The sequence below is a fragment of the Cynocephalus volans genome, chromosome 14, assembly GCF_027409185.1.
Source record: "Cynocephalus volans isolate mCynVol1 chromosome 14, mCynVol1.pri, whole genome shotgun sequence".
Classification (NCBI taxonomy): domain Eukaryota; kingdom Metazoa; phylum Chordata; class Mammalia; order Dermoptera; family Cynocephalidae; genus Cynocephalus; species Cynocephalus volans.
This window is the reverse complement of record NC_084473.1, coordinates 67,399,807-67,470,469: the sequence shown is the minus strand read 5'-3', so window position 1 is coordinate 67,470,469 and position 70,663 is coordinate 67,399,807. Positions and strand designations below refer to the sequence as shown.

Genomic DNA, 70,663 nt, shown 5'->3' with positions numbered 1-70,663 from the left:
AAGAGGAAATCACAGGGGAATCAGAAAATGATTTGAGATGAATAAAAATAATAGAGAAAATCAATAAAACCAAATATTGGTTTTTTAAAAAGATCCACAAAACTGGCAAATTTTTTAAAAAATGGTTTAAGAGCACTTTATTATTATTCTTAAGGTTACTTTTAAGTACCTAAAAAAAAAAAAAAAATGCTGTCAAAACTTTTTATCTTCTTCTTCCAGGAAAAGCAGTCTACACAGAATGGTATATTACAGATTTACAGACATGGAGAGAAGAGTCAGATAGGACTCAATTTACTAAAATCAGGAATGAAAGAGGGGACATTATTACATACCTTACAGAAATAAAAAGAATTAGAGGGAATATTATGAACAATTGCTTGTCAGCAATTTATTATTATTATTTTTTTATTTTTTATTTTTTTTGTCTTTTTCGTGACCAGCACTCAGCCAGTGAGCGCACTGGCCATTCCTATGTGGGATCCGAACCCTCGGCGGGAGAGTCGCCGTGCTCCCAGCGCAGCACTCTACCAAGTGCGCCACGGGCTCGGCCCAGCTTGTTAGCAATTTAGATAACTTACACGACATGGACAAATTCCTATAAGAACACAAACTACCAAAGTGGACTCAGGAAGAAACAGAAAATCTGAATAGACCTATAACATCTAAAGAAATTTAATTATTAGTAGTAGCAATAATAATTAAAATAAGAACTACCCACAAAGGAAAGTCCAGGCCCAGATGTTTGATGAATTCTACCATTCAAAGAACTAATACCAATTATACCACAAACTCTTCCAAAAAAAAAAAAAAAAAACAGAAGGAATGAACAATTCTATGAGACTATTATTATTATTATTATTTTTTAAAGATGACCAGTAAGGGGATCTTAACCCTTTGCTTGGTGTTGTCAGCACCACGCTCAGCCAGTGAGCAAACTGGCCATCCCTATGTAGGATCTGAACCCGTAGCCTTGGTGTTATCAGCACCGCAATCTCCTGAGTGAGCCACGGGCCAGCCCTGAGACTATTATTACCCTGATTTTAAAATCAAAGACATCATAAGAAAAAAAAAAATTGACAGACTAATGTCTCTTGTGAATGTAGATGCAAAAATCCTTAAAAAACATTAGTGCCAGGAGGGAGGTTTCGGTAATGGGCCACAATAATCAACCACATTGTATATTGATAAAATAAAATAAAAATAAAAATAATAAAGTTTAGTATACTTGTCTAATTCTACCAAAAAAAAGAAAAAAAAAAAAACTGGTGCCAAATTAAAACATATAAAAAAGGACTGTACGCCATGACAAAGAGGGATTTATCCCAAGAATGCAAGTTAGTTTTAATATCTGAAAATCAATATAATATACCACATGAATAGAACAGAGGACAAAACCTGTCATCATCTCAATAGACACAAAAAAAGCATTGGACAAAATTCCAAATCTCTTTATGATAAAACACTTAACAAACTTGGAATATAATGAACTTCCTCAATTTGTTAAAGGGAATCTATGAAAAACACACAGCTAACCTCATACTTAGTGGTAAACAACTGAACAATTTCCCTTTAAGATCAGGACTAAGGCAAGGATTTCCACTCTTGCCAACTCTTTTCAACACTATACTGGAGGTTCTAGCCGGGGAAATTAAGCAATGAATGAAATGAAAGCCATCTAGATTTGAAAGAAAGAAATAAAACTATCTTTATAGATGATATGATCTTGTATATGGAAAATCCTAAGGAATCCATTAAAAATCTATTAGAATAATAAATGAGTCCAGCAAGAGTGCAGAATACAAGATCAATATACAAAAATCAATTGTATTTCTCTACACTAGAAATGAGCAATCTGAAAATGAAATTAAGAAAACAATTCCATTTACAATAGTATCAAAAAGAATAAAATACTTCGAAATAAATTTAACCAAAATACAAAAATTATTCTCTGAGAACTACAAAACTTAGTTGAAAGAAATTAAAGACCTAAATAAATAAATATTCTATGTTCATGGATCAGAAAACCTAATATTGTTAAGATGTCAATACTCCTCAAATTGATCTACAGATTTAATGCGATCCTTGTCATAATTCAAGCTGGCTTCTTTGCAGAAATTGACAGGCTGATCCTAAAATTCATATGGAAATTCAAGAAATCCAGTATATCCAAAACCATCTTGAGAAAGTGGGAGGACTCTCACTTCCTGATCAGAACTTGCTGCAAAACGATAGTAACTAAGAAAGTGTGGTACTGGCATAAAGATAGACATACAAATCGATGGGATAGATTTGGAGTACAGAAACAAACCCTCACATTAATGGTCAATTTCTTTTTGCTAAGACAATTTAATGGGGGAAAGAATAGTTTTTGCAACAAATGGGTCCACTGAATATCTGCTGTGAAAGAATGAAGTCGGACTCCTACCTCACATAAATACAAAAATTAACTCAAAATGGATGATAGACCTAAATATAACAACTAAAGCTATAAAACTCTGAGAAGAAAATACAAGCATAAATCGTTATGACCTTGGATTAGGCAATGGATTCTTAGATATGACCCTAAAATAAACAAAAGAAAAAATAAAGTAGACATTACAAAACTAAAAGCTTTTGTGTTTCACAGGACAACATCCAGAAAGTGAAGACAACATACAGAAGGGGAGAAAATATTTGCAAATCAGTGGTAAAGGGCTTGTGTCTAGAATATATAAACAACTCTTACAACTCAATAATATAAACAACTCAATTTAAAAATGGGAAGGGATCTGAATAAATATTTCTTCAAAGAAAAATATATGAATGGCCGATAAGCACAAGAAAATGTCAACATCACAGTTGTTAGGAAAATGAAAATCAAAACCGTAATGAGATGCCACTAATATGGCTGTAACCAAAAAGACAGATAATATGGTTCTCAAGGATGTGGAGAAATTGGAACCCTCATGCACTGCTGGGGGGAATGTAAAATGGTGTAGCCACTTTGGAAGGCAGTTTGGCAGTTTCTCAGAAGGTTAAACTGAGTTACATCTGACCCAGCAGTTCTACTCGTAGGTACATACCCAAGAGAAATGAAAACATATGTCCATGTAAAAACTTTTACAATAATGTTCATAGCAGCATTATTCATAATAGCCAAAAAGTGAAAACAACCCACATGTCCATAAACTAATGGATAAACAAAAGTGGTACAGCCACTCTGTGGAAAGTTATTTGGCAGTAAAAAGAGATGAAGTACTGATACATGCTACAAAATGAACCTTGAAAATATTTTGCCAAGTATAAAAGCCAGTCACAAAAGAACATATATTGTACAATTCCATTTATATGAAATGTCCAGAATAGGCAAATTCATAGAGACGTAAAATAAATTAGTGGTTGCCTAGGGCTGGGAAAGGGATAGATGGGGCGTGGGAAGGGTTGAGGGGTGATGGCTGGGGGTGCAGGATTTTGGGGGGGTAATAAAAATGTTCTAAAATTTATTATGGTCAGGGTTGCACAATTCTGTAAATGTACTAAAAATGGTTGAATTGTACAATTGTAAATAGGTAAATTGTATGGTATGTGAATTATATCTCAAAAAAGCTGTTATTAAAAAACAGAACAAAAGAAACCCTTTATGTGGATACCCAAAGCTTTTGCAGCTTTCTTCCAAGATGGCTGCGAATTATCTCGAGGATGGGAATTTTATTCTCAGGGCCTCCTTTGGTGCCATCTTTGGGGCGGGGGGGGGGGGGGAAGGTGGGGGAGGGCGGCTGGCTGGTGCAGGGATCCAAACCCTTGACCTCGGTGTTACAGCACAGGGCTCTAACCAACTGAGCTAACCCGCCAGCCCAGTGCCATCTTGATCCAAGAATTCAGGCTTGGTTGAATTGACCTAGAAATGAAACTCATTTCTTTGCTGAAGCTCCATCCTCCCAATCCACTTCTCTTCCCACTCCTAGGAAGCATTCATGACTTCACTGCAGATGGGGTAGGGGAGACAGAGGAGGGGATGGCCTTACAGAAGAGCACGCAGCTTTCATCCTAGGAACATTAGGTATCCTGGTTTGGGGGATGTTGTTCACCCATTCCTGAACTGGGGCCTTTCCTCAGCCTTCTGCACCCCCCGTTCCTCAGGCTATCTCCTTAGTAACTCTCCACCCTTCCCGTCTGGAGCAAACCAAACTTCTGCCCAGCAGTTCTCAGGGTCAGAGTCAGACACAGCGTTTGTGGCCTTGGTTGTCCTTTCCATGGCCCCCAAGCTCACGTTCCACCCAAGAAACTTATCAAGATATCTCTTGACAAAGGTAGATATCTCCCTGAGAGCAATTCTGTCATCAGCCCTTAAGACACTAATGAAGCTTTTTTGTTTGTTTGAAGAGAATGGTTTAATGAATTCCATGTACCCATCACCCCAGCTTCAACAATTATCATTTTGTCGCCAGCACTGTTTCACCTACGATAAATTCATCTCAGTTACTTCTTATTCGGGGGATAAACATACGGGTGCTCTCATCCGAGCAGGGCATAGAACGCGGGCGTAACCCCCTTCGTTCCTCCAGGGAGCGGGGTGGGGCGTGGGAGGCCCCTGTCGCGGGCAGGGCGCCGAGGGCGGGCCGGGGTCCCGGGGGCTAGAGCGCGGTGTCGGGCGCGGGGTCCTGCGGCGCCCCCTCGCGGGAGTAGAACTCGTCGGTCACGCTCTGCGGGATGCGCTTCAGCAGCTCCTTGGGGAAGATGCGCAACAGCTTCCAGCCCAGGTCCAGCGACTCGAACACCGAGCGGTTCTCGTAGGGGCCTGGGGACAGAGCCTGCGGTTGGGAACGGGGCGGGCGGGAGCAGGGGGAAGAGGTTACTCCCTTGACGCCGCCACGCGCCTCACCCTGGTTGATGAAGTTCTTCTCGAACTTCTGCAGGAATTCCAGGTAGAGCAGGTCCTCGGAGCTGAGCGCCTCCTCCCCCACCACTGCCTTCATGGCTTGCACGTCCTTCCCGATGGCGTAGCAGGCGTACTGGGGAAGGCGACAGAGGCGACCGGGCTCACCGCGGGAGCCCGATGGCCCCCACCCCGGCTGTGCTGGGGAACTCCTTTTGGGGGAGTAATTTTGCCAGGAGAAAAGCTCGTTGTCCAGATGGGGCTAAAGCCTATAGCTTCTGAAATTAGATGAATCACCAGGCCCTTCCTCCTTACCAGCTGGTTGGACACATCTCCATGGTCCTTCCTCGTCATACCCTCCCCAATGGCAGACTTCATCAGCCGCGACAGAGAAGGGAGCACGTTGATAGGGGGGTAGATCTGGGGGGCAGAAGAAGGGAGTGGCAGAAAGGAAAGTGGCTCAGCTTTCCTTTCCTTCCCACCCTGCTCGTCTCCCCTCCCCCATGCTTCTCATTCATCCTACAGAGAGGTCATTGGGTCATACCTCACCCCCCTTTATCTCCCATAAATTCTAGGGCTTGGGTATGCAGGTGTCTACATGTGTGGCCCTAGACAGGACAGTGCATGGGGGAGATGACGTGACATTAGTTGTGATGGCGCACTACTTCAAAACTTTTGATTACTTAGACAAAAAGCAGGTTGAAGCTTAATAGCTGCAAAGAAAGGCCCTGCTGAGCAAAGAGGAAGAAGTCATAGTCTTTAACCTACAATGGGACAGACACACTTTCTAACCCTTTGGCACATTATTCACAATCTACTTGTGTCAGTTACCCATTGTTTTCTGCTCTCCAAAGCAAATAACTGGAAAGGGAAGAGAATGGTATTTATTTAGCATCTACTATCTCCAGATGATTTCTGTGTGCCAGCTTATTTTTTCCTTTTTTCTTACCATAAACTATCTTAAGCTATCTCTATCTATATTCCAGCTTGTTTTTATGCTCCAATGCATCTGTGTGATAAATTTTATTATTCCCCTTTATAGCCAAGGAAAGCTAAGATCAGAGAGATGAAATTATTTTCTCAAGATGTCACAACCAGGTAAGCTGGATTCTACTCAGGCCTGTCTTCTGTCTGTGAGTCACACGGTCTTCCCGTGGTTGTCTCCTGTTTGGGGTTAGCCTTGCCTGGGCCCTCCTAATTCATGCACACGGGGTGGTGTCAGTGTCTTTGTCGGCAGAGCAGGATGTGGATAGGGAGGGAACCATACCTGTCTGTTATGAAGCTGTCTGTCCACGTAGATCTGTCCTTCTGTGATGAAGCCCGTCAGGTCTGGGATGGGGTGGGTAATATCTACAAGAAAATGCACTGACCTCAGTGTGGATGGGGCCCAGGTCTCCGCCTACTCAGGGCCACGTGGGTTTCAGGGGTTGAGGGTGGGGGTGGGGTGAAGGAAAGGACAGTGTCCACCCTGATGGAGGAGCAGAGCAACCACACATCTGTGCAAAGTGTCTGCGGGGAAGGGAGGGCAGGAGAGCCCTGGAGAGTAGTGGGCAGTGAGGAGGCTACCATCATTGGGCATGGTGAGGATGGGAATCTGTGTGATGGATCCGCCCCGGCCTTCCACGCGGCCCGCCCTCTCGTAGATGGTGGCCAAGTCTGTGTACATGTATCCAGGGAAGCCTCGGCGCCCGGGCACTTCCTCTCTGGCAGCTGACACCTACAATATCCATGGGCATTGGGGTAAGAAAGGGGACAAGAGGCTGGACAAAGGAGGGGGGTGGGAGGTTCAGTGACTGTGAGAAATGAAGGGGGCCAGGAGTGGAATGGCTAGGCTGCGACTGCATCCTGGAGCTCATGTGAGTGGGGCAGGCCTGGGTGGCGAGCTCCCCTCTCCTTGTGGGGTGAGCCCTTGGGGTGTCATGCCTAGGGAGGGACAGGGATGAACCTGACCCCCCCTGGCCAGCTAGCTCACCTCCCGCAAGGCCTCTGCGTAGGAGCTCATGTCAGTCAGTATGACCAGCACGTGCTTCTCACACTGGTAGGCAAGGAATTCAGCAGTGGTCAGTGCCAGGCGCGGGGTGATGATCCGCTCGATCCTGGAGGCACAGCAGTGTTTAGAGGGCCTGGAGGCCCAAACCTGTGCTCCACATGGCCCAGGGCTGAGTGCAAGGTGAACTGGAAAGTTGATATTGTGCATAGCAGCAGAGTAATATGAGCCCCTGCCCCCAGCCTCCAGCCCCCAGCTCAGGGCCATGGCTCAGGGAGTGGGCACTCTCCAGCCGAGTCTGACACCCCCCTCACCTGCCATCCAAGGTAGGAAAAGGGACAGAGGCTGAGGCCAGGAAGGGAGCTGGGTGGGAGAGGGCCAGGCAGGGCCAGGAGTGTCTGATGAGGATGAGAGCAGCTTTGTTCCCCGTGGGTGGGACGGGGACACAGGCATCTGTTCTAGCTCCCTGTTACCCCAAACACCCCCTGCTTGGGTCAGCTGGAGCACTCTCTGGGTCCTCAGGATTGTTTTGTTACTTGCTGTCTCCCTCACTGCTCGTCAGTACCTTCACGTGCACAGTCCATACACTTGCCTGCCCTACCCACTTTGAACACTCCCAAATGCCTTTCCTCTGGCTCCAGGCACTCTGGCCTCTGGACCTGTGGGTCTTATCCTTGGTGATGTCATCACGGCCACCAGAATTCTGTGACTTAGTTTTTGGAGTACCCTCGATACCCAGAATGGTTTATTAAAAGTTTTTTCATCCACCTGTCAACCAGATTTAAATTCCCATTTTCTAAATGTTTAAAATAGCAGTTTTTCTAAATGAATAGTTTAGGGAAATTATCTCTCTTATGGTGACTTGGAAGCAACACAAGGTTGAGGGGCCCTAACAGAGCAGCGGCTGACGCAGGTTGTGGGAAGAGCAGAGGGGCTGTGGGCAGCAGGCGAGGTTGCAGTCTGGCTCCGTCTGTCTCTCTGTGGGCTACCCCTAGCCCTTTGCAGCCCTTAGTTTCCCCATATGCACAACAAGGGGTTGTGTTCCCAGCTCTTGCCCATGGCACTGGTTCTGGCATGCCCCTGAGCCCTGGTACTCTGGGTCTTGGAAGGGAACAGGGCCTGCCCCCCTTGGGCAGTCTGGGCATCAGAGGAGGGCTCACGTGGGGTCATTGGCCAAGTTCAGGAAGAGGCAGACATTCCCCATGGTTCCGTTCTGCTCGAAGTCAGACTTGAAGAACCTGGCTGTCTCCATGTTCACCTGGATACACAGCAGGGAGGGCTGGAGGCTGGGCCCTGTGGCCTGAGGGCAGGGCTGCCCCACCAGATCTCCTTAGGAAAGGCTGTGGGCTGACTGCTAAGTCATGGGATGTGAAGGCACCATGGTCACAGGGGTGACCCTGAGGCTTGAGAGGGCAGGGGCTGGGTGGGGCCTCATCAGACTTTAGGCTGAGCTCTGCTTAGTGCCATCCCGCCCCTCTGTTGGCCATATGCTGCCCTGCCCAACTCCCTGTCCTCCCCTTGGGCCCTCTGAGGGCCCCCTGGAATCCTCTTCCTGAAGCTTGTCTTGTCTCCCCAAGTTCACTGGCTTCTCCTTCCTCCAGGCCACCCTGGGCCTATCTTATAGCTGCTGTGGCCTTTGAGACACCTTAAGGGACACACTGCCCTGGTCATTGATCCCATCCTCACCCCCTCAGTCATGTTCTTGCCTCTCCCACCAGACAGGCACAGACTCTGACAGCTTCTCAAGGAGAAGGCTTGTGCTTCTCCCATCAGATCAGTCTGTTCCAAGGCCAAGGGAGACAGGACTGCCCACCCACAGCTTCCAGAACTTGCCAATCTACCCAGCCTCCCTTACCCCCATGGCCGCAAAGACGATGGCAAAGTTGTCATCATGATAATCCAGCACAGCCTTCGACTTCTTCACCAGCCCAGCCTGGCGGCAGATCTGGGCAGCAATCTGTGGTGGAGCGGGTTGGGAGAGAGGAAGTCAGAACGGAGCCCAGTGCTTGCACGCCGAGCACCACTGAGGATGATGGACCGAGCAATTGCCAGTCCACCCCCCCCCCAAGGCCTTTGATGGGGGGCGTCCAAGGCCAGAGAGGTGGAGGGGCTGCTCCAGGTCCTACAGTCTTTCTTGATAGTGGGGGGAGGCGCCCTGTTCTGTGGCTACTAAGGGGCTGAGGGTGCCTGTCATGGGAGCAGGGCAGAGGAACAGTCCCAAAGAGCAGCAGCCTCAGTATGGGTTTGGGCAACTTGGCTTAGGGCAGTCAGGCCTTCCAGAATTCCCCGCACCTCCCCACAGCCTGCTGGGGGTTATTTGGGCACAGAGTTGCTCTGGGCCTGCAGTGTGTGGGGCTACCAGACACCATGTCCAGAACCAGGATGTGGTGTTTGTGTGTGGGGGGACTGGGGACACTTATGCCCTCTGATCACTCAGACCACTTTGATGGTGAGCTGGGGCACAGCCGAGAGTGGTCAGGGAGGAGGTCTGGAAACCTTGTCACAGCAGCTGCCCCAAGGGGAACCAGGCTGTTCACTCCTGGTGGTGGGGTGGACCAGTGGGTAGAGGCTGCCAGTGAGTGCCCACCCAGCTGGGCAGGGGATTGGACATGGGGGAAGTCTTGTGCAGCTGAGTCCCTGAGCTGCCAGGAGACAACTGCAAGACTTGACACTCAGCACAGGAGCCCTCCTTGCTGGCTGGCAGCCCCGGCCTCTGCTCTGTCCCTTCGCTTGGTCATGCCTGCAGGTCCCACGAGCTTCACCTCATTGTGGGGGAGCCCAGCGGCTGAGAAGATGGGGATCTTCTGACCACGGGCAATGCTGTTCATGACATCGATGGGAGATATGCCAGTCTGAATCATCTCCTCAGGGTAGATGCGGTCATGGGGGTTGATGGGCTGGCCTGGGAGGGGATGACCAGAAGTCGTGCTCAGGGCTTCAAGCCCTTCCCTGCCCTCCCATCCCTGCCCCAGACTCCAGAGCAGCAGTGTTCAGCAGAGCCTTCTGTGATGGTGGAGATGTGCTCTGACTGTGCTGCCGCACGTGGCCCTAGCCACAGGTGGCTACTGAGCACCTGAAACGTGGTTTTGAAATAAAATTGTCTTTCATTTGAATTAGTTTAAATTTAAATAGCCACAGGCACACTGCTACCTTGTCAGCACTGCCCTAGTGCTTTGGAAGTGGCAGGCAGGCAGGAAATCAGACTGAGGCCCCCTTGGGCTGAGGCCAAACCCTCCTCACCACCTATGGGTACTTGGGTGGGGTTTGGAGGACCTGAGGGTGACTCGGGGATCTCCTGTCTGAGCAGATGTGTGTTCTATGCCCTGCCACTGACTTTCTGTGTGGCCTTGGACAAATCATAGGCATCTGTGGGCCTCCATGGGTTAGGGTCAGAGGACTCAGGAAGGCCTCCCACTTGAATGAGTGAGAGCCTGGGAGGGGCTATGTCTGCCTCTGCAAACCACCAAGCCCAGCTCTCAGGATTGGGGACAGGGAATTGAAGGCAGGAGAGTGATGGCCCTGGGGCACCCGTGGAACACTGTACAATGATGATGGCATTTTACAGGGACTGGATGTGTATTGCTGATGGCAGTGTTTGGGTTTGGTGGCAGATCTGGTGACAGAGAGGCCTTTGCTACTCTGACATCACACCTGATCTGCCTGTTAGTCTGACCGGCCCTGGAGGCGAGCCCTGGGCAGTTGTCCCTGGCTTGTGTCTGGGCAGAACTTCCAAGGACAGAGTGGCAGAGATGATGATGGGATGCGGGGGTTGGAGGCTGGGTCCTAAAAGCCACCCAGAGCCTCCAGTCACTCACCATTGATATCCAGAAAGTCCTCTGCCATCACCACTGGCCCCTTGTCAATGGGCTTGCCAGAGCCATTGAAAACCCGACCTGAGTGTGGGCGAGGAGTGTTGGAGGATGCTCAGGGCCAGCCCTGTGTTTCCTACTGCAGTCACCCTCCACACCACCACCAGCTCCCACCAACCACATCCCCATTGCCCCCTGTCCCCTTCAGCTCTCAGTTATTCCAGACAGCTGGCTACAGTGATGGTCCCCTTGGGAATTTTCTTTCCTCTCCTGGAAACCTTCACAGGCAAGGCCTTGGCCCAGGACAGTGACTGTAGGTGGGGGGAACTCAGGGCTGGAAAGAGGGGAGGGCCAGGCCAGGTATGGCAGGTCTTGGGAGAGAATTAGGGGGCATGCAGGGCTTAGAAGTTCCTTTCAGCCTGACCCCACATAGGTGGCTACCTACTGTGCCTCTAGTTTATTGAACCTGCCTTCTTCATTATTGAACACCTGCTGTATGTCAGGTCCTGAGCTGGGGTTGAGGATCAAAGAGAGAAGACACACCCCTGACCTCAAAGAGCTTATAGGAGACAGATGTGTGAACAGGCAGTGGCAATGCAGCATGCTAAAGGCTTGGTCAGAGACGCTGGTGGGACGGCAGAGGAGTGACCCCCACTCCTGCCCACCCCTGCCCCTCACCCAGCATGTCCTCTGACACTGGAGTCCGTAGGATGTCCCCTGTGAATTCGCAGGTGGTCTTCTGGGCATCAATCCCAGAGGTCCCTTCAAACACCTTTGGGGATAAGAGGTAGTTACTCTAATAAGGGGCTTGCTGGACAGAATGGGGCTTCCCACTTGAGGCATTCTTTGTGCCCAGCTCCGGGCAAGGCGCTCTCAGGGAAGTGTTTGGGTTCTTTCACACCACCTACCTGAACAATTGCCTTGGTCCCAGCCACCTCAAGCACTTGTCCGCTCCTCTGAGTCCCGTCGGGGAGGGTGAAGTTGACAATCTCAGCATATTGGGCAAACTGGCAAGAGGGGAGAGCAACCCAGAGCAACAGTGAGATCAGAGGCAAAGTCCCTGTCTCCTCCCCCTTCCCTCCTTGATCCAGTTGCAAGCTGCTACCTGCCCTCTTGTGCCCAGACACGTGTGGAAATGAACTTGAGGGGCTGAGAAGTGGAAATTTGAATTCTGTTTGGGAGGCAGTATACCTGGATGGTTAGGAGCACCCACTTGAGAGTTAGAATTGCAGCTCTGATGCTTAGCAGCTGTGTGACCTTAATGCCTTAAGTAACTCATTAAGTACTTAAGTCATTAATGAGCCTTAGTTTTCTCATCTTTAATATGGGGATAATAATAATAACAATAATAATAATACCTACTTTACAGTGCTGCTGTGGGCAGGAGATGAGATAATATATGTAAAGCCATTAGCATGGTGCCTGGCATCTTGTAAAAGCTCAGTAAAATGGGGTAGCTATTGTGGCTGCCTAGGTCTCTTAGAAGGCACCGCTGTTTCTGCCCCTGCAGACTAGTGGTAAACACACTGCCAAAGTGCTTCTCTCTGCTGAGGCAACAGAAGAAAGACTCTGCTCCCAGACATCCCTATGTACCAGTGGCAGCCTTTTACTTGCCATGAGGCTGGGATTGAATCATCCATAGTCTTCCCAGGACTCAGAAATATAAAAAATCAGGCTAACATCCACACTATATAAAAAAACTCTTAACCACTCAACAATCAAAAAGATTTGATCAAAGCATTTGAAAAAACATTTCTCCAAAGAAGATACACAAATAGCCAATAAGCACATGATGAGATGTTCAGCATCACTAATCACTAGGGAAATGAAAATCAAAACCACAATGAGATACCACCTTACATCCATTAGGATGCCTGTAATCAAAAAGACAGATAATAAGTGTTGTTGAGGCTGTGGAGAAGTTGGAGACCTCCTGCACTGCGGGGAGAAATGTAAGATGGTGCAGCAGTTTTGGAAAGCAGTCTGGCAGTTCCTCAAAGGGTTAAACAGAGAGTTACTATCTGACCCCCAGCAATTTCACTCCTAGGTATGTACCTGAGAAATGAAAACATATGTCCACATAAAAACCTGCACATGAATGTTCATAGAAGCATTATTCATAATAGTGAAAAAGTGGAAACAACCTAAATGTCCATCAGCTGATGGAGGGATAAATAAAACGTGGGATAGTCATACAATAGGTTATTACTCAGCCTTAAAAAGAAGGAATGGAGTACTAATACATGCCATAACATGGATGAACCTTGAAAACATGCTAAGTGAAAAAAGCCAGGCACTACATACCACATATTATATGATTCCATTGATTAAAAATGTCCAGAATAGGTAAATCCACAGAGACAGAAAGTAGATTAGTGGTTGCCAGGGGATGGGGGGAGGGAAGATTGGGGTGATGACTAATGGGTGTGGAGTTTCTTTTTGACATACGAAAATGTTCTGGAATTAGGTAGTGGTGATGGTTGCACAACTCTGTGAATACACTAAATACTGCTGAATTCACTTTATCTTACTTGTTTACAACTGGCTGCTACAGGGATCAAAGTCTGGACTTTGGTGTTATCAGCACCACACTCTAACCAACTGAACTAACTGGCCAGCCTGAATTCACTTTAAAAGAGTGAAGTTTATGGTATGTGAGTAATAACTCAATTTAAAAGAAAAAACCATCAGACTGTCCCTGGACCACAGGCAGAGTGGGCAGGTAGAGCTTTGCCCCAGAGAATTCGTGAACTCCTCTCTCAGTTCATGCTCCAGGAACCACAGAATCCCACATCCAGAGGAGGCTGCAAAGCTTGGCCAGGGAAGTTGGACTGGAAGAGCACACCCTCCCCACTGACAGTGGCCTCAGCTCTCATCAGCACCAAGACAGCAAAATCCTTCAAGTACCTGCACCTTCTTCCCAGAGAAGGTCCTGGAGTGAACACACAACATCCCCCAGAATCCCCCACCTCACTCTCCAGATGGTTGATTTACTTTAGGGGGTAAACCATAATCCTAATCCAGCAAAAATCAATGGTGAAAAAACAACTTTCATCCCCCAATCCCTAATATTCTTGAAAATTAAAATACTCCTCTAAATTACCCTTGAACATTAGAGGCAATCAAAACTAAAACGACAGATTATCTAGAAGAGAATAAAAAGGACATCGCTTCATGCCGTGACCTATAGAATACATAAATTTGTTCCATGTTCTCTGAGTTACAAATTAAGTTAGAAATTGATAACAAAAACATAGTTAGAAAAACCTTATACATTTGGAAATAAAAGCATTCTAAGTATAGAAGAACTTATAATCAGAATTAGAAAACATTTGGCACTAAACAATAATGAAAAGTATGATACATTTAAAGCTTTAAATGTTTGTATTAGAAAAGAAAAAAGGTTGAAGAAGCTTAAAAGTATGCAACATGAGAAATTAGAAAAAAGAATAGCATTAAAGTCCCGAAGAGAGAAGAAATAGTAAAAGATCGGAAATTGTTAAAACAGAAAGCAAATATATAACAGAAAAGGTAAACAAAGCTAGATTGGTTCTGAAAAGCTTAATAAAACTGAATCTCTGGCAACACTGTTCAAGAGAAAAGAAAGGCATAGATAAATAATTGCTGTAATAAAAAAGTCACAACTAGATATACTGATAATATTAAAAACATAATAAAAGGAACCATAAACAACTTTATGCAACATATTTGAGAACTTAAATGAAATTAGTAAAGTCCTAAAAGAACATAACATAAACCAAAACCAATTAAAAATAAAATAGAAAGCCAAAATAATTCTATGATATTTAAGGTATTGAGTAAATAGTTTGAAGTCTTCCCACGAAGAAAACACCAGTTCCAGATAGTTTTACCAGTGAGTTCTAACAATCAAGAAACAAATAATTTGAAACTTAAACTCTTCAAAAGCCTGGAAGAAAAAGTGTTATATTTAATTCATCTTATAAGGCAAGCATAACCTTGATAACAAAATAAAATAGTTATGGGAAAATTCTAGACAATCTCACCCATGAGCGTGGATGCAAAATCCTGAACAAAATATTAGCAAATGAAACCCATCAGTTTATAAAAAAGATCAACTTACAAACCAAAATAATAAAAGAAAAAAATTTAAAAACAAAAAATGAAGATAAATGAACACACAAATAGAAAATAAAGACCAAGCTGCAAGTATTCCAGGAATGCAAGGTTAGTCTAACGTTAGAAAATCTATTAATGCAATTCACCTTATTAATGGGTTAAAGGATAAAAAACTATGATCGTTTCAAAAATTTTTGGAAAAGCTTAAAAAACTATCTACAATTAAAAACAAAAACCAAAACTACTCTTTGAACACAGAGAATAAAAGGGAAATTTCTTAATTCCAAAAAGGGTATCCTCAAAAAAACCTACAGAAAATATCATATTCAATGATATGATATATATCATTCCCTTTAAAATTAGGAACAAAACAAGAATGCCTGCTGTCATCATTCTACTCAGCATTATACTGGAGGAACTAGCCAAAGTAATAAGAACAGAAAAATAAAATGAATAAAGATTAGAGAGAAACAAAACTTTCAAACAGAAAGCTTCCCAATCCCCAAATCCAATAAAGATAATACCCAAAAGAAAACTACAGACCAATTTCTCTTATTAGTATAGATGCAGAAATTCCAAATAAACTAATAGTAGGTCTAAGTAAGCACTATATTAAATAAATAAACAAGTATGACCAAGTAGGGTTTATTCCAAGAATGCAAGGCTAAAGCAATCAACACTAGGAAATTTGTGAATATTTGACAACATAACTCATAATAATAGGGAGTTTGTTAATACAAATTAAAAGAAGAGGGCAGGCCTGTTAGCTCAGTTGGTTAGAGCATAGTGTTGGTAACACCAAGGTCAAGGGTTCAGATCCCAGTACCAGCCAGCCACCAAAATAAACAAAAAGATTAAGAGAAGAATCCTATAGGATTATGAAAATAGGAGCCAAAAGGCTTTTGATTAAATTCAATTCTATGAATTCTAATACAATTCTATGTAAAACAGGAATGGAAGGCAACTACTTGAACACTAAACTATTTACCAAAACCAGAATCAACATCCTTGTAAATGGTGAAATGCTAAAGCCATTTCCATTTCCACTAAAAATCAACAACATACAGAGATACCTGATCACCATTGTTGCTTAATATTGTCCTGGAAGTTTAGTTTATACAGTAACACACAAAAAAAATACCAATAAATATAAACATAAATGGAGAACATTCCATTTTTTTTTAAAAGGTGGTGGTGGGTGGGGACTATATTCTTCAAAAATGCCAAAGAAAGGTTGTGGAAATGTTCCAGATTACAGGAGGCTAAATAGACATGATGATTAAATGAAATACCTGACTCTAAGCTGGATCCTATACTGGAAGGGGAAAAATGTCCTAAAAGATCTTGCTAGGTCAGCTGGTAAATTGGAATATGGATGGTAGATTAGATAAAAGGATTGTATCAGGAAAAATTTCTAAAGCTGGTGATTCTACTGTGATTATGTAAAAGAATATCTTTGTTCTGTGAAAATACACATTGGAGTCTTTGGGTATAACTTACTTTCATAGAAAAAAATTGTGTACACACACATTCACACACATGGAGCAAATGACAAATGGGATATTAACAGTTGGATATATGGATGTTCCTTTTACTATTTTTTGCAACTTTTTATAAAACTGAAATTGTTTCAAAATAAAAAGTAAAAGTATGCCAGTGGAAAAGGAGAAATAATTCCCTTTATTTGTAGATAATATTTACATCTAGAAAAACCCAAGAGGTTCTGGTTTAAAAAACAAACAAAACAAAAAACCTATGAGGATGAATAAGGTAATTTGGCTGTATACAAGACACATATATAAAAATCAACCTTTTTTCTATTGTAGCAACAACTAGGAGGCAATGGAGAAAAACATCCCATCCACAATAGGGCCAAAACCCATAAAATAGCTGGACAAAAATATAACAAGAAAGGTACAAGAAAAGAATAAAATGTTATTGAAGAACATAAACCCTGAACAAATGGAGAACAATATTGTCTTCCAAGACAGAATCATTTACTATCATAAAAGTATGAATCCTTTTAAAAGTGTATAGATCAATCTATCCCCAGTGGATTATTGTTTCTTTGGAATTTAATAAAATAACTTTAAAGTTCATATGAATGTTTGAGAATAGCCAAAAAGAGTTATGGAACAGATGGGGATAGGTGACTTGTCTTATCAGATATTAAACTTTGTATAAAGCTATTGAAGTCAAGCAGTAAACTGATGTAAGGCAGACAAATGGATTAGTGGGACAGACTAGAGTGTCCAGAAACAGATTCTAGATTTTACAGGACTGTTGTAAAATATTAATTCACAGAGAAAAATAGAATTTGTTGAACACATGGTGCTAACATAATTGGGTATCTATTTAGAAGATAACCACATCTGAATACAAATACATTCCAGGCATATCAAATATTTAAATATAAAGCAAAAACAGTTAAAAAAAATACTGGGAGAGCTTTTCTATCCTTTCTTTCTGAATAATCCAGATAAAAGACAAATAAGACAAGAAATTCAGAAGCCATAAACAAAAAAATAGAAATATTTTATTATACAAACATTTGATATTTCTGTATGGCAAAGACACCAATTACAAAATAAAGAGGCAAAAGATGGCCTGGGAACGATAAATAAAGAGCTCTCACAACTCAATACGTGCAACTCAATATGTAGGAGATTTTGTGATAAACATATATGTCATAAACAAATACACAGATATTCAATTTCTGTAGTCATCAGAGAAATGCAAAAAACCTAACAGTACAGCACTAGCTTTCGTCTACTGGATAGGTGAAATGACAGGAGAGAACATAGTCAGGGCTGGCAAGGATGCTGGGAAGTGGGTCTTCTCATACTCAGGTGGAGAGAATATGAACTACTGGGTAAGCAATCTTGCCCTCAATTGCCAATATCTATTTAAAAATAAAAATGCTCTTTGAACCAGCAATTCCATTTCCAGGAATCTATCCTATGGCAACAAAAGCATCAGTATAAAAGGGATATATATTGCTGTACTATTTTTAATAGCAACACCTGGAAACATGCTGAATGCCTATCAGTAATGGGACTATTGATTAAATCACAGTACCTCCACATTATGGCCTGCTATGTCACTATTCAAAAGAATGAGTAAAATGTGTATTTACTGACATGAGGGGAATGAATCCTTGATATCAAGAGACAAACACCACCGTAAACCTCTAATGTTCGTATCTGCCCGTGCTTGACATACACAGCAGGGTCTTTACATCTGTTATCTCAGGGACTGGGAATAAAGCGGCTAGGGGCAGATAGCTAACTTTACGTGTCTTTTCTTTGTTTCACTAATTACAAGGAGCATGTGTTATTTTTCTAATCAAAATGTAATAAAATTTGGGGACCTGTTTACATAGTGCAGGTGGTTATCACCATCATTGCTATCGTTGTATGCCCTTCTGACCACAGACTGGTGATCTTAAGGACCTGGGGGGAGGGACGGATGGCACAATTCCTCAACAAGCTGTGACCCGGGTAGAGGAGACTCCCACTCCCCCGGTGCACCCCTGCTGGGGTTGAACTTGAGACTAGAGGTTTTGCAGCTCTGACAATCACCGAAGGAAGCTCTGGCTCGAGGCCCTCCTTGTCCTGTGAAGAGGATGCCAGGAAGGTGACCTTGTTCTTTCCTAAACCAACCCTTGTGAACTGGGGGCCCTCAACGGGAGGCCAGCCCCAAAAGGAATGCTCTGAGGTGGGAGGAAGGTGCTAATGCCCAGCTGTCGTGGGTCCTCGACCACAAGAGGGAGCCCAAGGGCAAGGACACAGAGAGCTGGGCGGTGGGGTGGGGGTGGGGGTGGGACTGCAGTGCTGGCTCCCTTTCCTCCCCCACGCTGCGGGGTCTGTCTCTCTATCTGCAACGGCCACTAGCTTCACTGTCACGCCACTGGAGGTGATAGTGCACTGTTAACTTCAGGAGGAAAATTGCTGGACAGAGCACAAGCCAGAGTAGGCCCAAAAGAAGTCAGGCAATGGGCCCCCAAAAAAGCAGGCAGTGAGCTGGCTGGTTAGTTCAGTTGGTTAAAGCATGGTGCAGATAACACAAATGTCTGGGGTTCGATCCGTGTACTGGCATGCCGTCAAAGCAAGCAAGCAAAAAACTGGAGGAAAAAAGGAAAAAACACAGGCAGTGGGATGATAAACAGTGGCCATTTTTATGCGGGTGAGGGAGGGTGGTGTGTCGTGTGTCCCCAAAAGATTACTGTCAGACATGAGAAGAATTGTCAGGCATATCACTTCCAGGCATGGAGGGTGCAAAGTCTGGAATCCTCTAGGAAGAGAAAACCAGGCTCAGTGTGTGTGTGTGTGTGTGTGTGTGTGTTCCAGTGTACAACAGTATACTCCGGGGAGCCCTGTTTCACAGCCACATACTGAGCAAGAGTGATCTTATCAACTCTCACTGTTGGTTACTAAGGAGATTGCAGGAAGCAGGGATGGTTCAGTGCAGCCCATCCGCTGCGCTGGAGATTCAACTAAGTTCTCAGCCAGCAAGGGGCCAGACACAGGGAGCTGCGGGGTCCGCGTGGAGGCCTGGGGAGTTCCTGTGCAGGGGAGTGCTGGCCTCCAAGGCTTCTCCTGCCGACAATGGCCAGGGTGGTTTGGGAACTCCTCTTGGGAACTGACGTCAGAGCTGATGCACGCTCTTTTGAAAGCAACCACAGACATTTAAAATCAAGTCTGGTGGGTGAGTGCTTACTCCAAGTCTCAAATTAGGACCAGTTCGAATCATAGAATACTACAGTTGGAAGATCCTCTAGAGCAGTAGTTCTCAAAGTTTGGTCCCTAGACCAGCAGCATCAGCATCACCTGGAACTTGTTAGAAATGCAAATTCTTGGGCCCCAACCTAGATCTACTGAATCAGAACTTTGGGGTGGGGTCCAGCAATCTGCGCATGAATAAGCCCTACAGGGGATTCTGATGTTATGTTCAATTTGAGAACATGGCTCTAGTGAAATCTCTCTAGAACACCCAGGCAGGTGGATGTCAGTACCCAGATCCCTCTTTAGTGCTTGCTGTGACTTATGTGTGAGTTTGAGACTGTGTGAGCACGTGAGCATGTGTTATATGTGAGGGCATGTGAATGTGCAAGTCATGTGAGCATTTGATAGTGTGTAAGTGCACTTTTGTGAGCTTAGGGCTGGGGATGCAGGTGTTTCACCATCTAGTAGAGTCAGTTTCACACTTTACAAATCAGAGATTTGGCCTTTTCTGGGTCATAGACCCTGGAAAATCAAATGAAACTGTGGAAACTCCCCCCAGAACAATGCACAGGAACATGCATATAGACCTTCAGAAGTTTGCATACAATGTCAAGGCCTTTATTCCCTGGACTGAGAACCTCTACACAAAATTTCTCCCCAACATGTTTTTCCATTTGGGAAGGTCGAAGTAGGAAGAGTAATTGCCTGTGTGATGCAGTGCTGGCAGAAGGTGGCGCTGTAGAGACAGAATTGTGGCATTTTGTCCAAGTGACTCTGGAAAGGGGAAAGGCATGTGGGGCAGTGGAGAGGTAGGAACAGAGGTGCCTTCTCCTTCTCCTGAACTTATGAGACCATCAACTACCCATTCCTCTTCTTCTTCTGAAACCTCAGATTCTCTGGGTGCCTCCACCACCCAGTTATTTTGCTCTGCCAGAGTTACAGATGCCCCAATAATCACAGAACCATAGCTCTGGGGCTCTAGTTCTGGTTTCCTACTCCAGCCCTATTTTACCACTGAGGAAATGAACACCTGCATAAGTACTGACTGTCCATACCACACCCGGTCCCTTGTAGACTGACAGGTGTGGTAGAAGTCATGGTGGGGTGGGGAGGGGGTGTCAGGAAATGGCACCAGCTGTTTAATCAGGCTTATTAGCATTCCTGCATTCCAGAAAAAGCTATTGCTGGCATTTCTCAAGGGGAAATTAATAACACGTTTATCTGATTTGATCCTCACAAACACCCTATTATCATCTAACAGATGAGGAGACTGGGATTTACAATCCTAGATAGATGGTGCTCAAGCTTCAGGGAGCATCAGATCACTTGGAGGGCTTGTGAGAACAGACTTCTGGGCCCCACCCCAGAGTTTGATTCTGTCAGTCTGAGGTGGAGCCCAAGAATTTGAGTTTCTAACAAGTTCCCAGGTGGTGCTGATGCTGCTGGCCTAGGATTGACAGGTAGCTAGTGGTAAAGAGTGGGACGGAGCTGGGATTAAAGCTCAGGAAGTCAGAGTCAGACTACCTGACCCCAGTGTACCACATTTAACTACTCAGCCATACTTCCAGGGTGCCCCCCGTGAGTGGGTCAAGCAGTAATGTACATATGAACTTGGAATCTATCTGATTTCTTTAATAGAGTTGGCTCAGGTTTTGACAGGTCCATGTCTGGTCATTCTATGCATATCTGTTCTAGTCACATCTATTCATTCATTTATTCATCTCATTCATTTACTTACCCTTGCTTTGAACAAACATATACTGAGCACCTACAGTAGCCTGAGTGTTCAGTAAAGTGCTATGTTGGGCTCCTGGAGCTGAGGATTAATGAAACATAGCCCATGCCCAATAGAAGGACACGGTATCTGTGTGTAGGGGGGGGTATCTGTGTGTGTAGGCAGGAGGGGACAGGGAGGAGAACTATGGTCAAATCCCTGAAGGGATGCTGCCAACAAGACTACAGAAGTGGAGAGGAGGGAAAGGTTCAATTCCCTGTGGGGTTGGGAGAGGCTTCCAGAAGGTGACCGCTCAGCCTTGGGATGAGTCAGAGGGAGGGAACAGGGAGAAAGGTAGCCTGGGAGGCCAAAAGACATCAAATGGCAGCTTCATGCAGAGACTGTGGGTTTCTAAATGGGGGAGGCAGAGTGACAAGGGTGGAAAGGTATAAGGGACCCTTACAGGAAAGGCCTGGAAGGCGAAGGCATTGGGGAGCCCAGGTGAATTTGAAGTGGAGAGTGGACAGGTCAGGTCTGAATGGCTGCAGCATGGAGAGAGGATGGGAGGCTGCCAGGCTGGGGGCCCAGAGGCCGTTGCCATAACAAGGTAGCAGTGGGGTGGGAGAGAGCCACAGAACATGGGCACTGGCAGATGTGGGGTACAGGGCCAGAGGGGTCAAGGGGGGCACCCAGGTTTCCAGTGTGCTTGGCTGGGGGTGGGATGGGAGGCTGGGGAATTGGAACTGGTTGGTGGAGGGAAGACAGCAGCATGATCTCGGGCCTTTACAGGGCTCTTTATGACTCTAGAAACCGCAACCCCAGGACTCAAAACACTGCCGGTGTCTGCCATGTTCCTGCAGTCTCCACATCCCATTTACCTTCTATGGGGCCCACTTCCCATCCCACCTATGTTGCTTGTTCTGAGACTGGGACACTCCCAAGGCCTTTGGAAACCATCAAGCTCCCCAGAAATGTTCGCTGGCATTGACCTGCCTCTGCCTCCTCTTCCCCTTTAAAAGAAGACCCCGTGAGAGTTGCAGGTGGGGAGAGGCCAGCCTTTGAGGAAGGGAGGCACAACAGGTCTGGATCTGCCAGCTTATCAGTGGTGGAAGCAGGTTTCCCAAGCCCAGAGCCGGGACTCCATGGGGTGTTTACATCCCCCACTGAACAGGAAGAGGAAACTTTGGAGGGCTGGGGAGACAGCTAGGGAGGGAGAATGCGGGAGTGGGCGACCAGGGTTAGAAAGAGCAGAGCAGGCCCATGAGGGGCCTTCTAGGGGAAGGGCAATGTAGAAATCCTGTGAGGGGAAGCAGAGCCCTGGGATTTGGCCTTGATGCTAGGGAAGAGTCTTACCTTGACCTGGTCCAGCACCACCAGGGGTCCATTGACACTGCACACAGTCCTATATGCTGGGGGAGGGGCAGAGGGTAGGTGAGGGTCTCACCTCTCAGACACCCCTTCACACACACACACACACACACACACACACACACACACACACACACACACACACACTCACACTCTGCCTCCAAGACAGACAGACATACACACTCTGCCTCCATGAATCACACACACACACACACACACACACACACACTCTCTGCCTCTAGGACACACACACACACACACACAAAAACACATAGAGGCATCCTCTGCCTTCCTTCCCTCTATGCACCCCCTACCTCCTCCCCAGCCTGGGCCATCAGGGTCATTAGCTGTGACAGGGCCAGCCACCATTGCTGTAAGGGTCATGCCCCTGCCCGCAGGGCCCCCGCTGCCTCGGACACCTGCAGGAGGCTGGGGGAGGGCCAGGCCAGAGCAGAGGCCTCCTCAGAGTCCTCCCCAGCCCCGCAGAGGCCTTTCTCATCCCGAGGCTGCTTCCCCTCTGGCCTCACCCCTGCCTCCCCACTCCCTCCTCTCTGACTCACAACATTTTCCAAAAGCATCTAGACCCCCATTGTTGCTGAGAAGTGCTCTCCTCTGCTCCTCCCCAAGACCACTTTTCCTTCCATTCACCCCACACTGATTGATCTGTGTGTGTGTGTAGGGCCATGCAGGCATCACTAGGAAAAACCAAACAGGGCCTCTGCTCTCACCACAAGGCCCTGGCAAGTCCTTGCTAGGAGGCTCCTGGACTCCCCTGGCTCCCTGGGTGCTGAGGGAGGGAAGGGAGTGAAAAGGATGGAGGAACAAGTGGAATGTCAGCAGACTTGGTGGCTAGAAAGACCTACTTACACTGAGACCCACTTAAGACTCAGTTTATCGGGTGGGATTAGGTTAGATATCAAGAAATGCTTTCTAACTCCAGTGTCAGGGGCTCCGATAGAAGAAGCTTAGTTTTGGTTCTGCTAAGGGCTAGCTGAGGGACCCTGGGACAGTCCCTTGCTCATAGGCCTGGAGTGCCATAGCCCTTTTCTGGGGTGAGATGAAGTCACTTGGCAAAGCAAGATGGGAGGGGGTGTCTGTGAGGTTGCTGGGTCACCACAGGCTGGCAGGACCTCAGAGGGGAGAGTGAGCCAACCTCTCTTTTCACAGGTGAGGAAAATGGGGACCAGAAGGGTGGAAAGCCTTGCCCAGGATCACCCAGGACATCTGTGGCAATGCCAGGCCTGGGACCTTAGCCTGGGCTTCCCACCAGACCTCACAGGCTCTCAGCTCACTACCTCTCATGCTTCTGGGCCAACCTGTCCCCAAGACACCCTGGCCAAAGAGAAACCCAAATCCCCTAGTCCATGCCTCCTCGGTCTGGGCATCATCTGTGCTCAAACCCCTTATTTTTGTTTGATCTAAGTTCTTTTCATCAGAACTTGAACCAGGAAGACCGACTGGGCTAGGTGATTCTTGCACGGATCTTTGCAAGGACCTTCCAAGGGCGTGGAAAACTCGGGGGCTCAAGGAGAGCATGAGAAGATAAGTTCTACTACGTGGGCTTTGGCGCAGCGCAGGGGATTCTCTCCCCTCCCTGCCCTCGGCCCACCCACAGACCCGCTTCACCTGAGCTGTGCTCCCCTTCCGTCCTACTCCTGGGAAGGAGGTGTCCCACCTTCCATCTGAGGCCAGTCTGGTCCTGCCCCGACACCAGAAACCAGGCCCTAGAGATGACTCCTCCATGAGATGAAGAACCAGAGCCGCCTCCTCTCTCTGTAGCCTTCCTATCGAGCAAGCTCTGGTACCTCCTATCTTAAAAACATCCCTCACTCCGAATCTGTCTCCAGCTCCTGAGCACATTTGGCCAGAACCTGGGTGCACTCTCCTCTTGAAGCCCTGGGGGAGCCTGACCCACCTCTCGGGCTGCTCCTCAGCCTCCTCTGAAGACTCCCACAGCTTCTCCCTGGAAGATCTTCCATGCACCAGGTCCTCAGGCCCAGGCTGCTCTTTACTCCCCACTCCCCTTTCCGCAGAGGATCTGCTTCCTTCTTCCCTCCTCCCTTCCTTTCTTCAAGTACATCTACTGGACGCTTTCTAGGTACTAGGCTAGGCACATAACACAAGAGAGCCAACGATCTAAAATGGGATAAAGAGAAAACAATGCAACGACACACCACGGTGGGTGCCATGGGGGGGAAGAACAGGACGGGTGAAGAAGGAGCAGCCCCGTGCTCACACAGGCAGCACTTGCAGAAGGGCCATTTGAACTGAGACTTCAGGGTCAAGTGGAGCTCCCAGCCAGCCCCCAGAGAGCCGGGGGAAGGGCACATCTGGCAGAGGTGAGCAGCCCAGAGGTGAGAAAACTCTCTGCTCACTTCCGGGTACAGGGACACATCAGCTTCACGACAGCAGGGGTGTCGTCTGCAGTGTTCACTGTTGTATCCCACCTCTTAGTATGGTGCTGGGCATATGGCAGACATGCAATAAATGTTTGTTGGATGAATTATGGAAAGTGTTAACTGGTTCCATCAGCTCATTCCCGTATTTTCCATGTCAGAACTGATGTGCCACCCCTACCTTCCCAGTCCCCAAAGCGAATGAAGGTCCTGTTGCCCAGCCTGGGGGGGTCGCACCTCTACCTCCTGCCATCTCCCTGTGAAGATGGAGGGTGGAAGACAGGAGAAAGAGGATGCATAAGACTAAGGCGGATGGTAGGCATAGAAAGGCCCCCCAGTGAGAGAGGGAAGGGGGCAGAGGCTGAGGCATCGCCCTCTCCCCCATGAAAAAAAGTCTCCAAACAGCCACACACACCCCTTCCTGCCCACGTGGTGTTTTGATCAAATTATCCAGATTGCTAGAACTGAATGGAGCCGAGTGGAGCAGGTGAGCCCAGCAGAGGGAGGACGGAGAGGCAGGGAGGAGGAAATGGACTGTGCCAGGAGGGATGGGGGCGGGGAGAGGCTGGCATCTTGCTGGCTCCACCGAGAAAATACCAGACCTGCCAAAATGGCCAAGATGGGGGAAGAAAGCAGCGAACTCAGGGTGAAAAGACACAGACAGGGTGGGTGGGCTGGGTAGGAAGGTGGGGTATGGGAGGTGAAGGGGCCTGAAGGCCTGAAAGCCCCAGGGAGTCATTTCCAAATCCACCGCCTCCACCTCCGGAGACAAGTCTTTCAACTTCCTTCCTTCGTTCACAGCAGCCTCTGTCACGTGAAATCCCCATTAGCCCTGACATCCAGCAACTAGGGGTTGGGGGGGGAGACAGCAGAGTGGTGACAAGGACAGAGGATTAGAGGATCCACTTCCCCCCAGCCCCAGGAGGAGGGGCTGGTCTAGAAGGAGCCCAGGGGCTGCTGCAAAGTGCTGGCCGGCCACAGGCCCTCTGTGCACCCAGCTTCTCAGTTCTACTCTGGGAATCAGGGTGGGAGGTAGATGCCTCCCCCTAGCCCAGCCTGCACGGTGACCAGCGTGAGGTCTCTAAGTAACATGCCCCCCCCCCCATCTCAGTGGTGCACCAGCTTATCTGTAAACTGCCTTCCTGGGCTTCTAGCAGCCTTAGTGCCTGGCCCTAGGTCGGCTTTATAAAGAGTTGCTGGATGAAAACATTGCTCCACTGCCTTCATTGCAGACAGTCCACTTACATGGCTGTTTCTGCTCAGCATTGGACTATTCACATTCTTCAAGGCCCTGCCCTTGACTGACTACTGTAGCCCACCCAGTCCTTTCCCCACTGATGTCCCACAACATTGCAGACTGGCACCCTAGAGGAATCTTGTCTCTCCCCTCAGACTAGGGCTCTGCATCTTTCCTGTCAGACTAGGCCAGTTCTTTTCTTAGAAGCTGTCTGGTTTGGACATAGCCGAAGTGGTGGCTGAACAACAAAGGCATCCTTGACTGCAGGACAGGCCTTTTGTTTGTGCCCCAACTCTGCCTGTGCCCACTGCATGGATTGGCACACGAGGCCCAGACTGTCCGCTGATTTCTCCTAGGATACACCACAACTGAGCACAGTATCCTGTGGCACTCACAGATGATGGCCACTAGCCAGCCCTGGGATGTATCCCTTAACCCAGGAGATGGAAGGGGGTGCAGTGCAGCAGGCAGAGAGCTGCGTCAGAAGACCTGAGGGGCACTTCCTCAAGGGGCCTTCCAGAGACTTTGCAGACAGTCCCTCCAGCTGCTCTGCCCACCCCCTCTCTATTGTCCTAGCTGACACTTTGGGTTGCACTCTGGACTGCAGGCCAGCAGAGCGCCTCCCCGCCCCTCCTCCCCGCCGCCTTCCCTGTCAAAGGCTCAGCGGGGCTCCCGCGGGCCCACTAATTAGCGCCGGCCCAGCCACACCTGCAGCATCCTGGGAGAGGGCAGAGGCAGGCGCCCATGCGTGAGGCCAGGGTGGGGGCAAGCCCGGGGCAGCAGGTCCCGCACCTCCTCCCTGATCCAGCTGCAGGGATTAGGGGAGGGAGAGCAGGGCTGGAAGCCGACGGTTCTTAGAGTCAGCCCAAGACCCTGCAGGGTGGGATTCTCTCTAACTCCTCCCTTTCAGTTGAGGAAACTGAGGCAGCAAAGCCAGTGGTTTGGCACTCAAGTCCCTGGGTGATGTGATCCGGCTCCATCCCTCTCACCAGGCTGCCAGCTTGTCCTTCCTTTGCTCACCCCCCAACACTGCTGCCCCTCAGGACCAGATAAAGCTCCATGCTGCTGCTTCTCCATCCAGGAGGGAGCCAAGGCCCTTGGGGAATGACTCTAGCTCTGTGGGAGGCAAAGGGGACACTTCTTTTCCAGGGTGGATATTGCAGGGTTCATTCCCCATCCTGATTCTACCCCACTATCTTTCTGGATAGTTCTCTCCCTCAGCCACTGCAGTGAAATCACCCTTAGTCCCTCAGGCCTGTTTAGTTCCCCTTCTTGAGAAGGGGAGCTTTCTCAAATTGTCTTGGACTCACTTCCACCATGACCAGCCCTGGAGCCCCGCCTCCCCCGTCCCCCATCCCCCCAGTTCTCCCTCTAAGCTCTGTCTCTCCAGAGTCCTCCAACCTGGGAGTGCTCCAAATCCCAGGGCAGCAGGCCAGCCTGGGGGAGGAGAGTGGAAAGGGACACAGCAGTCCTGCCTCTAATGTACTGACAGTAGCAGCTCTGTGGAGTCCCCGAACCCTCCCAGGTCCTGTGCCTGTCCGCGTCCCCCAAGGGGAGAACCCCTCAGTCACCCGAGGAGGAAGGAGGGGAGTGGGAGACACTGCAGGAGCAGGAGCACCCTGGGGTGGAGGATTCTCACGCAGCAAAAGTGAAGGCACTGGTGGGAGCCAAGCATGGAGGGGCTCTCCCTGCACTGACCTTTGCTCTGGGTCAGCTGTTGGATGTGAACACATTCACCTGGGCAGCGGCCACCTGGAGGCACCATCACCATAGGTGTGCAAACATGCAGGCACTGTTACCCCTGGGGTCCAGCCTAGATCAGAATCTCCAGGGTGTTCTCCCACATGCCCAGGGCATGTTGACTGTAAACACGGGACTGGCTGGTTGAACATGGGCTGGAGGCTGCTCCAGGCCTGGGCGGTCCTGTCTGGAGAAGGTGGCTTGTGGGGTAAAGTCCCTGGGAAGGCACATTCCAGGGAGAAGGAAAGCAGAGCATGTAGGTCCAACTGCCACACCCCATGCAGCACCCAGCAGCTCTCCTGTGCCTATGGCGGGGAGTAGGGAGCCTGCAGGTGTGGACCACACCATGGGGCCAGGCAACAGTCAGATACCCCAGCTCAGGGCTCCAGACCTGGGCTCTGGACCAAGAGGGGCCCGGTCACTGCATATTCCTGGGCCTTGGTGACCCCCGCTTTGGCCTAGGAAGAATCTGGACCTCCCATCCTCTCCCTGTCTTCACGGGACAAGCCTGCAGGACCTCCTTGAGAAACCTGACCCCACCCTGTCTCACCAAGTCTCCTCAGCTGGAATGTGCTCCACCCTCAGCACCACCTCAGGCCTCAGGAGGTGTCCCCACGCCCCAGAGCTCCGCTTCCCTGCCCCTGGGCCTGCCCTCTCGGCTCACTCCTCCTCCTCTTATTGGACTGGATAGCTACAGAGAGAGGGAGGGGGGAGGAGGAGGAGGCACAGCTGTGTCAGGCCCGCTTCCCCTCACCCTACACAGCCTGTTAGGAGCCTCTGGCTCTGCTTAGCTGGGGCAGGTCAGGCTGGTTTACTCCAGTGAGCTGGTTTACCCAGTGAGCAGGGCTGTCTGAGAACTCGCCAGGCTGGGGAGAGTGACCTTGGACAAGGAGATGGGGGGGTTCCCTTTGGTCCTCCAGACCTTGCCTCTGTTCTCTGCCCCAGGCATCTGGACTCGGCCCACTCCCTGAAGAACACATTCAGGGCTGCCCCCTTCTGAAACCTGCAAGAGTACACTCCAGCACCCACCTGGACATGCCGTCACCTCAACTGTCCACACACACTGCCACACTCAGCCATGCTCTCCCTGTGAGCACAAACACACACACACAAAGCAACACAAGCACACACACAGGCACAATCACCTTGGCCCTGAGTTTCCAGCAGGCACACACAGTCACCCATTTCCCCACTGCAGGATGGGACGACACCCCCCAGCACACGCCCTCACCTGCTATGCACACAGATACCCTCCCCCAGAGTGCATGCATGTTGTGCACCCACCAGCATGACACACGCAGGCCACCCATGTCCTCATGCTGAGAAGGCTCACATGCTCCACATTGCTGCACACATCACCCCAAGGACACGTCATCATGCACTTCCTCATGCTGAGTGTTCTGGTGCACATTCCTTTCTCTCTCTCCCTCTCTCTCACACACACACACACTCGCACACTCTCAGGGGCAGCTGGAAGCTCTCTTTGGACTTGGGGTCTTAGTGCAGGATCAGGGTGATGACAGCTGCTCCCCAGGTCCTCCATCCTTCACCTGTAGTGGGGACCCTTGTTCAGGTGGCCCCAATGCACTACTCCCACTGAAGCAGAGCCCGCTGGATCTCCCCAGGTCTCGGGTCCTTCTCTTTTTCTGAGGCAAGAAGCAGGGCCTGGGGACCCGGCAGCCCACCCCAGCTCCCCAACCCCGACCTCATCCGCTGGGCAGTCATACTCACTGACACGGGGGCGGGTGATGTAGTTTCGGGTGACCGCCTGCATGTGTTCTTGGGCTGCACCCAGGTCATAGCCACTGCTGGGGAGCCCCCCAGGCCTGCTGTCTACCTTCATGGCCATGGTGTGGTGGCGGGCTGGGAGCTGAGTGCCTGAGCCTGCTGGTAGCAGCTCTAAGACTCCAGGCCTGGCTGGAGCTGGCGAGAGCTGCCCAGCCTGCCCCCGCGGCCACCCCTCCCCTCTCCTCCCACTGCCTTCTTCTCTCCTCCCCCGGGTTGACTGTAAACAGGGAAACCCAGTGCCCTGGCTCTGAAGCTTCCCCCCACCCCCCTCCACCCACCCCAGGCTGTGCAGAACCTGAAAGCTGGAGGATGGCAAGAGAGAAGGGCAGAGGGAAGGCTGGCTTTCTCTAACCTCTGGGCTTGGCTGTTCCTCTGCCCCCGACCTGCAGTGAGTTCAGTTCCTCCCCCTGGAACTTCAGGCACTCTCTACTGTCCCACACCCCTCCCACATCTCTTCCTGGTCTTCTCCCCATGCCCAATTTCTGCCAGGCTTCTCACTCCTCACTGTCCTCCCAACCTGCCCGCACCCTGCACCTCTTGCCCTGACTATAGCTGGTTACTTCTTCTCCCACACAAGTCCATCATCTTTTTGAATATCTATAAAGCATCATTTCCCAGACAGATTCAGTGCCACCTCCTACAGGAAGTCTTCCCTAGATTCCCTAGCACCCTGGTTTCACCAAACTTCTGATCTCTTTCCTATGTCATGCCCTTTAGGAGAGGCCCTTCTTATCACTGCCACTGAGCTGTGAGCCCCCAAAAGCAGGGCCTGTGTCTCTTCCATCAGACCCAGGTCTCCTTAAGCCTTTTTTTTTTTTTTTTTTTTTTTTTGTCACCGGCACTCAGCCAGTGAGTGCACCGGCCATTCCTATATAGGATATAGGATCCGAACCCGCGGCGGGAGCGTTGCCGCGCTCCCAGCGCCACACTCTCCCGAGTGCGCCACGGGCTCGGCCCAAAGCCTTTCTATCTTATACTATTGAGAGCTTCCTGAGATCCAGGGCTGGTCTCTCTCCATCTGATCATGGGACTTTGTCTCACCTTCTTATATTCACCTCCAGGGTCCCATACAGTAGGTCTGCCCTGACATTTTCAACTCAGGACAGAAAGTACAAATGGAGGTCCATGCATTGCATACCTAAAGATTTGGAGTTATAATCAATCTGTTGTCTCCAGCCTGGCCTGTGCTCCACCCAGGACCTCAGCACTGCTTCTCAGGAATCCTCTTTGTGCCAGGTAGCTAAAGGACTTGTGCTTTCCCCTGGCCAGTGGAGTGTGGCATGGGTCTGCTGAGCAAGGCAGGGTGGTGCCCAGACCCACTCAATCCAAGGTCTGCCCCGGTCACCCCCATGCCTCATTCCAGACTCAGGATTTCCCACACGTCTAAGCATCTCCCCAAACTCTACCACACAAGCAGAGAGAAGGGTGAAAGCACAGTTGTTGAGGGACCCCTGTCTCCCAGTACCCAACTCTGGGTGACTCAGGGCAGCCTATTTGAAATCAAAGCAGCAGCTGCTGTGTTTCTCAGAGCAGACTGGAGCCAACTGTGCTTGTCTTTTCTGCCCACATAATTAATATCTCCTCCAGCATCCTCTGGCCCCAAGACCCACTTCAGGTCTCTGGTCCCTCACTCACATTTCCCATTCTTTCAGAGAACTCTCCTGTTGGAGGCAGGGGTGGGTGTGACTATAAAGGAGTATCGCAAGGGACCTCTTTGTGGTGACGGAATAGTTCTGCATCTTGATGCAGTGGTGGTTCCACAAATCCACGTGGGTGACTGAAAGACATGGAGCTATACACACACATGGTACCAATGTCAATTTCCTGGTTTGGTGCTGTGCTATAGCTGTGGAAGGTGCGACCATGGGGGGAAACTGGGTGAAGGGACTTCTCTGTCCTATCTCTGCAACTGACTGTAAATCTACAATTCTTGCAAAACAAAAAGATAAATACAAGTCTGTTGAGCAAAAAAAAAAAAAAAATTTTTAAGTGCTGCATGTGTCTGTGTTGGGCAGGCCCTCTCTAAGTGTGGGTCTTGCCTGGGTGTACCTTTGATTCCCTCTCTCGGGATCCTGGTCTCACCTTTCAATTGTTCACCTCTTGTTTGAAAGAGGAGCTTGCAAAGGACAATGCTTAACCAAAGAAAGCACTGATGTTCCTACTGCGGGCCTTGGGATGACTAGGCGGGAGTGGGCTCAGGCACCTGTCAACCCACACATGGGTACCTCAACTCCCCATAACCCCAAGTTCTGTCCCCTACCCATTTGAGGTCCCCTGACTCATCCATTTTCCTTCCCAGTGAGCAGAGGGATAGAGGGCAAGTGGTGGCACTGTGGGGACTGTTTCCCTTCTTGTCATTGTTTTCCTTTTATTTTAGTGAGAGACACACACGCACGCACTGCACTCACACACACAAGCTGCAGGACCAAGGCCATTTGGCGAGAGTCTCTGAGCTGGACAGCAGGCATGGAGGGGCGTAGGGCAGCCACTCCTCCTCTCCAGGGCCTGCTCAGTGCAGTCCGCAGTCTGCTGGGGCACAGGAGGCTGGGGGTGGTGCTGTGCTTGGGGACTCAGTGTCGCACGGGGGTGGGAGTCTTAAGTGTTAGCTTTCTTGCCACTGCCAGGGCTGCCTACTTTCCGTTCTAGCCAGCTGTAGGGTTCAAAGGCAGAGGAGCCTAGTTCGTAGCTGGCAGGCAGGTCCAGGAGTGGTGCAGTGGAAAAGCAGACAGCTGGCAGATGGGGTGGCAGCGGGGGGGATGCTGAGACCAAGGGCAGTGGGTTGAGGCGTGGGGAGGAGTTCCTGGGGTCACTCAAGGAGGTGCCCCTGTGGCCAGCAGGCAGGCCCGGCAGGCCGGGGGTCAGTGCCAGGAGGCTGGGGGCCCTGGGCACAGACAGCAGCCGGCCCTGCTCCAGCAGCCGCAGAATGTTGGAGGTGGCGAAGGCCTCAGAGGCCGAGGAGGACGCCCGCTTCTCCAGGTCTCTGCTCTGGTCTTTCTTCTGCTTGGTGCGGCGGTTCTGGAACCAGACCTTCACCTTGGGGCAGAGGGCGGTGGAAGAGTGTCAGGAAGGGAAGGGGGACAGGCAAAGCAAAGTGGGGGCCAGTGGGAGGAGAAAAGGGGTGGAAGGGCATGGGGCCGGGGCAGAGGCGGTGGACAGGGGCGTGGGAGTGGGGGCACAAGGGTGAGTGAGAGGAAAAGAAGAACACATTGTCATTAGGTCTTCCCACAACCAGCCTGCTCTGGATGAACTAATTAGGGACCCCAGCCCCCAAATTATGGACATGCCCCCACTGCAAAAACTAACCCTGCCCTGAGATGGAGGAACAGAATTGCAGACAGAGGGTGGAGTTTGGGGGTACGATTGTAGCTACCCTTTTGGTCTATACACCCTCCACTCTTAAACAAGTTCGTGGCCTTGGCCACCACTTATGTGCTGGTAATTCCCAGTTCTAGCTCCAGCCCAGGCCTCTGAACTGAGGATCAAGCATGTATGCAACTGCCTGTTAGACGTCTCCCCACAGATGTCTCAAAAACATCCCAAACTCCTCACATACAGACCCAGCTCAGCTCCAAACATAGGTCTCTCCCCACATTCCTTCTTCCATGATGGCCACCTCAAGCAGAAACCTGGGGACCCCCAGAACACCCCTCTCCAGTCCCCAGTGCATACCCTCCTCTCTTCCCTCATCCTCTCTGACCTGGGCTGTGGCAGCCATCTTTACATCATGCCTCTCAACCCTGGTCACCCACGAGTGCCACCTGGGGAGACTTAACCCCCTAACTCACTCCCAGCCTCAAACCAATCAACTCAGAATGGGGGTGGCTGGGAGCCAGGCTCTAGTACTTTTTAAAGCTCACCAGGTGATTCCAGGATGAGAAAAACCACTACTCTAAGGGTGTCTCTGCCCCAGGTCCAAACCCTAACATCTGCAGGACTAGGGGCAAGAGGAGAAATGGAAGCCTCTGGCTTCTAGCCTGGCCAGGCTCTGACTCGCATGTGTGTGGGCTCTCCAGCCTGTTCACAGTCTGCAAACAGCCCCCACTGGCTGCTTCTTGGCCTTGGATTCTGATTAATGTCTGTGGTTTGCCCCTGGGAGTACTAAGTCAGGAGAGGCCCAGGCAGGTACTCGAAGTGGGCTCAGGGCCATTTAGCAGGGAATTTTGAAATCCTGGACACCTAGGGAGTGATCTGGAAGGTGGACACAGGCTCCTGGCTTTGCAGAGTCCTCACCCCATAGGGAGGGGCATGGCCAGAGGAGGACCAAAGTGGGGCCCTTGAAACACGGGGCCTAGTGCTTGTGCCAGTTGCCCAGTCTGAGGACAGCCTCATTTCTGCCTCCCGTCTTGGCCCCCATACTGCCTCTGGAGTGAGCTCTTTCTAACCCAATCTGGCCATTCCCCTGTTTAATTTTCAGCAGCCCCCTCCCACCCCATCACCTATAAAGGCCAAACTTCGCAATGTGATCACAAGTGTGACAGGGCGTCGCAGGATGTTGAAGGAGACTTCTGATGGCCAAAGCTGAGAACAAAGTGGTGCCAAGTACCCCACATTCCAAACCAACAACAGTGCAGGGACCTTTTTCAGGGAGGCAGAACTACCCTGCCAGCAGCACCCAGTGCTCCAAACCCCTTCCTAGTCTACATATGAAAAGGGAGGGTAGGAGGGAGCTCAGTGGTCAGTCCTGTGGGGACTGCAAATCTGATGGTGACGGGGTTTCCTGCTCTCTGAGAGAAAGGGGTGCTCCGCCACAGGAAAGAAGTCAGGGGGTCCTGAGAGAATCACTGTAGGTGCTGGAAGTGCCTGCAGGAAGGAGAGATTGGCATATGCTCTCCAGCTGGAAGACCTGTCACGCATCTGCAGGCCCAAGTTACTGGTGCCACCATCAGAGCACCCAGACTGGCATCCCCAGGGACAGAGAGGCTGACCCTGCTTCGTGCCTGGAGCTAGGGCAGTGGGTGCAGGAGGAAGAGCAGGCACCATGAAGGGCAGGGCCTTGAAAGAAAAGGATGGGAGGCCTCGCCGGTTCCCTCCAGCTTTCAGGGGATGAGGGAGGTCCAGTGACCCCTCTGGCTCCCTGCAAGAGGTGAGAGGAGGAGGAGGAGGCCAGCACTAGGGCACACTGAGCTGCCAGGGGTGATGCCGAACATCACTACCTCTAGGGGCAACCACCCCCAGCAATGACCACAAGTGACCAGAAGTGATGGGATCTGCTCGAGGTCAAGTGCCTCATTCACTCACTCACTCACTCATTCACTCAACAAACACGTGTTGAGTGCCTACTCTGCTGCGCAGGCGCTGTTCTAGGCTCGGGGGCATCAGCAGCAAACAAAGCAGAGCAAATCCTCCCCCCGTGGGGTGCACAGTGTGGCAGGGGAGACAGACGGTGAACAACACATAAGTCATTTGAGTGTTTCTCAAACGATTCGAGGTGAGGGACCACTTTTTAAAGATTCCAATTTGTCACGGATCGCTACTTTTGTAAAATACAATTAAATGAATTACTAGAAAGATTGCTGTATATATTTCTAAACGCTTACTCTCCTTTTCCTGTCACATACAGGTAACAGTTTGTGGGCCAGCAGCAGCCAAGGACCACGCTTCGGGGGCACTGCTTTAGAGAAAGGTGGCAGGATGAAGGAGAGAGGCCAGAGGGTCACTATTTTATTTATGGGGTGGCAAATACAGCCTCTCTGACGAGGCAACATTTAAGATATCAGTAAGGGATGGTCAAGGGAGATGTGACCAGGTCTGACTGAGGGCAGTGATTGGAAAGAAGCAAACCCTTTCATATCTGTCACCTGTGGAATCTACAATGAAACGGACCCTCCACATCCTTGGGGACTGTGGCCCTGCACGCTGCTACCTTCCTTTCCCTTGCCAGGAAGCCTCCTGACCCCCTTGCCAGGCGGCCACCTGCCCTCTTAGGATCTAAGGCCAGGCACTGCCCCCAGAAGCCCCCAAGCCTCAGTTTCTCATGCTTAAAATGAGGACAATAGTACCTGGGCCATTGCAGGGATTAAATTTTAAAAATCTATGTAGAGGGACTGGTGTTGTGCCTGGCCCACGCTGAGTGTGAGTCCTTACTCATTGCTCACTTTCTTTGTTCTTAGCTCTGAACTAGAGGGAGAGGAAAGACACAGAGTCGTGGTTCCTGCCCTCGGGAAGCCAACAGTCTAGTGGGGAGTGGCATAACCCACTCCCAGCAAACAGAGGGCAAGCAGGTACAAAGAGGGGCAGTAACTAGGGGTGTGACCGTGAGGAATGACCAAGCATTTACAAGGTCCTCTCCAAAAATGTCCTGTCTTCCGCAGCTCTGGGGGAAGCCAGGACAGGTGGGTGAGGGCTGGTGCTGGGTTTGGCCGTCTCCTCGGGAGGTGGGCCCTGGAAGGAGAGGAGAGGAGGATGCACAGGGCGGACAGAGCAGGGCTGGGACCTGGCAGGCTGGTTTGTTGGGCACATATGGGCTGGTTCAAGGATTTTTAACCCTGGCTGCACATTGGAAGTACCTAGGATGTTTTCTAAATCTTGATGCCCAGGCCTCACCCCACACCCATTAAATCAGAATCTAGGGGCTGGGACCAAGGCATGGGTATTTTTTTTAAAGCTCAGAGAGATTCCAAATCACTGCATGCTTTGAGGGTGGGAGTGATAAGCCAGCCCACCTCTCTACCCCCCACCATCCATCCCACGGTCCCCTGGGGGTTGGGTCATAAGGCTCAGCAGACGCAGGACACACTGAGAAGAGACAGGCTCAGAACCCTCTGGACTTGTCCTTCCTCCTCTGGGAAGCCTCTGGTTCCACCCGAGGATACCCCTCTTCTCAGGGTTAAATGCAGAGCTAGTGGTCTTCTTACTGTTCTAGGAAACCACTCCCGGCTGACCCCGCAGGTGGTCGTGTAGCTCCTGTCTTCTCAGTGCCCTGCGTGGCCTCCCTGAAGGCTGCTGTCTCGGTTCTCCTGGAACTCAGCAAATGCTCGGTGGCTCCACCGCCTCCTACCCCTTGTTGGGCCACACTGGGACCTATGGCTGCACACTAGGGGAGAAGCACGGCTTCTACTTGGCTGCTGGGTCTAGGGAGGCATTTTCTGGGAGATCATCCATCACCTTCTTTGGGCTCATGGTCAGTATTAAATTCCAAGACTCGGTTGTTGATTTGGAAATGACATTAATCTTTTAAAGACCACATCCTGTGACCATGGGCACATACTGAATCTGAGATGACTGGTACCCGTGTGCCCAGGATGGCCCTGGTTTTTGTAATCCACACTAGGAAGGTACCATTTATTCTGCTGTTCTAGGAGAAGCCATCTGGGGCAGAGGTGGTGGCCGTGAGGCCAAGGACCATTGCTGGAGGGCTGGAGCAGCTCTTATTGAAGTTCAGTGATAATCCTGTCAGTACTGGCAGTTTGTCTTTAGCCTGGGTGCTGGGCCCCTGGGCGTGCGACAGTGCTGCTGGCCAGCTGAGCAAGGGAATCCTGAGCTGGCCGGTTACCTTTCCTTCCTCCATGGTCACATCTTCTTTTCTTATGTCCTGCCCTGGCCCTAGTACTCTGGTCATTCATTTATAAAACACACAAATATCAAGCCTTTGATACACGCCAGGCATTGCCAGGTGCTGAAAAAAACCAAAAATAAATAAAACTCCACCTTGACCCCCTAGGCCCTCAAACACTCGTAGCAGGGGGCATGGATGGGTCAGTAGTGATATGACACGTAAAGCAGAGAGACCCTGAGGTCAGACAGTCCTGGATTCAGTTCTGTTTCTTCCCCTAACCAGCTAGGTGACATTGGGTAAATTATTTAGCTTCTCAGTGCTGCGGTTTCCCCATCAAGAAAATGGGGATCATAAAAACGCCTCCTCATGTTTGTTGTGGTGACTCGGTGGGCTTATAATCATGGCCTTAGCAAAGTGCCTGGCAGATATTGAAGTCTTTTAAGCAGGATGGTGATAGCATCAGCAGTCAGATGTGGTCATTTTACCAGAATCCAGTGATTCTCTGACATCACTGTGCACTAGCAGCACCTGCAAGGATAATTATGTAGGTTGTGGGGTCTTCCCTAGAAATTTGATTTGGAATCTCTGGGCATCTGTACTTTAACAAGAAACCCAGGGAAGTTCTGCATACAGGTGGTCTGCAGACTATATCTTGAAAAACTGCTTTTCAAACACAAGACTTTCTATTTTAAACAAAGCATGATGACAAAGTATATCAGGAGGTTTCCAAAAACAAGGTGATCTGGACTAAGTCACTGTCCTTGTTCTCTGACATTGGGAAGAGCTTTCATCACATGCCACTCCTGGGGGAAGGGGGTGGGTAGAGGTTTCTTCTGATGGTTCCAAGAGCGATCCCTCTGAGACCCTCTTGCTCTCCAGGGAGTCTGGGCAAGGCCAGGGGCAGAGGTGAGCTGCATTCTGTCCTGCTCACGGTTCCCACATCTGGTGGACCCTTCATCCTGCAGAGCTGTCGGTGGTGGGGAATGGAGAGAAGGGCTTCTCCATTCTGCCTGCCTGGTCCTGCAGGTGAGCTTCTGATCTAAATGTGCAGACAATGTAACATAATCGGGCACATAAAGATTAAGGAAGAGACTAGGAATGAGAATGGGCCCTGAGGCAGTCCAGGTCTTCTCTGTTTGAATTAGGAGCCTTCCTGGGCCCTCCTGTCTCCAGGGGAGAGGGTGGAGATGCTGGTTGGCAGCAGGAAGAGAAGAGAAGAGAACCAGCAGAGAAAAGCAGACCCCTGGAGAGCAGCTGGGCTGGGGATCCAGTGGGACACCAGAGGGAAGGTCTGTGAGTAGCTGTTGCTAAAGCCCCAGGTCCAAAAGAACCTTTGGCTTCCACTCTCTACCAACCCTGGTTCCTGTTCTTGAATTTTTCACAAGATCGCGCCTCCTTTTTAAAAATTTTTTTAATCTCTTAAAAGTCCATCCATTATCTGAATGCATGTGAAGGCACTCTCTTATCCTTTCCCCCAAAAGAGCCCTGCTTGAGACTCTCAGATAACCCAAATCAGAGAAAAACCAGCCCCACCCAAAATATCTGACATGCCTTCCTCACATTTGCACTTGAATCTCAAAGTCAACTGATCCAAAACATATCTCTTGATGACACCCCCACTATCCTGCTCCTCCCCGACTTTCTCAACTCACTAAATGGTATCACCATTCACCAAGTTGTTCAAGCCCAAACCCTTCCTTTCCCTCACCTGACAGACTCTGTCTCCAAATCAGAGTACACCTCAGATCGTTCCGTCTCTCCTCCACCACCACTCTGTTCAAGAAACCAGATCAGCAGCTCCTAAATGGTTCACTTTTGTCCCCTGTGATTCATTCTCCAGATGGCAGCCAGAGTGACTTCTGTGAAATGCCCATCACCTCACATCACTCTCCCCTCAACGCCTTACTATGGTCTTTAAGCACTACATGATCTGCCCCTACCTAATTACCCTGTTAGCCACACTGGACTTCTGACATTTCTAAAACATTTTATGCCAGTTCCCACCCCCATGTCTTCACAATTACCCTCCGTCTTGACTTCTTCCTCTGGCTCCTCTTCTGGCTGCCTCTTCCCTGTCATTCAGGTGTAAGCTCAATGTCACCTCAAAGAGGCCTTCTCTGACCACCCCAATAAAAGATTTCCTCCTCGTCTCCTTTACACTACCCTGATTTATCTCCTTCATAGCACTTACCACTCTTTGAAATACTGTATGTCTTTCTCTTCATAGATGTAAGCTGCAGAGGGCAGGTGCCTGGTCTGTTTTGTTCTCTGCTCTATCCCCAGTACATAGACCAGTACTTGGCACATAGTAGAAATCAATAATATTTCTGATCAAAAGTATGGGAGAATATCATACTGAGAACTCCACAGAATTCTAGCTACATAACCTTGGGCTAGTTAATTAACCTCTCTGAGTCTCAGTTTTCTTAAATGGGAATAATATTACCCATAAATCCATCTCCTTCTAAAGAGTAAATGAGCCGATGAATGTGCCTACTTTAAATCATGTGCAAGTTATTTAATGTTTCTGTGCCTCAGTTTCCTTCTCTGTGAAATGGAAATAATAAAGATCTATTATAATAAAAGATACACCAAGGTCAAGGGTTTAGATCTCCTTACTGGCTAGCTACCAATAAATGAATGAATGAATGAATAAATAAATAAATAAATAAATAAAATAAAAAAATAAATAAATTAATTAAAGAATATGTTTGGTCTTTGTGGGTTCCGGGCACAAAGTTCCTAGAACCCTTAGAATTTTCTGAGTGAAGGGAGTGTCTTTTGATATTCATAATGAGCCCCTTGATCACATCTGAATTTATGCTAAGGAAGTGACTCGGGGTGGACCTCTAGATAGTCTCAGGGTGGGGGCTGGTTCCAGAAAGACCAAACATGTGATTAGAGAATGGAAACTTTCAGCGCCCCCCACCCCCACTTCCAGGGAGGGGAGGGGATCTGGAGATTGGGTTATAAAAACTCCTGAACAACGGGACCTGGAGAACTGCCTGGTTGGTGAGCACCTGCAGGTACCAGGAAGCTCCACACACCTCCCCCTCCCCCTGCTCTATGCATCTCTTCCATTTGGCTGTTCCTGACTTGTATCCTTTATCAACCAGCAAATGGAAGTCAAGTGTTTTTCTGAGTTCCATGAGTCATTCTAGTGAATTAGCAAACCTGAGGAGGGGGATGTGGGAACCCTTAAATTTAGGGCCATTCAGTCAGAGGCACAGGTGTCTCCTGAGACTTGTGACTGGCATCTGCACTGGCATTCTCTTGTGGGACTGAGCCCTTAAACTGTGGCATCTGTGCTAACTCTGGGAACTGGTGTGAGAATCAAATTGTTGGACATCCAGTTGGTACTGGAGAACTGGCTGCTGGTGGTGTTGGAACACATCACACATTTGGTGTCAAAAGAAAAACCTTCCACCTACCCCACAAGGCTATGGTAAGGACTAAACTGGTCAGAATATGTCCAGCACTTAGAACAGGGCCTGGCACACAGGAGCTCTCACTAAACATTAGCTCTGCATTACTTATGCCATCTGCACAACCCCAGTAAGCTGAGAATTGATGAGGGCTCACTGTGTGCCCAGCAGTGTGCTGGGCTCCCCAATAAGGCCTGCAGAGGAGACGGACCTTTAAACCGTTCTTGTCCTTGGAAGTGCACACCAGTGCCCACCACAACATGCAAACACACACTTCACAGGTCAAGCCACAGGGAAAGTCTCTTGGCAGGAGGTAAGAAGGCTTAGGGAAGGCTTCCTGGAAGAGGAGGGGTTGGGCTTGACCTCCAGGGGTAGCTAAATGTGGGGTGTGCTGGGGGGGTGCAGGGCAAGGGAGGGGCACTAGTTTGGGCATCTGAGGCACCCAGAGAGCACAATTTCAGGGGAGAGCTTTGGGCAAAACGAGCTGAGGCGGAGGGTGATTGAACAGAGAGAAGGCCAGGTACTGGCTCCATGCCTAGTCTTCAGGGTTTGAAGGTGTCTCCCTGACTCCCCAAGAGCTTTGGCCTGGCCCAGACACTACAGCCTCCTCTGAGCACACGCCTGGCTTCCAAGCCCCCGAGTGGGACCAGTTGGAAGGAGGGCCTGAGAGGGTTGTTGGGGAGCTCTACAGCTACAGCTGGAGGTACACAAGTCTGGGAGAGATGGCCCATCCCTGCAGGACAGCAGCCCCATCCTCCCTGCCTTCCCCTCCTCATCTTGCCCCTTCTCACCTCTCCCCCTGCTCCACTCAGAGCTCTTGGTTTACCCCAGGAGGAGCCTTCTCATCCCTCAAGGGGACCAGGACGTCCAGGCACATCTGACTGCCTCCTCCCAAGGGGTGGACTGGACAGAATTCTTTTGGTGTGACTTGAGGAGCTGGAGGGATTCTGCTGAGGGAAGCAACGTGAGCCTGACTTAGCTGCAGGGGGGATGCCAGGGAAGCAGGGCCCTACACGGGAAAGCCCTCCTGGAGCCTCCCACAGCTCCCAGGAAGGGAAACCAGAGCAGCTCCAACCTGTCTGCTTCCTCACTTCTCTCCTTCCTCTCCTGTTCCCTTGACACATCCTGTTCTGGCCATTGTTTACAATACATCTATTGATCCTCTCCCTCTTACATGAGATTAAACTATTAGAGCTGTAGCTGAAGGAAGGCTCTCTGAGTTACCCTCGGACAAGCTCAGGGAAGGTTGCCCAGTTTACAAGCAGCATAAAGATGCCAGGCTACTTGTCCAAATCCCAGCTCTGGAACTTATTAGTTATATAACCTTGGACATAACCTCCCCTCATCTGTAACATGGGATAATGCTGGTAGCTACATCGTATGGTTTTTGGGAGGAGTAAGTTAATTAACATATACAAAGCACTTGGTGTCTGGCACATGTAAGTACTAAGTATTATTATTATTATTGTTTTGTAGCTCTGGTACTAGCTCTAAGTGTCTCTGTTCACACAGGGTAGGTGCTCAGTTTACAAAGGTTTTCCTTTGGGTTAAGCATACTATTGTTAAAATGTCAGCCCTTGCTAGGTGAAGGGGGTGTTCAGATCCCTCCTCTCTGACAAGAGAGACAGAGGCACACTGAGATGGAGGGAAGGTGATGGGGGTGGGAAAGAGCCCAGAATAGGGAAGTGAGAGGTCCCTAGCTCAATTCTTTTTTTTTTTTTGGCAGCTGGCTGGTCAGGGGGTCTGAACCCTTGACCTTGGTGTTACGAGGCTGTGCTCTAACCAACTCAGCTAACCAGCCAGCCCACTAGTCCAATTCTGTTATGTCTTCTCTCTCCCCAAATCTTCATTGCTAACAAGCCAGCCCCTTGCCAGCCCTTCTTGCAGCTCCTCTTATATGCCAACATCCTCCTAAGCCTACCCCCTACCCTGGCATCTTGAGTGCCCCCTTGCCCCAGTTTCTCTGGCCTTTTCCCATATTCCACAAAGCACCTGATGCATCCGGAAGGCCCCCATTAGCATTTACTGACTCTCTCTTGTCAGTACTGTATTTATTTACTCTGGTTTACCTGTAGCTTTCAGTCTTTCCCTCATGTATATCTGAACTCCTTCAAAGTTGGATCTCCCTGTAGTAGCCCATAGGCCTCATACCCCAAGGAATTCCCAGGCTGCCAGGATGGGGGTGGAGTGGCCTGGCCCTGACCTCTCACCTGGGTCTCGGAGAGGTTCAGCTGGCGGGCCAGCTCAGTGCGCTCACGGCCCACCACGTACTGGCAGCGCTGGAACTCCATCTCCAGGCGGTAGAGCTGCTCGGCTGTGAAGGATGTGCGGGTCCGCTTGGGCCGGTCCAGGTCCAGGCCCTTGGGCAGGACAATTTCCCGGATGGTTCCCTTGGCATCTGCAGGGGCCACGAAGGGAGACAAATTAGTTTACTAGCTGAGTAGTTAGGTCACCAACAAGCATCTTAATTAGAGGCAGTGTGATCTAACAGGAAGCTCCTCTGGCCTGGGTCTGGCTGTGTGACCTCTGACAAGTTGCTCACCCTCTCTGGGCCCAGCTTTCTCCACCACCTAATGTGGGATGTTTTGGTATATCTACACAATGGAATACTACTCAGCTATAAAAACGAATGAAATACTGCCATTTGCAACAACATGGATGGACCTTGAGAGAATTATATTAAGTGAAACAAGTCAGGCACAGAAAGAGAAATACCACATGTTCTCACTTATTGGTGGGAGCTAAAAATTAATATATAAATTCACACACACACACACACACACACACACACACACACACACACAAAAAAAAAAAAAAAAAAAACGGGCGGGGGGGAAGAAGATATAACAAGCACAATTACTTGAAGTTGATACGACAAGCAAACAGAAAGGACATTGTTGGGGGGGAGGGGGGAGGGAAGAAGGAGGGAGGTTTTGGTGATGGGGAGCAATAATCAGCCACAATGTATATTGACAAAATAAAATTTTTAAAAAAAATGTGGGATGTTGTATTTAATAGGTATGTGAATGGGCCTCAGTACAAATGTCAGGTCTACCATCATGGTCTAGGCAGAAAGGACTCACTGTAACCCAGGCCAGAATTCTGTTTCCTCAACAGAGTAAGGAACAAATAGAAAGAAATGTGCCACGTCCTCAAGTACAGAGGAAAAGATGAATCAGAATTGGGTGTGATCAATTAATTAAGTCTTACTGGAGATCTCCAAAAGCCAGGTGCTAAGTCGTGTGCACATGCACATGTGTGTGCACACACGCTTGGGTGAGCACTCTGCCCCACAGACCCTATTGGGGTCCATGAGTGGCCACTGATATGGGTTAGAGGACATACTGGGGAGCCGGGGTCCCCAAGAAGAGCTCAAGGACAATTGCCACCACATCAGGCTGCTGGGGTGCCTTCCACAGAGGGGACTTCTGTTACTTCCCATGTCCTGAACAGCAGGGCCACCCCTGGGCTCTGGACCAATATTTTGGAGCCCACTTAAGAGAGGTTGAAAACCCTGCAGCCCGTGTTCACATATTCCCACTTAGTAACAACACAAAGTGTTCATCAAAAGTAAACTATGTGGAGGTGGGGGTGGTTGTATATATACATCAGCTTTAACTATAGGGGCAGGATAATTCATATGTGAACCATTCACACGATGGCTTGAAATTTAGTTATTGGAAATTTTACGTTAAAAATTAGATTGCAAAGATATGTAGCATCATATCCTGTAGGATTTACCAAACCACTCCCAACAAATGATGCGGATAATAAGGAAGGTAAACTAACAGGAATTTTGCACAACACAGGAAGGACAGTGTCAATGGAAAGCTTACCCACTCCCCTTGGCCCTGGTGAGGCACAGGTAACAGCAGCCCTCCGCAGTTGCAGGAATTCCAACCGCCTCCAGGGGGCGTGCACAGTTGGCGTTTGCAATGTGGCCAGAAGCGGCCGTGGTGGTGTCTGCTCACATTTTAGTCATAATAATAACGGAGCTTCTGCAATACTTGCTCTGGGCCAGGCGCTATTTTGAGCACTTTAACCCTCCCAGTGTCTCAATGAAGTTGGAACTATTATTATCCCCATTTTACAGATGAGGAAATGGAGGAACTAATTTTAAATAACTTTCAAGGTTACACTGATGGTGTTCGATTAACTCTAGAAACATCCTCATTTTACTTTATGAGTACCCTCTTTTGGTAATTCTCAATAATTCAGCTGATAGGCTATGATGAAAAAGACTTTGGTTATGGGTTAAGAAAAAATGGAATCTTTTGGATGGGTTCATCATTCCCCTGGAGAACATATGAAAGGAGCTGTGTTTGGGATGTGCTGTCTGCTGGCAGGCTCCTTGTGATCCACAGGGTCTGTGGGTCCTAGGTTTAGAAACCCTGCTGTACAGACAGGGCTAACCTGAACCTCCTCCTTCCAAACCCCCCACCTTATGAGGCTGACTTTCCTGGCTCCTGCCAATGCCAGTTAATGTTCCCCGCTCCAGGGTATGCTCTGGCTCCTCATGGGCTCCCGGCTCATGAGTCCTGCACCTTCACTTTCACATTCAACCTCAGGGAGAAGGTGAGTCAGAGTGGGGGATGCAGTCACTGCTCAGAGGTGGCCCTCTTTCCCCCACCCCAAGCCAGGTCAGATCCTGCTGGGGCTCTGGGCAGAGCACATCAAGTGGATGTGGCCCCTGTTCTTGAAGAGTTATAGGAGCCACAGACCTCCTGGGACAACTCAGCCTCCTCAGCTCCAATTCCTTCTGCATTCCAAAAAACATAGGGTAATACTTGTGACCCCACTGTAACTGGGTTGATCCTCTCTGCTCAGGTTCCACCATTTTAAGTTGTAATACCCGACTCAGGACTTCCTCACAACATTCCAAGTAACTCCATCTCCAAAGACCCTGATTTTATTAAACATGTCTTGGGGGGCATGGATAGGAGAAAGGTGCTGTCACACCCGGTGCTGGAAGCTTCATAGCTTCCACTGAGTCAGCCTCCCAGAGCCCACCCTGAGGCTCCTGAGTCCGAGGCCCTAACCATGAGGTCAAACTGTTCATGGGCCACCTTTTCCTCTTTGTATAAGAGCTAACAGGAGCACTGCCACCAAGGGAGCAACCAAAGTCAGCTGTCTCCCTTGCGGTCAGGGGAGGCAGGAGCCATACAAGAAAGGCAGCCTTGGACTTGCCACCAGATAACAAAACATGCCATACAAATAAGCACGTGAAGAGATGTTTGTCATCACTAGCCATTAGTGAAAGGCAAATTAAAGGCACAATGAAAGATGCCTATTAGAATAGCTAAAGTAAGGGCCAACCCCGTGGCTCACTCGGGAGAGTGTGGCGCTGGGAGCGCAGCGGTGCTCCCGCCCTGGGTTCGGATCTTATATAGGGATGGCCGGTGCACTCACTGGCTGAGCGTGGTGCAGGTGACACCAAGCCAAGGGTTGCGTTCCCCTTGCCAGTCACAAAAAAAAAAAAAAAAAAAAAAAAAAAAAGAATAGCTAAAGTAAAAAATACTGAAAGTGCCAAAAGCTGGTGAGTATGCAGAGAAGTTGGATCTCTCATGCATTGCTGGTGGGAATGGAAAATGGCACAGGTGCTCCAGGAACTAGCCAGTCAGTTAAATATATATTTACCATACAATCCAGTGACTAAACTCCTGAGCATTCATTGTAGAGGAATGAAATCTTATGTTCACACAAAAACCTGTACACAAATGTTCATAGCAGCTTTATTTATCATAGCCCCTAAATGGAAACAAACCAGATGTCCTTCAGCAAGTGAATGGTTAAATAGACTGTGGTACAACCACACTATGGGGTACCACTCAGCAGGAAAAAGAAATAACTATTGACACAACAATTTATTTGGGGAATTATACTGAGTGAAAAAAGCCAGTCTCTTAAAAGTTGTGTGCTGTACGATTTCATTTACATAACCTCAAAATGACAAAATTATGGAGGTGGGAGACAGATCAGTGGCTACCAGTGTTTGGGGATGGAGGAAATTTCTTTGTGGTGACAACAGTTCTGTATCTTGATTGTGGTGGTGGTTCTATGGATCTACAAATGTGACAGAATGTCATAGAACTTTATACAAAGGCAAAAAAAAAAATGAGTGCAAGGAAAAACGAGTGAAATCTGAGGAAGGTCTAGAGTCTAGTTAATTATATTGTGCCAGTGTCAATTTCCTGGTTTTGATAATGTGCTATAGATGTGTAAGATGTCCCCAAAGGAGAAACTGGGTGATGGATACATGGGACTTCTGTGCACTATTTAAAAAAAAATTTTTTAGGGCCAGTCATGTACTATTTTTATAACTTCTTGTGAGTCTATATTATTTCAAAATTTTGTCAATTTTGATGTTACATAAATGAAATTGTATAGCACATAACTTTCAGAAACTGGCATTTTTCCACACAGTATAATTCCCAAGTAAATTATTGTTTTTATCAATAGTTATTTCTTCTTATTGCTGAGTAGTATCCTGTAGTTTGGTTATACCACAGTTTGCTTAACCATTTAAAAAAAAAAAAAGGTTTACAAAAAAAACCAGAACATGCCATAAAGCTAGAGTGACGTGTTGTCACAGAAATGGACAAATCCACCAGTGGAAAGATTCATTAGCATTCCCCAAAGGGCCTCTGCATTCCACTTGTGGTTTGTAAGATACATTAAAATGGTACATAAACAAATATTTGTCATTTCAAAAGTTATGCACTTATTTTAATGCTTACTAGAAAAATTTTAAACCTATGATTTTACATGCTTAGGATGAGGCTAAAGTGGGTATTTAATCTTAAAATACTTTGTACTAAAATAGTAAGTAAATAAATAGAATATGAATGTAACAAAAATGAAGACAATGAGATGAAGAGTACACTGTTAGACACATGTATATACAGAGATAGGGTTTATGATAAAGGAGCATGCTAGATGGGGAAATGTTGGTTTAGTCAGTCATTAGTGGATTTAAGTAGATCGGTGACCATAAATGATGTTTGGAAAAAAATTAAGTTAAATTCCTGCCTCACACCGTAATTAATAATAAGTTTCAAACAGATTACAGAGCAAGTCATAGACTATTAAATGATAAAGGTGTTATAAGAAATATAGGAGGATATTTTACAATCACAGGCTTGGGAGGCACTCTGCAGGCAACATACAGAACTGGAAGCTGTAAAGGAAACATGAAGGATGTATTTGACTATATTAAAGCTAAAAACTCTTGTGACAAAAGTGCCCAAACCAAGGTAAAATACAAAAAACAGAGTTGAAGAAAATACTTTTAAACAAGGCAAAGAAAAAATATCCAGAATGTAAAAATGTAATTATAAATAAAAAAAAAATTTAAAAGGAAAATAGCCTAATAAAAAAACGGTCAAGTAATTTTCTGGGTCACTCACCAAAAAAGACACCCAAATGGCTAATAAACATATGAAAAGGTGAGCATAGCTTCGTGGTAATCAGGATAATGCAAGTTTAAGCAACAATGGGAAGCTTTTTCTCCCATAAGATTGTAAAGACATTATTAGGTGGTTAATAAAGCAACTATGTGTAGGGAAATCCACACTCCCATACACTGTTGGTGAAACACAGGCTCATGTGTTCCAAGGGATATATAACAATGACGTTTGTTGCAGCATTGCTCAAAATATTGAAAATTTGAAAACATCCTCAATGTTGCCCACAAGGGACATGACTGAACAAATTAGGGTACGTTCATATGATAAACAGCATGTAGCAATTAAAAAGAATGAGGCAATATCAATATGAACTGACATTAAGTGCAAGAGAGTGGGTTATAATATGTATACTATTATCCCATTTATGTAAATAAAAACAACTGTATATGTTCAGCCATCCAACATATATTTAATAAGCACCTACAATGTGCCAAATAGTATGCTAGGGTCTGGGGACACAGAAATGAGCAAAATAAACAAGATCCTGATCCCATAGACTTTGTATTGAGGAGGGAGACTGATAATAAATTTTAAATAATTCTTAATCAAAAATAAAGAATATATAAGGTAATGATGAGTGCTGGGAAGACAATAAAACAAGATAAGGAGACATTACTGTCCCTCCCTCAAATAACCAAAACCCAATAACCACAGTGTTTCTGTGTTTACCACATTCCCCTCTCACTACTGTGATGGTTCTGGAAGCAGGAATGAAGACGAAGCTTCTTCAGACTGGATTTCTGAGTACTGGGATGAGCCCCTGCCCATTTGTGATGGACGTAATCACATGAGCGAGAATTGCACTTGTGTTCTGTGAAATCTCTGAGATTTGGGGTTCTCTCTGCAAGCAAAATCTAGCTTACTTTTACTGATACAGCCCCCACCCCTGAATTGCTCCTTTTCTGGTGGAGTTTGGGGGATGCACCAGCCAGGAGGGACAGCTTTCATTCCAGGGCCTCCTTGTGCATAGGTGCTATTAGGGTGAAAATGCTTGAGTCTAAAATGAACCATTCCTGAGTTTTGCTGCCCTTTGGATCTCCTTAAAGAGAGTTGAGTTCTGGGGATACAGGGAAGGGTGAATTCTGCCCAAGGAGCATTTGCTTGGGAGAGGTGGTGACCTCTGGCCTGATAATAGTTAGCTTATGCTTCTGACTTCCAGGACCAAATATTTCTCTTTCCTGTTACCACTCTCAATAGACCCCCAAAGCCCTAGCTCACTTCATTTCCTACCTAGCACCCAGGCAGTCCCTTTTCACAACAAGCTGTTAGTGTGTTGACTTTTAAGTGTGCAAGGTCCTTCCTGCCTTATTCTACAAATGTAATGTGATTACTACAAAAATTCCTTATAAAAAATTTACCCTCACGTTTACTGGGAAAATTGAAAATGGAAAAATAATTACAAAAAAAATGTTAAAGAATGAGAGAATACTTGCATTTATCACACAGCAAAATATATTACAAATCTATAGCAACTGAAATGGTATGATGCTGGCATGAGAGTTATGAAGCAAATCCATGCATATATGTGGATTTGGTATGTTATGAAGCTGGAATTTTGAATTAGTTGGAGGAAAGACAGGATGATTAAAGACATGGCTTTTGGACAATTAGCTCACTGTTTGGAGTAATCTATCTCACTGGATGCAAACATAAACACAAGATACATTAAAACTTTAAATGTAAAAACAAAAGCTCAAGAAATTGAAGAAAAAACATAGAAGAATTTTTTTAAAAAGAAAATAAACAGAAGGCATTAAAGCCCAACCTTGCAGCTGGTGGGAAGCAGTCAGGGACCTTGGAGACCCCCCCGGACTCTGCACTTGCGCAGCTGTGGCTACAGCAGGTGGAGGGGGCTGCAGTTTATGGTGCCGGCTGCCTCCTCTCCAGAGGGACTTTACTACTCTCTCAGAATGAGAGTTCCTGCCTTGAACGAGAAATTCTGGTAACCATGAAGGGATGTGAAGGAGACTGCTGAGAACTCCCGAGAGCCCTTGAGGAATGCAGAAAAGGTGCTGCTAACCCCCTCCTTTTGGGAACCACTGTCTTCCTCATGGAGCCACAAGAATTGTGACTCTTTTATAGTTTAAAAGAGTAGTGTCATTGAGGAGGTTCATGGAAAGAATGAAAAGAACTGACAAGTACGGTTTTCTAATATCTTTGAGTTCATGCCATTGAACTGAATTTCCAAAAGTCTAATAAACTAATGGGTTTGTGAAATTGCTAACCAAGATCAAACAGAGCAAGAATGAATTACATGAGACTGAATTGGGGAACAATTATGAGTTTTATGGTTTCTTCCTGAAGACCCATAAGATGAAGCCGGACAACTCAATGTAAATTTCAAGGGACAAGTTTCATGCCTGATGTATGGGCCACACTGAAAGTTTGCCAAAAATGCCTGATGCCATAATCAGAGACATTCAAACTGCAAACCAGGATGAAAAGCTGCTGACTTTATGCTGTGGTCAGATTTTTTCCAAGATCATCAGAACAACACTTGCTATTAAAAGAAGACTCTTACCCCTCTTAATTATTTCCTTACTTATGCCTTCCTCTTTCACTTGGCTGGATGATGATATAGTAAAAATTTCAAAATCAGTAGCTTCTGTGGGTAATTTACAAATTGACCCTCCCTGCTTTAACCTAATCATGGGTTGCTAGATTACCTACTAACTGAACAGGAAGGAGTCTGTGCAGTCGCTAACACTTCTTACTGCACGTGGATAAATACACTGGGCATGGACTTCATTATGAAAGATTAATGAATAGGCTACTTGTTAACGAGCACACTGTGTGGTTGAAGTGAGTAGATGCCTCATCTGCCTATTCAATTTTAGTTGGTTCAGCTCATGGGGACCCTGACTAAGGAGCATACTCCAAACTCTTGGTATTATCCTCCTGATAGTTATAAAACTATCCTCCCTGATGCACTGTGTTCTCTCAAAAGTTTTAAATGTTTTTGTGCAGCCATCCATTGAACGTCAAATGGTCTCTTGTCAAATGGTCAAATGGGCTGGAACAACAAAAAACTCAATGAAATGCATGATAATGAAAACACCTTAACCTATGGATGGCATAAATGGCATGCTGAGATCAGGAACCCAGAATGATGGTAACTGAGAGTGGCACTAATGTCCTTAGTTTTGGTCAGGCTCTGGAATTGTTAAATAAAAATTAGAGGAGGCCATTTTTTTGGACTAAGTTCCTGCAGTAGGCCCCAAAAGACCACACTAAAAATCAAAACCGAGACTAGCTGGTTAGCTCAGTTGGTTAGAGCATGATGCTACAACACTAAGGTCAAGGGTTCAGATGCCCATATCAGCCAGCCACAAAAAAATAAAAATAAAAATAAAAATGGCGTCACCCTTGCTAAGTTCCCCACCACTGAGGCTGTGGTCTGACCTCCCCAGAAGTCAGGAGAAAGAGATAACAGCCAATTTCCTAAACCGGCCACTTTCAATCTGCAATAGGTATGATAATGAACTTCCCTCTGCTTCCACACAAAGAAGAGCCTGAAGTGACTTGTTAATTAATCAGTTATTTTCCTATTGTTCTGTCTGCCTGTCTCCACCTTACAAGGAAAGTAACTTTGAAATGACCAATCTGCTTTTTGTTCTTCGTTTTTGCTTTCTTCAGCCTTTTTCTGTTGTTATTTGTAAGAGACTTCAGAGCACTTCTTTGTCTCTGTGTTTCCCAGGTCGATCCTAAAATTTGGCTTCCAATAAACTTTACAAAATTAAAAAAAGAGACAGAAAGAAAATAAATGACAGATTTTGAGTACCTAGAAATAAAAGCTTCTACAGGGTGAAAGACAGTTAAAACACAGATGACAGACTGGAAGAAAATATTCATAACACAAGCATAACAGAGCCCAAATGTCTAATATGCACACGGCTTCTTAGACCAATGAATAAAGTCACGCAGTCTAGTGGGAAACTGAACAAGTTATTTGGAGAAGAAATACAGTGGCTAACAAATATGAAAAAAATACTCAAGCTTAGAGGGAATCAGAGAAGTGAAAGCTAGAACAGCAATGAGATAACTTTTTTGAGGTCTCATGTTTAATCAGATTGGGGAAGTTGAGCTGGCAAAGGTAAACTAAATTAGGTTCTCCCAAGCTCTGTTAATAAGAACATAAATTGATACAGTATAAGTTACTTTGGAGGGCAATTTCATAATGCCCTCCTAAATTTAAAATGCACAGTTCCTTTGTTCCAGAAATTTTATAGAACTTTCTATCCCGGAGAAATACTGTCATACTTGATAAAGACAGATCCACTGTTTGTAGCATAGTTTGTAGGAGGGGGAAAAAGGAAAAAGCTGAATGTTTATCAATAGGAAAATTGTTAATGAAATCACAGTATAGTTCTGTCTTCAGCTACTATGCAGACATTCATAAGAATGAGGTACACTCCATGTACTGACCTGGATGGATTTTCATTACATACTGCTAATGAAAACAGCAAATGTGTATAAACCCATTTTTATGAAAAAAGAAAAATTAAAAGTAAACTCTGTAAGTGGGTATAGCCACATAGGAATAAGTCTGGCAGGATAAATATCTCACTATTCTCTTGCCTCTGGGGAGCAGAAGATGGTCAGGGAGGGAAGACGTCTCTCATTTTCTCTCATCTTATTTTGTGCATTTCTTTATTTTTTAGTTTGCTGCAAAGACTGTGTAACAATTTTTTTTTGTAACAGAAATTTTAAGACAGCTGTGTGTGTATAATATTTTCAGCTCCAGATGGAGAAGACTTTTCTAATCACTAACTAAAATCTGGAATTCCAAAAGGAAACAACTATTAGACGTGACTATAGTTTAAACTTCAGTTAAGAAAAAAACCCACAAATCTCATAAGCAAAGTTAAAAAAAAAATAAAAAGACCTGGGTGATGTTTGTAACACTTGTTACAGAAAAAGAACTCATTTACTTAGTATATAAAGAGTGTTTACAACTGTAAGGAAACAACAAACAATCCAATATTCACCCAAAGGCAAAAAGACACAGGGGTGTTCATTGAACATTTTTTTTTCATACTAGTGAAAAATTAGAAAAACACTAATTTCCAATTACACAGTGTTGGTTGTGAAAATTGTAATAAATCCATACAATGATACTAAAGGTCCATCAAACATGATGTGGAGGAAGAATATTTAGTGAAACTTGAGAAGATATTTATAAAATATTATGTGAAATTTTAAAACACCCAACAGATTGCAGAACGACTTGTAAAGTGTGATGTTACTCTTGCGTACACATATTTGTGTGTTTATACCTTGGAAGATGTTTAGAGCGAGGGCCCCAACATGTTAAAATGTGGTGGTTTCCACTGCTGAATCGAGGTGGTAGGTGTATGGCATTAATCGTGCTACTGTTTCAACTTTCCTGTATTTTTGAGAAATCTTACAATAAAAAGTTGAAAGAAAATGTGGTTAAAAAAACAAAAAACAAAAAACAAAAACAAAAACAAACAATCCAATAGAAAAATGGCTAAATACACAAATAAGGAATTCACAGAAGAAATTAAAACAAAGAATAAATATATGAAACACGCTTAACTTCACCAGCAATTAAAAATGCTAATAACAATTTTTTTTTTCATTTGAAAAGACTTCACCCTAAAAATTGAGTATATTCTGGGTTGGAAGTATGTGAAAAAATGGCACATTTATACATGCTTGCTGGGAATATAAATTATTGCAACCTTTTGGCATAAAATTTGGAAATATCTGTTATAAATTTAAGTGTATATATTTGGATTTAAAATGTTTACTTCAAGGAATTTATCCTGTAATTATACTCATATTGTGTATATGTGAAATGATCTTTATTATTTTAAACATTTGTTTTATAAAACAAATTTCAAACATATACAAAATTAGGATAAGTATAATGAACACTGATATACCTTTCCCCCAACTACAACTATTATAAACTCAGAAACAATCCTATTTCATTTATGCTGTCATAATTTGTAGCAAATCCTAAACACAATATCATTTCACCCAAAAATATTTCAATATGTATCTCTTTGAAAAATGTAACTACAATACTATTATCACAACCAAAAAAATTAACAATGATTCTTTAATATAATAAAATATCCCACCTGTTTTCACATTTTCCCAATTGTCTCATATTTTAAAAACCATCTGTTTAAATTAGAATACAAAGATGTTCACTACAGCATTGTTTGTAATAGTGAAAAAGTAGAACCAACCTAAATATCCATCAATAGGGGACTGGTTAAATAAATTATATGATAGCTACATATTGAAACACTATGCAGCTGTTAAAAAGAATGAGGCAGTTCTTGATAGAAAGATTTCCACAAGTATTTGCTAAATTTAAAAAAAAGCAGTTTGCAAAAAACAATTACATTTTTGTAATATATAACTTACATATTTATGTTTTTCAATGACTAGGGAGAGATTGGGAGGTAAATCCTGGGAGTTAAAGTGTGTTATGTGGGGGAAATGAGGAACTTTCTGTTTTAACATGATATAGCATAACAGCATAAATGCTTTTACTGTTAAAAAGACATTTTTGTAATTCAGAAAACAAAAAACATCATAAAAAATTAAAAGACAAATTTAAAACAAACAAAAAAAATGCAACACATATTGAAAGCAATAGGATATTATCCATTAGAAGAAACACAGCGTTTCTAAAAATCAATAAGGAAAGAGATATTTAAAAATTAGAACTGGCTAAAGGAAATGAATTAATACATAGCAGAAAAATACAAGTGGCCAATACACATAAAAAGATGTTCAACCTCACTATCAAAAGAGTAAAAACTAAAATGTCAATAAGGTACTACTCATCACCTATAAGACTGACAAAAGTGAAAAGATATATGATGCCCAATATGAGGAAAAGGCAATGGTGGTGGTGTAAATTACTAAACTTTTTCCACAGAATAATTTGACCATATCTATCACGATGTAAAGTGTGAACTGTTCTGGCAAGATTTGGAGGAACAAGCACTTTCAGGCATTGCTGGTAGGAATGTAAATTGCTAACATCTTACGCAGGGGGATTTGGCATTATCTTCCAAATTACAAACGCAGACACCCTTTGAGCCAATAACTTACTTTTAGGAACTTCTCTGACAAATATACCCATACATGTGAAAATGACCAAAGAACAGCTTTATTTTACTGTAGCATTATATGTAATAGCAACAGACAAGAAAAAAGCTAAATGTCCACCAATAGGGCCCCAGTTACATAATATACATTATGTCCATCCAGTCCATATAATTGGAATACTAGGCATCAGTAAAAGACAAGAAGCTTTTTATACTTATGCAACTCAGTGCAGCTATATTCTTTTTTCTTCCAGTATATCTTAGGATGTAAAAGAATAGTGCTGCATTGACTTCCATAAGCACAAAAATGATCTGGAAGAACATATTAGAAAGCAGTAAAAATGGCTGCAGTTGAGCCAGCTGGGACCTGGTAGATCAGGGACAGGGATGGCAGAGGTTTTTCACTGTGTACTTTAAAACAAGTTTTGAATGTTCTTTGATAAATTAATTATCTATTGCGCAATTAAATGCAAATGTTAAAGGTGTGCGTATAAACCTTTTTTTTTTTTTTTAATTTATAAAGAATGGAGGTTTATTTGGCTTACAATTCTGGGACAGAAAACCTTTTGAAGCAGCAGTTACCTGGCTAGGAATTTATCCCACGGAAACAAGGGCGCAAAGAGCCTCGCCTTGGGAGTTCATTTCACTGTGTTTATATTAAGGAAAAACAACCTGAACGTCCTTCTAGAGTTTAGGGGAATTAGGCTTGTCCCAACCAGAGGAATACTTACAGTACAGTCAAGAGACAGCATGAATTGGTTGAGCTGAAAAGATGATCACTGCAGATTAAATTTCTAAAAAGATAAGTTGAAAAACAGCCTATGTAGTATGATTCTGCTTTTATGTATGTTTGTATACGAGTGTGAGCGCGGAAAAATAGCCTGGCGTGGCTAATTCTGGAAGTTTTCTACCGCTTCCAGTTTTGTTTTTGTTTTTTTATCCAGCACATATTACTTTCTGAATTTAAGTCCTCTATCTACTTGTTTACATCGCAACTTGTGGCCCTGCCGAGACTGGGCCTCTCGTGGTGTCCTGTGTCCCTCTCCGGCTCCCCACAGCTCCGTGGGTGGACGCGGTGGGCGCCCGAGGGAGCCTCCCAGGGGTCAAGGCTTCCAGCAAAATGCTAAAGAAACCGTGGCTTCAATTGCCCTGTTATTTCAAGCTCCAGCCGTGGGCTGCAGGCGTGTGAGTTGGGAGGGGCAGGGCGCTGATTCATCCAGGTGTTTCTGTGAACCCTCCGGCTGGCTTTGCGGGTGGAACCTCACATCCAGCCGAAAGCCGGAGACTCACTACCGACCTTGCTTGCTGCCCTGCGCTTCCCACGACCTGCTGCTCCAGCCCGGGCCTGGCCTATCAGCGGCCTTCCTGGCCTTAACGATCCAGCTGCCAGTGGAAAATACATATATACAGACAGAGGGATTTTTCAGGTTTTGTATTTTAGTGCTAGTTACGGATTGCACAAAATTCCAAAATTATGGTGTTGTCAACTTCATGTTTTAACAACTATTCTGCATTCAGCCATCATTACCATATCATATAAGAAGGACTTTGTAACGTCAAAAAGTAAGGAGGTAATCTCAGAAGAAAAGTTCTTTAGGGGAAAGGCGTTGGCCGCCTGATACCTACGGAAATACGCGATGTTGACGATTTTATCTCCTTTCATTTACTCAACAAATATGTACTGAGTGCCTACTGTGTGCTAGGAACAAATCTGGGCAGATCGCGTGGACTCAGCGGGCATAGTGACCACCTCCTACGTGGTCCCCGCGCGGCATCGAGGGAACCCAGCTCAGGGCACCCGCCTCGCTAGACCCCAGCGCCGAAGTCGCTCTCGCGTCCCGGCTCTGCTGCGGAAGCGGGTCTGGAACCACGACCGTCCCCGCAAGCGAGTCGGTCTAGGCTGGGAAGCTGCGTGCGGGCCGCCCCGGCCAGAATCAGTCTGGCACACAGTAGGTGCGCATAAATGTTTGTGGAATGAGCCAAAGAGCAAGAGAAGTCAAGGCCGTGGGAGGGATGGTTCGAGGGGGACCCCCGGACCTTTGGAGACCCCCGCTAGGACCTTACAGCGCACCTCCCAGCCCCCTCGAGCAGTCCCGACTTTCCCGGGTCTGCCCGCTCCTCGACTTGGTAGACCAAATCCCAGCCTGGCGCTGCCACCCCTTTCTGCAGTGCCCGATGCCACTTGGGTATACGGTGCGCCCGCCGGCGGCGGGAGAGCACGACAGGCTGAGACCCCTCGACCGCCCTCCCCGGTGGAAGGGAGGGGCGAACCAGGTGCCTAGACGACCCTGGGTCCCGGGGCTTCGCGGGCAGGCTCACTCGGTCTTGGTGTCCCCGATCGGAGCATCTCAAACTGCGGCAGGGTACCCGGCGGACACACGGCCAGGCAACCGGCGGCTGGCTCTCCGAGGAGAGTCGGGTCACTCGCTATTTTATATTAAGCAAACTGGAAATAAAAGGCAAAATTCACACGCTCCCCGCACGCCCCTAGTTAAAATAGAAATCAAAGAAGTTCAGCGAACAAGGAGGGAGCTTGGGGCCGGGGAGTCACTGAGGAAATGGCCGCAGACGCCCCTCAGTCCACAGGTGGTGCGCGACGGGCGCAGGCTGGAGTCGGGCGTAGACTGGCGGGGCGTGCGCGCCGCCGCCCTCTCCTCCCTTCCGCAGCCCCGGGTTCCCACTCACTGTCCCGGCTTCCGAAGGACTTGGCCCCCTTGCTCTGAGCAGTCACCCCGGGGCTGCCTGGGGGGCCCTCCCTGCGGATGTGCGTGTGGGGGGTGCAGTGGCGGTTCCACGGGCGCCCGGGTCCACGCAGGGGCAGAAACGGCGTGAGAAGGGAAGGAGCCGTCTACCCGCCCCCTGCCACTCCCGCGCAGGCTCCCTGGAAACAAAAACAGGGCACGAGGACACACCAATAAGAGGACACATCTGGTTGCTGGTCGCTTCTGCGTGCGGGGGCGGGGGAGCGGGCGTGTGTGTCGGGGGGGACATATGAAGGGAATAATACAGACCCAAACGAGAGGGCCCGCCATAGACTCGCGATGAGAATGGGGGTCTCCTGCCGAAAACAAACAAAGCAGAAGGAAAAACAGAAAAACATAATATAAAACAAAGCAACCCCCCTAAAAGAAAAAAAAAAAAAAAAAAAAGGAAAGAAACACAATACGTGTCACAAGCCCTAAAACTAAAAAATAAAAATAAAAACCATACAAAAATCTCATAGTGCGGTCCCTGCACAAGCCCTTTAAACCTCTCCATCCCTGCCTGGGGGGCTGGTCTGGGTTGTCAGGCCCAGTAGTAGACTCGCACTTTGGGGCTAAGGGCCTGCGACCGGCGGAGGCCCCAGGGCCGGGACTGCAGTCCGGAGCTCACTCCAACAGCACTGCCCCACCAGCCCCGTCGCCAAATCGCCTACCCGGCAGGGCCAGGCCTGCGGCCGGGCCGAGTCCCCGCAGGCCCAGTGGCTGCTGGAAATCCAAGAAGAAAGCGAGCGGACGCTGGGCGGCCCTGAGCCCAGACCTGGCTGCTGGAGAGGGGCGTCTGTCCCCACGGTCCGCTTCCAGCCGGAGTCCCCGAAACGCGGCCCCTTGTGTGGCGTCTCCAGAAGCGTCTGCGGGAGCTAGGGCTCCGCCGGGTGCGAGCCATTGTGCTGTGTGTACGTGTTCGGGTGCGTGCGTTTCTGGAGCGCGGGTCCCCGCTGCCTGCGGATTCTCTGAGGGGCCGGACCCCACTAAGGTCACTCCTCCCCCCCCACACCCCCACGGCACAGGCCCGGGATTCGGGCGTCCCCCCGCGGCTCCCGGCCGCCGGGCGCATCCATCAAAGCTCGCGGGTGAAACCGTGTTTGCTGCTGGTGATGGGAGGGCAGCTAGTCGCTCCTCCAAGGGATTCTGCCATTATCCCGCCCTCCCGCTCCCGGACGCAGGGGTGCGGAGGGTGCGTCTCGAATGTGGTTGGGAGACCGGTAGGGCCGGCGCCCAGCCCCGAGGGCCGCTTTGGATGAGCAGGGACCGGCGCCACGCATTGTTCATGAAAGTTGCTGGGTCGGGTGACGCTGGCGGAGGGACCTTCCCGGCTCTATCAAGATCAGTTGTTGAATGCGCGTCAAGATTAATCTGGGAAGCACGTAGGCGCGTCTGGGTGTGCAGGTACGAGCGTGGATTGTGGAGTAGCAGTGAGTTCGGGGTCAGACTTGTCGCGCCTCTTCTGCCCGCCGGGATCCCGGCTCCACCGAAAGGGCCAGTGCACGGCCAGGCCACTGCCCTGTCCTGTTAGAACCACAGCTTAGAGGCGGCCTGTTCCTTCCGGTCGCCTCCTGCCCGCGGTTGGTGTACCCTTTCCAAATATAAGACAAAAGGATTCCCCCATCCCCACCCCTAACTGGCCATAGGGCAGTGCACGCGGAGGTGTGGGGCAGCCTTCGCCGCTCCGGGTGGAAGCCTGTGTTCGTGCTGGGATGTGCGGGGTGCTTGCTGTGCTCCCACACCTGTCATCACGGTGGCTGTGTTTGTGCCAGTGTGTGGCTTGAAGTAGCCTCCATTTTGAGGCAGGACATGCAGACTGTTTGGCCTCTCTGGCATCGTACCCTGTATTTGCAGAGGTAGCCGGAGGCTTGAGTCATTGGCTGAGTGAGGCGCCCGCCAAGGGGAGTGGGGCGGGGCGCACTGCGTGGTCTGCAAGATGGTGCTGATTCTCCTTGACCCAGGGGTTACTCACTTCCCAACACAGCCCAGCCTTTGGGCCCAGGGCCGGAAGGAGAGCGGGGGTGGGACTGGGAGGAGAGAGTTGAATAGGTCCTTGGAAAACTGAGGTCTACTGCCCCACCCACCAGAAATGGTTTGTGGGTCACCTCAGAGCTACTCCCTGCCTTCCTTCAACACATTTTATGGAGATGCTGCTGGGTGTTTGCAGTTTCACAGACATCGCCTCTGGTCCTTAGCAAGCCCTACAAGGTAAGGGCTGTGGGTTCCTTTCTACAGATGAGGAAACAGGTACAGAAAGACAAAGAAACTGGTTCAGGTTCAAAGAGCTGTAAGGCCAGTATTTTAAACCAACTCTGCTTAATTCTGGTACCAAAGGACTCCCTCGACAGCTCTGCTCCTCCAGGGAGGGCCCTCAGGTAGAGGCGTGCAGAGGGAAAAGGAGGAAGAAAGGACCCAGAGGGAGTGGGGCCCTTTCTTGGAGGCCTCACCGCAACAGCAACCCAGGGCTCCAGTGGCAAATGCCCCCCTTTCCTCTTTTAGTGGCTTCCTTCCAATGTATTTTGAGAGGATGTGTCCTCAGAGGTCAAGGGTAAAATGGACTTAAGGCCTATGGAAGGGACATTCAAGCTGATGCCAAGCAACTGTGGACTTCTCCTTGAGTGCCAGATCCATTTCATTGATCAGAACTGCCACCCTGAACCATGGTGGGGCTGCAAGTGATGTGTGTGACCCTAGCTAGGAGGAATTAGTGGTAAATGATGACCCGGGCATTTCAGACCTTAAATGGGGAAGGGCAGAGGAATTTATGAGGGTCCCATTTGCCTTCATTTCTGTTGGGTACAGAAATATATTCTCTGTGCCTTATATTTAATATTTCCATGATATTTTACAAATGTAATGCCATAGCTGTGTGTGTACATATATTTATAAAAATACAGCCCCTAAAGATGCACGCAGGCCACCCTATATACAATGGGAGTCCATTTCTGCCTGGCTGTGGATTGCTCCCAGCTTGGGCAGCCCCACCCTGCAGGGTGGAGGGTCACCTTTGACTCCCACCTTCTATGAATTTAGACATGGGGGCTATTTATCTGACACCTGTACACAAAATTTATTTGTTCTACACACAGAGTTAGTAGAGTGGAGGGGGTGGTACGTGGACACAGAACTCATAATTGTCCTGGCAGTGGGAAATGCCCATCCACATATTGTGTGAGGTGATGAGTGTCACAGGTAGGGACTTGCGGTCTTACCCTGGAGATGTGTGGGCTTGGGGGACTGATTTCCCTGTCTCTGGAAGCCCTACAGATTTCCTTAATGGAACCAAACTCCCAAACTGGCTGCACACGCCTTGCAGTCAGGACACCCCACAGTCTATAGGATAGAATCTAATTTAATCCTAGGTGCCCAACAGGTGCACACACCTGCTGGAATTTGGGATGGTGTAATTCCCTTGACCCGAGCCTGCCCTCAGAGCATAAGTGAGCATCCAATCTCCCTCCCGGTGACCACGTCTGGCACCTGGAGTGTTTTCCAAAGCCAGAGTCCCTGCATCTGTGTTCCATTAGTAGCCTTGATGTCGGGCTGCTTCCATGCTCTGCCCTGGTCCTATCCCCTATCCCCAGCCACACACACCCAGCAGCTGCAGGGGGGTTGTGCCGGACGGGCCAATGTGTCCCACTCGGCTTGTGAATCAGACAAACTGATCCCTGCGCTGGAGTGACGCGGAGCCAGTTTCACGTTGGTTCCCTTTCCCCTGGCGGAGACGGAGGAAATCAGCTCTAGCATGTCGCCTCCAGAGGCCCCGCGGCTCTCAGGACAGGCGCTCGTGACGAAGAGGCAGGAAAGAGGCAGCGGGAAGAATCTGGGCGAGGGAGCCTGAAGAAGGAGCCGGGCAAGCCGTTGCCGCGTCTGGCCTCTTCCGGCGCTGGGTCTCCCGGTTCCAGGGCTCCGGGATGGCGGGGGCAACAGACTTGAGGCTCTGGCCGCGGCCTGGGGACGGGCTGAGGGCAAGACCCCAGAGTCCCCTTTCTCCTCCCATCTCGTTGGGCGAGGCCCGGATCGAAGTGAAAGCGGAGCCCTCAGCTCTGCGTGAGGCTGGCCTTGGGGGCCTGGCGAGCCTCGGCCTCGCAGCGAGGAAGCCGCGCAGATCTGGGTACTCGGGCGCAGTCCGGACCCGGGCGCTTGCAGGAAGAGGGTGCTGGGAATGCGAGTTTGGCGCTGAGAAACGGCCGGGAAAGAAGAGAGGGCGAGGGGCGAGGGGAAAAGGGAAGGACGCCAAAGGCCAGGCCTCGAGAAGGCGGCGCCGAGTGCCGGCGGGACCCAGCAGCCGGGAGGGACTGGGAACCGAGAGAGCCAAGCAGACGCGGGCGAACGCCGGGCACGCCACCCTCCGCGTCCCGTGTCCTCTCGTGTCCCGCGAGCAACCAGTGCCGGTCCCAATGGCTGGGGATGGGAAACTAGGCTAAGCAGGAGGCGGGGAAGCACCCCGGCCACCGAGCTGAGCGCGGGCCTCTCCCTCCCGCGGTTGCCGACGCCGGTCCCTCCATGTCCTGTCCCCGAGAAGCGCTCGTGTCGCTTTTCTCCGCACCTGCCCTGTGGGACGCGGGGTGGGAACCCGGCTCTCAGCATCCAGAACCCGCATATCTGCCCCCACCGCAGTAGCCGGCCCGGGTGGGCCTAGGGTTAGGGGAAGGGCCCAAGAGGCTGAGAACTGTAAGGCGGAGAAACGGGGACTTCTACGGTCTCATTTGCTGCTTTGTCCCCTGCACTCAGCTCAGTGTCCAGCACACAATAGACGCTCAAAATAATATTTGCTGAATGAATAACTGAATGATGAGTGAATGAATATATAAATTGGGAGGTGGAGGCAGCAGGAAGGTCGGAGGCCTCAGTAGGGGGTAGGGTGAGGGGTCCAGTGGACCAGAGCCGCGGGCTGTCCCCTTACCTCGCACCAGGATGCGGCGGCAGTGGTCCGTCTCGCCGGGCCCGGGCTGCCCGTCGCTGTCGGCGCCGCTCTCCCTGGAGCCCGCGGGGCTAGAGGCCGAGGTCCCGGCTATCTCCTTTGGGCTGCGGCCACCCCCCTCAGCTTGCAAGTCCTCCGCTCCGCCGCGGTCCCTGCCGCGCCCACCGCCGCCACCAGACTCCGCCCGGCGTGCGGGGCCGCGGTCGCGCTCGGCGCCCCCATCGCCCATTCCGGCCGCCACTGCCGCCTTCGCCACCGCCTAGCCAGCCTTGGCTGGCCGAGCCCGCCGCTCCCCGCCCCGCGCGCCCCCCGCCCGACTCCTCCTCCTCCGGCCCCGCCCCCGCCCGGCTGCTCCTCCCCTCCCCGCCCCCGGCCGGCTGCTCCTCCCCTCCCCTCTGATTGGGAGTCAGGGTTCTAGACTCGCGGCGGCTCAGCAGGGCTCTGCGCCTGGGGAGGGCCCGAGGAGACGGAGGTGGCCCCACTCCACCTCTAGTCTAACCCCGCTCCGAGCCCGGCAGAGGGAGACTGGGGCGGCCCTGGTGTACTGAGAAACTCCCTATACCCTCTCCTAAAGTTTATGAACCTCTCCTCCCCACCACCATCCCTCTAGCCCACTCCCTTTCCCACTGTTTTCGTTCCCAAGGAAGCGCAGACTTCGCGCTCCGGCCGCGTCAGCTGGATCAATAACCAAAGTGCGCGAGGAAGGCGACCCCGGCGAGACCAAGCAGAGAACAGGAGGTTGGCCTTGCTCGGGCGCTTGGCGGGCGGGGTGGGGGGGGAATGGAGGCGGGGGTGCTGGTCTGGGGTGCAGTGCGCCACCCCCGCAGATTCATCCACACCCACACATATGAACACAGACCACAGGCTCCTTCCAGCCCTCCTGGGAAAGCAAGGCCGAGGGTTAGTAAATGAGCCTGAGAGAGTGAGGCCAGGAGACTGATGGATTCACCTGCACCTGGGGGGCGGGGGGCGGGGGTCGGACGGGGGAGAAAACAGTCGCGTCCAGGAACCGAGAGAATCGAGAGTGAGGCCGAGACCATGTAGGCAGCAAACGACAGACTCCCCTGCAGCTCTGAGGCCGTCACACAGGGGTCCGCACCCTGAGACAGGGACAGAAAGTGGGAATTTCCCCGCAGAGCTCTCTCCTCGCTGGGTCCCTCGTCCCTGTTCCGCCTTCTCTGGGAAGCAGAGACGCAAAATGCAGAGGTGAGCGCGGCTGGAAGTGGGGCGGGGTCAGGGTGTGAGGAGCTGAGCAGTGGGGGTCCCTGGGCAGAGCACATGGCCCTCCTAGGAATCCGGGTCCCCAGCACTTTCTGGAGATGCTAGCGCTGGCCCTAGCCTAACATCTCTCTCGACCATGCCAGGAGGGCCAGGCTTGGATTTCCCTTTCTTTGACTCGGAGGCTTGAAAGAAAGATTGAGAGCGAATACTTGTGTGTGCACCAGAGGGCCTGTGACCTCTTCCCCTAAGGCTCTGTAACCACAGACTTTCCTTCCCTTTTCTGACTGGGTGGAGTGAGCCAGGTGCTAGGAGCTAGGTAGAGAGGGTGCCTCCATCTGGTCTGTCCCAGGGTTTGGTAGAGGGTGTCTGTGAGAATGGGGCCCCTGGATATGCTGGTGTATGGCTGTGGCATGGCTTTGTGTGTCCCTAGTGCAGCCTCCATGACTCCCGTGAGTGGGTGAGCAGGTATATGTGTGTGTAAGTGTGCTACTGCCTTCGCGTGTGTCTAGTGTGTGTGTGGGTGTCTGGGTGTGTGTACATGTCCAATCCCGATGCCCCCAGCAGAAGGTGAAGTGGGTGTGGGCGCAATTACTTATTGGGTGACTAAGGAAGCTTCTGCTCAGGGTTTGAGACCTGAAAAGAGGTCAGGGGAGGAGGCCTGCTGGTTTGTAGTAACAGAAAGAAGGAAAGGGGAGGAAGGGAGAGGAGGGAGGGAGGAAAGGAGGAAGGAAGGAAGGGAACACATCCATAAAGTGATTTGGGTGGGCGACCAGAGAGGCGAGATTGCACCCAGGGTGTACAGAGGAAGAGCAGCGTGGGTTAACTGTGGGTGCTAAAAGTTCGTGGTGCCTGGGGCATGGGCTGTCAGATCGTATGTGTAGGGCGCAGGGGTGGAAAAGAGGTTTATAGAGTTATTGGAGGGGCCTGGGGAAAGTGTGACCCAGCCAAACTGAGCTCTGCTGAAGACATCCATGCTGCATATGTGCGGTGAACTCTGCCCTCCACCCTTCTCCACCTGGCCTCAGAGGGGTAGCCACATCAGTGACCCCCATGCAAGTCAGACCCCCCACTTCCGGCCCAGGAGGAGACTGGTCACCTCATCTGCCTGCCCCCTCCACTCTATGCTTCAGTTTTTCTCCTCTCTGGCTCTCTTAAGTTAATTTTTATTATTCAAGTAAGACGCATCTGGTATAGAAAAATTATAAGCAGAAAACAAACGCTTGGTTTGACACCCCCCCTTCCCTCAGACCTCCAGGTTCTGCTTTCTACACACAAGGCCCGGCTTTCTGTGCAGAGAAAAATAGAACACCTGCTGAACCCTGCCGGGCTTTATTTATATTCACTGTTTTTAATTTTTCATTTCACAAATGGCATCTTTCCGTGCCAGTAACTCAGATCTCCATCCTGGCGTCCTCTTGTGGGGCCCATGGATGGGCTTCGGGCCTGTGCGCACACTCGTGGGTAAGCCGGGTCGTTCTCCCGGAAAAGGCTGGTGGCCTCCTGCAGAGTCCCCCAGAGCCAGGACCCGGGCGGTTCGGGCCGCTCCTCCTCCGCTGGCTGCCGGGGAGCTCCGCAGGCAGCACCGCGCGGCTCCAGGCTAGCCGTGTTGACACTTGGGAGTTCCCAGTCTTCCCCGCTCTCCCGCGCCCTTCGTTCTTCCTTTCTCCCGCTCTCTCTTCGCGGTGTGGGATTCGGCCTCCCGCAGAAGTCGCGGCTCTCTCTTCTCTGCAGGCTGGGCAGTGAGGCCCCAGGCCCGGCGCGTGTGCGCGTGAGGATGGGGTGAGAAAGTCAGGGCGGCCAGTGTGTGTGGGTGGGTGGGTGGGTGGGGAGGCGGATTGGGTCTCCTCCCCAAGCCCCAGCCCTGATCCAGCCGAGACCCCTTCCAGGCCGAGCTGGGGATCTGGGCAGCAGCTTGAACCCAGGCCTTGAAGTCCCAGTCCGCCTCGGGCTCCCCAGTGCCTCCAGTTCCCTGCTCAGGAGGCGGGTCGTGTAGCGGGGCCCCCGGGCTCCCACTGGCGTCTTTCCTTTCCGAGAGATCGCGTTGTGCCTGCACTACCTGCCGCCGGTCTTGGGTGAGGAAGGCTGAGGCACGTGTGCTGGGGGGCTGCCACGTGGCGAGGGTGTGGGGGTGTGCTCCTCAGTGTGTGGGTGTGGAGGGGGAGCGGGGCGGGCTCACGCTGGGCACTGTCTGGCTTTGCGGGATTCTGCGCACAGAAAGAGGGACGCAGAGCTGGAGGCGTAGAGCCCGCCTGGCGCGAAGTCACTGAGGTCGGGGATTCCTCTCCGCGGCTAGGACCAGAGGCCGGTGTCCTACGCTGCTGCTCTGGCCTTCACCGCCGTTCTCCAGCTGAGGCGTCACTGTCATCCCAACCCAGCCAAGACTGCGGGGACCCAGAGAATTACCTCCGTTTTCCTACCTCCTCACCCTTTTTGTAAAGCTATTGAAGAACGTGAACTTGGGGGCAATGGGACGGGGAACCCAGCCGGTAGGGGGCAGGGCAAGATCCTAAAATACTTTCTCAGTGGCTCTGGCCTTGCCGGGGCTCCAGTGTAGACAAATCGCAGGAGCTGGCCCGGCCATTGCTGGGTCCTGCAGGACCGCCGTAGCCCGAGGCCCAGCTGGATCCCTTTATCAGTCTCCCTCCTGGCCTCTCAGGGTCTGGGGAACTAATGGGCTTCGGCCTTGCAGGACCAGCAGGTTTTGGGCACACCGACTGCGTCCTGGGCTGGAGGCGGTGACAACGCGGCAAGGTGTTCCCCATTCACGGGTGGTGCAGGTCCTCCACTCTCAGTGGGAGGAATGGGAAGAGGGTCGGCAGGGAGGGGCGCGCCCGCTCCCAGCTCCCCTCAAACACCCCTTCGAAGTGGGTTTCCCGGGGTTTTTCCAAGTATCGGCCTGAGTTGGGGAAAGAGGCTGCCCTCTCTGGCTCACCTTGCTCAGCGCCATCCGGCACCCTCCAATTCCTGCCATTTTAGGGGGTGCGTGGGCTTGTTTTGGTCTTGAGGTACACTCCAGTCCCACCACACCCACCTTATCTTCACCTTTTGGCAGCTCAGCGGTTGGGATTGACTTCCTGAGCCTCCTTGGCGCTGAGAGCTGGGTCCCGGCTGCCTGCAGATAAATGGTATCCCCCTCCCACCACCAGCAGCCCACCCACTAGGGTCGGAAGTGCAAGGCCTGTCCTGGGTGCTAGGGGAGCGAAGGTGTTTACGTGGGTGGGTGGAAGTCATAGCTCGGGTCTCCCCAGGTGCTACCAGTACCTCTTTGCAGAGGCCACCGGTTCTTGGCTGCCAGCGCTCCTGCAGCTGCAGCAGGAGACTTCAGCAGCCCTGTCAGGCACTCAGAACTTGTGTCTGTCTCTTCTTTCCTCTTCTATGTCCTCAGGATGCTCTGGCAGACACATCGGGCAGGATCCCCAGGTCTGGACCCTGGACAAGCTCAGCCAGGCTCCTTCTGGTGCTTCTTGCCTCTTGCTGAGGCTGGGGCCAGGCCTCTCCCAGAACTTTGTGGGGTATAAGTTGACCTTGCAGCTGCCTCAGGGGCTTTCCCTGGCTCCAGCTTCCTTCCTGTCTTCCCACTCAGCCTCCTTCTTTACCACCCTGCTCCCCTCTCTTAGCCTGAGCATCTCCCCCACCATTTCCCAGGCCTGGAAGCTAAGAAGTCCTGGATCCTCTGCCCTGCTCCCCCCAGTTTCTGCCTGGGTCTCCTACTGCCTCTCTGCTGGTTTGGGGGCCCAACCAAAGGTCCATGAGAGATTCTGGCTGGCACTTACGTTGTTGCAAGAGAATCCAATCCCCAGGCCTGCAAGTCTGCTCAGCCATCACAGCTGGGGTGGGGGTTTCCCTGCAGCTGAAGAGCGCTGGGAGCTTGGGATGAGCAGGGAGGGACACTCCTTGAAGACATAGCTCGAGGAGCATAAGACTTAGCTGGCAGAAAGGATCTACACCCCATTTCCTTCCCCACCCCCCTACTGTGCCCCACCCCATGTGACTAGGAGCCAGACCTCTGCTCTAGCATGTTAGGGAGGGACCCACTGGTAGGGAGGGATTGACATTTTGAAAGGAGTTCAGATGCTTTTTTACAATGAGCATTATTATTTTTGTAAAACAACAAAAATGTATTTATTTCTGAGAAGAGAGGCAGTGCTGAAATGGAAGGAGAGCAGCCCCAACAATGAGATGACAGGCAGCTCCTAGGTGTGGTGAGAGGTGCTGGGGGCTTGATGCGGCTACTCAAGTTCCAGTGTCTAGGCTCCTCCTCGATCCACCTATCGCTGGCACTTGCAAGCTCAGTCACTGACTCAGTTCAGGCTACATGAGATGACTGAGGCATGTTTGTGCTGGATGCTGGTGTTGCACTCTGGGGATTCTGCATGGAGCAGGACCCTTGGGCTGTAGGGGTGTCTGGCCACCATGAGGATGGTGGAGGAACTTAAGAGATTACATCTGAACAGAGAACCCTAGTCCTCTGGGCTGAGGTTGCCTGGTCCAGGGTGAGATGCCAAAAACTCCAGCCCCTACACCACCTCTGGATCCCCCATGACTATCCTTCTCCCTGACCTTTACCTTCACTGGCTTTGACCCATGAGGACCTTCAGTTGGCCTTGTGTGCTCTGGGCCAGGCAACCTCAGCTGCTGCTGAATCCTTTCCTCTGTCACCTCAGTTTGTTCAGGATGACCTGGACTCCCCTAAGCCATCTCCAGGGCACACTCTGGACTCCCCAAGGCAGTGCTCCTGCTTTTCTCAATCTCCTTGGCTCAGGCAGGGATTCTAGCCAGGCTGTCAGAGCTCTAGAGCTGGTCAAGTTCTGCCACCAGTGCACCAGGCCTGATAACAACATGATGGCAACTTTCCTGAGCTGCTGCTCTCCAGGAGGGCTGCCCCAGGGGGAGGCTGTTGGTCCAGTCTGGTCTGTAAAGAGGGTCACACCAGAATGACCGCTGCTGACAGGTCAGGTTTGATGAAGTCCTCCAGGTACCTAACCAAGCAGGTATAGAGCAGGCAGCACCCACCTTGGCTCCAGCATTGGCGCAGGGCCAGGAAGATTTAAGGAAGGAGGCAAATGAGTTCTCAACACCTGCCACATATTAAATCATTTGCAGAACTTAGAAAAAAATTCTAGTGTCCAGCCACAGACCAAAAGGCTTCCTAGTGATTCCTAGTGGGCATCCATATATTTAAAAGTTTTCCAGGTGATGCCTGGTTGGCAACCTCTGAATTGGGACAAGAGCTGGGGAAGCAGCCACTTTGCTGGAGCAAAGGCTTCCTCATGTGGTGCTTCAGGAATGGATCAAAAGCTTTGTGTGGGGTAGGCGAGGAGACATGCCAGAGTTGGTGAGGTCTGGGAAATGGGGGAAGTTTGGGGAGGAGGTTCAGGGAGGGTGAACAGGCCAAGCCAGGACACAACTGGACCCAACCCCCAGGTGTCCAATCTGATCTCAAACACTCCCCCCATCCACAGGACTCAGGATTCTCCTGGTGAGAGGCCACCCAAGGGTGGAGAGGAGGTGGCTGAACCAGGGCAGGGAGAGAGGTCCAGCTGGCAATCAACATGGACCAGTGTCCCTAGGTTCTAGAATGGGAGCTTTGGGACTACTGATTTGGTGATCTTTTCTTCTCCAGACAGATTCCTCCCAAAGCTTTCTCTGCCTTCTCTTCCTCCTCCCTAGGTAGTTCTCTGTGAAGTCCTCTTATCTCTCTCTCTCTTTCTCTCTCTCCCTCTCCGCTCTCTCTCTCTCTCCTCTCTCTGCAGTTTCTCCTGTACCGCCCCCCCATCATTCTCTCCCTCTTTCTCCTTCTTGCTCACTTACCTCATCTCTTCAGCCCCTCTCACTTCTGGGGAAGAGGAGCCCTCTTTTATTTGTCTATTTTCAGAAATTACAATCCCGCCAGGTGCAGAGTTTAAAAGGACAAAGAGGTGCAATAAACTTGAGAGAATCTTCCAAAAAATTTTCCTTTCTTAAAAATAAAATTCCTTCACTTCCACCACATTCTGATTTTATCTGGATTATCCCCCAAATTGGGCCAACCTATTTTCTAGTAAGGGATAGCTAGGTGCCTAAAGCTGTTCTAGACTCATAATTTCATAAAATAGTCATGTGACTATAGAGTGGGGACTCAGTTGCCCCATTTTGCACAGGAGAAGACTGAGGCCAAGGCTCCATAGCTGGTTTGTGTTTATTCAAACTGAGGGGCAGGACCCCAGGATTTTGCCAAGGTGAAAATCTCTTCCCTTTCTAACATGGCTCCCTCCTAGCCCAGGCTCTGTCCTTGGCCAGCCTCGTGCTATATTCTGGCTCCTGGTGCAGCCCTGGAGGGGACTTTTGGATTGAGGGGTGCAGCACTATCTTGGCGAGCTGTAGCCTCTGCAGAGACCAAAGGAACCTGAACTGCAAGGGCATGGATGCTCGCAGAGCAGAGCCTGGGTTTGCCCTGGCTGGGCAGTGGCCTCACATCCTAGAAAGTGTGTTGTTTTATTTTTGTAATAGCTTTATTGAGATATATTTCACAGACATACAATTCACCTGTTTTAAGTGTACAATTCAATGGTTTTTAGTATGTTTATAGTTATATGGCA

General features: G+C 49.2%; 2 protein-coding genes across 2 annotated transcripts; both read right to left on the bottom strand.

The window, feature by feature from the left end:
* Positions 1-4,613: 4,613 nt before the first annotated feature.
* On the bottom strand, positions 4,614-29,777 carry ATP6V1B1 (ATPase H+ transporting V1 subunit B1). Its single transcript, XM_063078858.1, has 14 exons — positions 29,660-29,777; positions 22,541-22,596; positions 11,560-11,658; positions 11,330-11,423; positions 10,658-10,735; positions 9,605-9,744; positions 8,698-8,799; positions 8,003-8,100; positions 6,828-6,951; positions 6,422-6,572; positions 6,123-6,205; positions 5,171-5,275; positions 4,862-4,991; positions 4,614-4,777 (listed from the first exon to the last, which is right to left on the bottom strand). The coding sequence occupies exons 1-14, from the start codon at positions 29,775-29,777 to the stop codon at positions 4,614-4,616; spliced, it is 1,542 nt and encodes a 513-aa protein (XP_062934928.1).
* Positions 29,778-32,147: 2,370 nt separating this feature from the next.
* VAX2 (ventral anterior homeobox 2) lies at positions 32,148-63,143 on the bottom strand. The gene is made up of 3 exons (XM_063078976.1): positions 62,847-63,143; positions 42,847-43,034; positions 32,148-32,749 (listed from the first exon to the last, which is right to left on the bottom strand). The coding sequence occupies exons 1-3, from the start codon at positions 63,091-63,093 to the stop codon at positions 32,312-32,314; spliced, it is 873 nt and encodes a 290-aa protein (XP_062935046.1). The 5' UTR covers positions 63,094-63,143; the 3' UTR covers positions 32,148-32,311.
* Positions 63,144-70,663: the final 7,520 nt, after the last annotated feature.

What these genes read in the sequence shown, in the direction of transcription:
- ATP6V1B1 (XM_063078858.1), bottom strand. Translation starts at nt 29,777, where the DNA reads ATGGCCATGAAGGTAGACAGCAGGCCTGGGGGGCTCCCCAGCAGTGGC. An exon ending in TCGTCTTTGCGGCCATGGGG is followed by an intron (nt 8,101 to 8,697) that starts GTAAGGGAGGCT and finishes CTGTGTATCCAG; the next exon opens with GTGAACATGGAGACAGCCAG. An exon ending in AACTTGGCCAATGACCCCAC is followed by an intron (nt 6,952 to 8,002) that starts GTGAGCCCTCCT and finishes CTGTGCCTCCAG; the next exon opens with GATCGAGCGGATCATCACCC.
- VAX2 (XM_063078976.1), bottom strand. Translation starts at nt 63,093, where the DNA reads ATGGGCGATGGGGGCGCCGAGCGCGACCGCGGCCCCGCACGCCGGGCG. An exon ending in CCGCCGCATCCTGGTGCGAG is followed by an intron (nt 43,035 to 62,846) that starts GTAAGGGGACAG and finishes TGGCCCCTGCAG; the next exon opens with ATGCCAAGGGAACCATCCGG. An exon ending in TGAACCTCTCCGAGACCCAG is followed by an intron (nt 32,750 to 42,846) that starts GTGAGAGGTCAG and finishes CTCTGCCCCAAG; the next exon opens with GTGAAGGTCTGGTTCCAGAA.